The 72089-nt window shown below is 42.0% G+C and overlaps 1 protein-coding gene across 1 annotated transcript; it reads left to right on the top strand.

The window, feature by feature from the left end:
- The first annotated feature begins 37395 nt into the window (after positions 1-37395).
- On the top strand, positions 37396-64381 carry LOC140478790 (claudin-11-like). Its single transcript, XM_072572174.1, has 3 exons — positions 37396-37900; positions 57708-57872; positions 59154-64381. Exons 1-3 carry the CDS (start codon positions 37675-37677, stop codon positions 59405-59407), a joined length of 645 nt encoding a protein of 214 aa, XP_072428275.1. The 5' UTR covers positions 37396-37674; the 3' UTR covers positions 59408-64381.
- The last annotated feature ends 7708 nt before the right edge of the window (positions 64382-72089 follow it).

Raw genomic sequence — 72089 nt, 5'->3', positions numbered from 1 at the left:
TTATGCAATTCATTCTGTAATTTCTGAAGGCTATCTTCCACTTCTGCTTTCTCTTTTAGTTTGGCATAACTGGAAAACATTGAAGTAGGTATTTGAGTCCAGGTGGCTTTGGATAATTAGAAACAAGCTATTAAACAAGTGAACCATTTACAATCCCTTAAGATGCCAGCTTTCTTCGTGTTCCTTACTCATTTATTCAGTCTCTTTACTATTCTTAGCAACTTGGATGAATTTTGACAGTAGTGAGTTTAAATGAATACAAGTTGTGTTAAGCTCTTTTTTAAAAGCAGTCTTGGAGTTCAAAATGCATGGCATCAACAACATTAACAATGATCCAAGGCGATTTGGCCATATTGTTCTGACTCATTGAGAAGTCAGAATAGGCGTACTCACTCTGAGCCTACACTGTGGTAAAATTGACAAGTAAATATGTATCCAGTCTTGAAATTAATTCGTGATACTTCACATTAGCAATTTGTATTTAGAGATGTTTTCTAATGAGCTGTTCAGAACTCCTGTGACACATCTGGAGACTAATTGGGACTTGAACTTGCTGGCTCTGAGGTAGGAACCCTACCCTTCCACTACAAGCGCTCGAACTTGCATTTACATAACACATATGATAAATATGTCTTCTCCCAGAAATATATGCCAACAATTAATACAATAAAGGAAGAGAAAAATCAGGTGCTTTCGTTAAAATCCTGAGTACTAATTAATGCGGTTAAAGCAAAAAAGAAATGTGAAAAGTTAGAGGTGTTTAGGATTTTTCGAGGATTTTTCGTCAGTATACTGAAAATATAAGCGCCATCGCTGGACGCCAGGTGGATTAAAGAAAAGAGATCGAGGACCCCAGTTCTCAGAAGGTTACTAGCCTGGCAATTCTCACAGAGACGGTAAACACTGAGTCAAGTAATGCATTGAAATGGAGAATGAAAATTCCAAATTTGAGTTAATGACGGTTGGTAAACCAGTATGATGATAGAGGAGGGGGACTTGGTACAGTTTGGTAGATTGTGGGAAATGAAGTATGGCACAAGGTATTACAAAGGTGCTGTACAAGGTATCAGTGGGAAATGGACGATACCGCGGGTAGGGAGGGGTTTGGGGGGTGGGAGAGTAGGGAATCTGCAAATATCATGGAACTGTGAGCAAGTGGCCATTAGTAACACAGGCGCAAGAGGCTGAGCTGCGAATGACAAGTGTATCGATGTCAGATATTACCGAATTTCGAGAAATGTTTTCATGAATATTTTTTGCAACAACTTATTCTCACTTAGTTTTTTTTCTAATGAACTGTAATGGATATGAGGTATGTTCCACATGACACCAATCCAACTCCAGCAGTTAAAACTCAAACTGAAGATGGAAGTCGAAGGTAACAGACAACAAAGGGAATCACGGAGAAATGCAGCAGAGTGGAGCTGAGGATGATCAGATCAACCATGACCTGATTGAACGGTGGAAGGGTTCGATACGCTAATTGGCCTAATTCTATGTTTCATTGTCTTAGGGATAGTCTCTTAATCAAACTGTTCGGCGATGTCATCACACATTCCTAGAGCAGGTAGGACTTGAACGCATGACATAACCGCTCCACAAGACCCTAGAGTTTATGACCTTATGAAAAGGTTCGTGATGGATTTCAGCCTCCAATACTGATTACTGAGTGTTGTGAGGTGTAGGAGAGAGATCATTTCCCCGACAGCAGAAAGAAAAAAGTCTACAGCTGAGCTGGGGTGTTGGAGACTGACCTGCAGCAGGTACGTTTGACAGGGCGTCAGAGGCAAAGCGTTTCAGATTCAATGATTGTGATTCAACAACAAGGTGATATAGCGTACGTACGTTGCAGATTCATTTGCATCTTGCCGTATACTTCCTCACACTGTTTTTCTCAAACTCATTCTATCACAATACTCCTCACATCCATGTAGATCGCACCATTCTATTTTTGCTTCACTTCTTCCCCATCCCTATTTATACATACGCGATCCTAGTACGCATTACACTCATTCATAGGACTAGTAGATGTTATCTTGCAAGTGTTCTTGTGGTGTGGGGATGGTGGACCCCATCTGGGCCAGAGGGTCACGGGTCAAATCCATCTTCCCCAGATATATGTCATAACATGGTTGAGCAGATTAATTAAAAGTGGCTGCCTACATCTTCCTACAGAAGAGAGCACACACTGCCAGTGAGGTGGGGGAATACAGAACACAACACAACTCAGAAAACACAGTTGACAATTGTCGAAGATGTTGTTTGAGAAAACAGGGGAGGTTCCGATTGTTTACTGGTGGAAATGTTTTTGAGGTTAGTTGCCAACTTCTTGGTGACGCAATTAGATAAAGGCCAACCGTACCGCCCTCTGCGGCACTCAGTCATGCGTCTTTTCAAGTACGTCACAATATCACATTCTTTGCAATATTAAAATACAACATAGCCCTACTTAGCCGAGGCTAATACATGACGTCTTGGTCCCAGTGGGCTGGATATTTATTGCAATGTTCCATTGAGATTGATTTTGCTTTCCTCAATTACAATCACTTCTCTTTCACTGGCGAATTCTATGTAGTTTTGGAAATTCGTGAAATGACATGAAACTCATATAAATATTTTTGTGTTGTACAACGAATGTATATTTCTTTTGAATTCGCCCTACTGGAGGGGACTACATGGAGTTGCCAAGGTACAGGACTAAAACTTGGATATCGATGGGCTGCAGCCTTCTTTCCAACGGACCATCATCATTCCGAGTTCTGACCTCCCTCAGGACGCTGCAGAACCGATGATGTGAAATTAGTCGTGACTAGACACTTCCCCTAGTTCAGGATATTCTACTCTTAAGTAATATTCATTTCCGAAACTGTGTCCCTTGTCCCTTGTTTGGCCGTGCTTCCTATCCAATGAGGGCATTAATTCTCACTCCACCAAAAGGAGAACAATCCAAAAATGGAAAATCAAGCATCCCATGATTAGAAACACCAATGGAGAAAATGGGGCAGATCGGAGAACGGAAAGGAGACATGTCAAAGTCAAACATAAGATAATAATCAAAGGTTGAAAACCATAGCAAACAATCAAGAGTGTGGTAATAGTCACGGAGAGATTGTGCAAAAGAAGTTGGAAATCTCATTTTTCTATTAACATATATTCACATGCCTGTAGTATAATGGCAAATAGGGGCTACAATGATGATGGACATACATTGTGAACATCAATGACCAAACTTTGAATTCCCGTCACATTGAATTTAAATAAATTTAGATTACCTTAAATGTTTAAACTCACGGCACCCTATCAGAAATCCGGAAAATTGGTGTTTCCGTTCAATACCGTCGCTGGGCCCTACACACAATGAATCAAGTCAACAATCGAGACAGTCAGACAACGATGTATGACTTGTCATTTATCAGTAATATTTCAAAGCAGGATGTTGTGACACATTATCGCGAGGAGACAAAGAACCAATAAAGACCAAGACGCTCAAATATAGCTGAGGGAGAGTTTGTTCTTCGTGCTCATATGTATGTTGTGGGAGAGCGATGCCACGCCATTCGCTACACAATAGGGTTTATAAAGTGTGAACAATTACCGAGCAGTGAAGGTGAGGGGGATGGCCACACAATGTGGCAGCATTAGAGACCACCATAAAAACGTGCTGCAGTGAAAATAACTGAAACAGTTACTGGGAGTTGGGAGAGAATGACAAAAAGCAACAGAAACGTCCGAAGACGTGGCAAGACCGGGAGTCGGGCAGCAGCGACACACATTGCCTAGGAGAGAGCGAAGTTAAAAGAAACACATAATGAAAAGACCCTCACGGAACTTGAGTAACAGAAAAAAAACAGCGACAGGAAAGGATGAAAAACTTGAAAGATATCCTAAATTCCTTCTTTCCAAGATGGAAAGTCACTTAATGTTCGAGAGTACTTCTAAATAAAAACATAACCGGAAGTTGGGGGCTTGGAATTGCGTTCCCTTGGGGTCAGTATTGGAGCCCTTGCTTTGTCTAACATGTACTAACAGTTTAAATCTTTATGAGCGCGGAACAGTTTCAAAGTTTACTGATGATGAAGTGGTTTGAATAAAGCGCTTAGCGAGAAACATTTCATGGTCATAAAAGGATCAAGTATGAAAGGCCACAGATTTAAAGGGGTTTGCAAAAGTGCAAGGGTGATGTGAAGGGGGAAATAAGATTGTCACACAATGAGCAATTTGAGGGTGAAATGCATTGCCTGCAAGTGTGGAAGAGACAGGCTCAATTCAGCATTCAACAGGGCATTAGGTGATTGCCCTGGTACTCATTCACACGACCAATGCAAGCAAGATCAAAATGGCTTTCTTTTACGCAGTAACACTTCTGTAATTCTGTGATCTACACGCCTTCAATTTTATCACCATTAATCTTCAGCGCGAACCTTGCCTATGCAGTGTGCACATACAACTTAGCTATTTATGATTCTGATCATCATTGCGACACTCCTCCCATTATAACATATGTTACTGGAAAAGAATTTTTTTAACTAACTACAACATAGTGTTCGAATGACATAACTTCAAGGCTAACATTAACACCCCAATCTCATTGCATCCCAATAATTCCTAACCTCAACATTTGAAAGTGGTCTGACGTAGTATGAATTAGCTCTGTTTTTCACGTCAATATCATCTGCACCACTTTGGTAACTCACTCAATGAATGTTCCGATGTGGATTTGTCTTCCAATAGTAAGTAGTATATCACTTGACGCTGTGAGTAAATTTCAATGTGTATCTGAGAATTGGCAGATGGAGTTTAGGTAAATGCGAGGTGCTGCATTTTGGGAAAGCAAATCAAAGCAGGACTTTAACATTTAATGGTAAGATCCTAGGGAGTGTTGCTGAACAAAGAGGCCTTGGAGTGCAGTTTCGTAGCTCCTTGAAAGTAGAGTCGCAGGTAGATTGGATCATGAAGACGACGTTTGGTATGCTTTCCTTTATTGGTCAGAGTACTGAGTACAGGAATTGGGAGGTCGTGTTGCAGCTATACAGGACATTGGTTAGGCCATTTTTGGAATATTGCATGCAATTCTGGTCTTCATCCTATCGAAAAGATGTTGTGAAACTTGAAAGAGTTCAGAAAACATTTACAAGTACAATGCCAGGGTTGGAGGATTTGAGCTGTAGGGAAGAGGATGCATCAGCTGGGGCTGTTTTCCCTGGAACTTCGGAGGCTAAGGGGTGACCTTATAGAGGTTTATAAAATCATGAGGGGCATGGTTAGGATAAATAGACAAAGTCTTTTCCCTAAGGTTAGGGAGTCCAGAACTAGAGGGCATAGGTTTTAGGTGAGAGGGGAAAGATATAAAAGAGACCTAAGGGCTATTATTTTCATGCAGAGGATGGTTACGTGTATGGAATGAGCTGCCAGAGGAAGTGGTGAAATCTAGTATGATTGCAACATTTAAAAGGCACCTGGATGGGTATATGAATAGGAAGGGTTTGGAGGGATATGTGCCAGGTGCTGGCAGGTGGAACTAGATTGGGTTGGGATATCTGGTCGGCATGGACAATTTAGACAGAGGGTCTGTTTCCATGCTGTACATCTCTATGACTCTATATTCTGTAAACAATGGATTGTCTGCATTTGATAATCTTGATCGATCTGTCAATTAGGATACTTATTGATTCTCCCTGTTCTTTGTCTCTAATTCATAAACTCCAATAGGGCCTCACTAAGTGAGATGTGGTTTAGTAATACTTCCCTAGGATGATCCAGGTGAGCTTTAAAGCCATAAGTTGACCCTTACCATAACTGTTGTATTAAACTATTTCCTATGAAGGGAGTTTTTTTCCCCTCAGTAAAGAAGTTACTTAAGACAGAACGAAACAGTCCTGTATTCAGGACTGTGTTATAGATTCAGAATGTCATTAAAGCTTAACATAGTCAATATTGATAAATTGTAAAAAGGGATCAATACTCTGTTTCCTACTGGGTATGCAGCCCAGATTATTGATATTCCTTTACCCTGCGTCAGTCTTCTCTCAATCAACTGGAGTACTAATAACATAGTGTTGTTTGACAAATCGTGCGTCATTGATTTAAATCCATTCAGAAATACATGTATCTTTGCAGTTTCGAGGCTGAATAATATGATAAGAAAGTTTCTTAAAGTTCTTTTGTGCCCTTGCTGTGACTCTTATGTTATGAACATTAGTGTTCATGCAAGTAGCTACTGGGGGAAATAGTTACAAAGGCAAGATAATGTCGCTTTGAGACGTCTCAAATAAGAACAGAAAAAAGACAATGAGACATTGGAGCAGAAATTCACCACACAACTCATTGAGTCTGTTCCACCATTCAATCAGATCATGGCTTTTCTAATAATCTTAAACCCCATTTCCTGTCTTTTCGTTAGTAACGCTTGATTTCCTTACTGATCAAAAATCTGTCTGTGCCAACCTTGAAATCCCTAGTCTTGACATCCCCTCTGTGATAAGAATTCCATTGATTCACTGCCCTCTCAGAGAAGAAATTCCTATCTTAAATGTGTGACCTCTTACTCTGGGATATGCCCACTGATCCTAGACTTGCCCACAAGGTGAAACATCCTTTCCACATTTACCCTGTCAAATCCCATAATATCTTAAATGGAAAGATTCAACAAATAGGGTAACAACCACAGATGAACAAAGTTAACATTTCAAGTAGATGACCTTTCATAAGAGAAAATGTTTTTGAAAGTTGCAGCAAGCTTCCTCTTTGCCCTCGATTTATATTTATAGTCATATTAGATGCCCTTTCATGCATTTTCTTCTCATAAAGACCTGGATGTTGAGCTCATATGTAGACAAAACACAGAGAACAAAACCTGAAAAGGACACAGGCTACTGAAGTAAAGATGGATAGAAAAATGCCCGACAGGCAAACTAAAACATAGCAAGGTTTTAGTTACAAATGATATTTGATCAGTAAAACACATGCTCATATGTGTGGCAATAGCATTATTTGTCAGACTAATTGGAGTCATAGAGCCATAGAGATGTACAGCATGGCAACAGACCCTTCGATCCAACCCGTCCATGCCGACCAGATATCCCAACCCAATCTAGTCCCACCTGCCAGCACCCAGCCCATATCCCTCCAAACTCTTCCTATTCATATACCTATCCAAATGCCTCTTAAATGTTGTTGTATAACATTTCAAATAACTAAAAAGGCTTGATGTGCTGACTGTCCTCCATCTATGCTTTTTGCTTCTATGAGGAGTTGAATTAAAGCCTGGAGATAAAGACGTACATATTCGATGTAACAGCATATCAGAAGCAAAAATAATTTCTTCAATACTTGAAGCATGCTAAGTCATTCAGCGGGATTGTGACTGATCTACATTACATCCACCACCACATAGTGTTCCTAAACCTCTCAATTTGTTGGCTGGCATTGTGAGTTCAATTGGATACTGGTTATCTGCAATTCACTGGGATGAAGAATTCCCACTGCTTAGAGTGAAGAATAGAGCCTCACTGAGTGAGATGTGATTAAGTAATACTTAGTCAGGATGATCCAGTGAAGCCTTAAAGCCATAAGTTGACCCTTGCCATAATCGCTGTATTAAACCATTTCCTATGAAGGGAGATTTTCCCTCAGTTAAGAAGTTAGCTAAGATAGTCCTGTATTCAGGACTGTGTGACGGATACAGAAACACAACAATGTTATGAGTACTCCAGTTGATTGAGAGAAGACGGACGCAAGGTCAAGGAATATCAGTAATCTGGGCTGCATACCCAGTAGGAAACAGAGATCCCTTCTTACCATTTATCAGATTACTTACAGTGTGGAAACAGGCCCTTCGGGCCAACAAGTCCACTCCGCCTCACCGAAGCGCAACCCACCCATACCCCTACATTTACCCCTTACCTAATTCACCTGGCCTGCACATCTTTGGACTGTGGGAAGAAACTGGAGCACCCGGAGGAAACCCACGCAGACACGGGGAGAATGTGCAAACTCCACACAGTCAGTCGCACTGAGGCGGGAATTGAACCCGGGTCTCTGGTGCTGTGAAGCAGCTGTGCTAACCACTGTGCCACCGTGCCACCCGGTAACACAGTTATAAATGACTGTTTCATCAATTTGAGAAACAGGAGAACAAATTACCAAACCAAGCGATGCATTTTTTTTCTACATTTACCCAGTTAAGCATTTTAATTGTTTCAATTAGATTCCTGTTCTTACCTCTAAACTCTGGGAAAGACTGACTCAGTCTACTCAACCTCTTCTAACGTAAAAATGTCCCACACCCAGGAACCAGTACAGACACCCATGTTTTACTTCGTCTGGAACAAGTATATCCCTCTTTAGGTAAGGAGGCCAAAACTGTATACAGTACATTAGCTGTGGCTGCACCAGTTTCTTTCCTGTAATATGCCACTCACTTTGTAACAACCTAACATGCCACTAACATTTTCATTGTTTGATGCCCTTGGTTTCAGGTACCCAAAACCTAAATTTGCGATGCTGTTCCTGGTATCTTATTCTATTCTAATGCAATCTCTCGCTCTCGTATTAGTGTTTATTTCTACTAAACTCGCAACCCTTCAAGTACCCATCTTCCAGCTTTGACTTTCGGCATTTGAAATCCCTTCAAATACCGTACAGTGTATTGTTTCCATGACCTAAAATCTGACATCTGGAAATCACTTCCCAGTTGTCTCTACCTCTGCAAATCCTTCTTTCTTTACATTCCATTGAAAATGTCATGTTTTTGCTTGCTCTCCCAGTTTCCTTATTATCAATGGTGAACTTATAAATTACAATGCTACAAATTAATTTAGATTGTATTTATTCTATTTAAGGGACTGTATAAATCGGGGAGATGATGGCCCAGTGGTATTATTGCAGGTAACATTCTGAAGACTTGGATTTGAATCCCGCCACAGCTAGTGGTGGAATTTGAATTCAATCAAAAGCTGGAATAAAGATTCTTATGATAACCATGAATTGATTTGTTGGGGGAAGGCTTTTGCCCGAAACGTCGATTTCGCTGCTCGTTGGATGCTGCCTGAACTGCTGTGCTCTTCCAGCACCACTGATCCAGTTGTTGGGGGAAATGTCCACCTGGTTCAGTGAAGGAAGCTGCTATCATTACCTGATCTGTCCTAAATGTGACTCCAGATCCAAGGTAATGTGATTGACTCTTAACTGCCCGAGCCAGTGAAGCTCTCATCCGGTGAATGAATTAAAGAAAAATAAAAGTGAGTTGTTTATGCAGCTGAATTGAGCATGTAAATTCAGGAAAAAACACAGTATCTTTATTGCTTCAAGATGTCCCAACCCATTTTATAGCAGTGAAGCATTTCTCAAAAGTTATTCTCATCTCGCTGTAAAATAATTACGATTGCATGAAACGTTGCGCATGGATAATCAAGTCATCCGTATTCAATACAGAGTCAGAAGGTGAGGATTTTACCTCACCAACCAATGTAATTTCATTCACAATGCGGCGACAACAAAAAGGGGAGCTATCTTAGCTCCGATGCTAGAATGTAAGGTCCAAGAATTACTAAGAAACGTAGTGAAGTTTAAGAGTGAAGAGGAACCACAGCGAAACAGGGAGAGGACAAATTGAAGGAATTCCATTCTGTTCCACTGGGACAATTACAATCTGAATGCCAGATTGCCTAAATAACTCGAATTCAGAAACTGCACATCACATCCTCGCATGATGGCAAACTGATAGAGCGAGCAGAATTTTAGCAGGTGACATAGAAATGATGGAATATGTTGGACAAAGTAATTTAACCAATAAATGTTAGGATAAACGGACATTTTTGAAATTGGAAAAATATATATGACTGAAATATTCCAGGAATGGTTTTGAAATAAAAAATAATGAAACTGATGGAGACCCGGGGCCCTAACGAATGCCTAGCAGCCATTGACATAAATATAAAGTCAAATTTTGGGGTATAGAATAGACAATGTCGGTGGAATTAATTATGAAACTCTTAACACACTAAACAGGCTTATCTTGGTACAATATGTGAAAATATGGCAGCCAAGGGAGGCAGTCCAACACAAGAGGCTAAGTTTAAATGCCAGTAAAATAAAAATCGAATATTTCAGACTTTGCGACCAGAATTTCGTAATCCAGAATTTTGCTTTACGTTATACTGCGATGTAAACCCAGAGGACAGGGTCACACGACAAAAGAGGGTGGACATCAGGACTTCTTGTGCAGTCAAACAGATCCGTGAGTGAAATAAATTTATATTAGAAAATGTAATTCTTAAGACTTTTGCGAAAGAAGTTGGCGGGTGCACGCTGTGGCGTGAAGATTGCTGGACAGGTGCATCCGTGGACGTTATTTGCTGGTGTCTGAGAAATTCAGCCCAGTGAATCACACCACAAACAAGGATTTGGTGAAATTGACAAGCGGTTAATTAAACAAAGTGATTTGGCGCAGGAGAAATTGACCAGGCTGACACAGAACTGATTCTCTGCACAGATGGCCAGAATGCTCTTCCTCGAGCAGAAGGTGCAGGCACGTTTTACGGGGCTACAGCACAAAGGTGATAATTGTAAAGTAGTTAAAGTACAATGGTGAAAATTGTAAAACGATTAGAACAAGAATAAACTGAATGGACATTAGTCAAGCGTCAGGCAGCTACGCAGGAGATTCCAGTTAAGATGAGAGCGGTGCTGGAAAATCACAGCAGGCCAACCAGCATCTCAGGAGCAGGAAGATCGATGTTTCGGGCAAAAGCCATTCATCAGGAAGACTTCACACAACTGCCTGAGTAGGTGAGAATGTCTTCTCAGGATTCATGATTTGGAGATGCCGGTGTTGGACTGGGTGTACAAAGTTAAAAATCACACAATACCAGGTTATAGTTCAACAGCTTTATTTGGAAGCACTAGCTTTGGGAACACTGCTCCTTCATCAGATGATCAACCACCTGGTGTTTCTAATGAGGTCATGCTGTAGGTGGGCAGGGTAGCAGAAGCACATGTAAGGTATAGACAGGATAGATCGAGAGAATCCATAAAAGAGTATAAAGACAGTAGGAATATACTTAAGAGGAAAATCAGGAGGACAAAAAGGGGACATGAGATAGCTTTGACAAAGAGAATGAAGGAGAATCCAAAGGGATTTTACAAATACATTAAGGACAAAAGGGTAACTAGGGAGAGAATAGAGCACCTCAAAGATCAGCAAGGCGGTCTTTGTGTGGAGCCGCAGAAAATGGGGAAGATACTAAAGGAGTATTTTGCATCAGTATTTACTGTGGAAAAGGATATGGAAAATATGGACTGTAGGGAAATAGATGATGACATCTTGCAAAATGTTCATATTACAGAGGAGGTAGTGCTAGATGTCTGAAATGGGTAAAGGTGGATACATCCCCAGGACTTGATCAGGTGTACCCTAGAACTCTGTGGAAAGCTAGAGAAGTGATTGCTGGGCCTCTTGCTGAGATATTTGTATCATTGATAGTCACAGTGAGGTGCCGGAAGACTGGAGGTTGGTTAACATGGTGCCACTGTTTAAGAAGGGTGGTAAGGACAAGCCAGGGAACTATAGACCAGTGAGTGTGATGTCGGTGGAAGTAACAAAGAAGATTGATGAGGGCAGAGCAGTAGATGTAATCTATATGGACTTCATTAAAGCGTTCGACAAGGTTCCCCATGGGAGACTGGTTGGCAAGGTTAGATCCCATGGAATACAGGGAGAACATGCCATTTGGATACAGAACTGGTTCAAAAGTAGAAGACAGAGGGTGATGGTGGAGGGTTGTTTTTTAGACTGGAGGCCTGTGACCAGTGGAGTGCCACAAGGATGAGTACTGGGTGCTCTACTTTTTGTCATTTACATAAATGATTTGGATGCCAGAATAAGAGGTAAAGTTAGTAAGTTTGCAGATGATACCAAAATTGGAGGTGTAGTGAACAGCGAAGAGTGTTACGTCAGTTACAACAGGACTTTGACCAGATGGGCCAATGGGCTGAGAAGTGGCAAATGGAGTTTAATTCAGATAAATGTGAGATACTGCATTTTGGGAAAGCAAATCTTAGCAGGACTTGTACACTTAATGGTAAGGTCCCAGGAAGTGTTGCTGAACAAAGAGACCTTGGAGTGCAGGTTCATAGCTCCTTGCAAGTGGAGTCACAGGTAGATAGGATAGTGAAGAAGGCATTTGGTATGCTTTCTTTTATTGGTCAGAGTATTGAGTACAGGAGTTGGGAGGTCATACTGCGGCTTTACAGGACATTGGTTAAACCACTGTTGGAATATTGCATGCAATTCTGGTCTCCTTCCTATCAGAAAGATGTTGTGAAACTTGAAAGGATTCAGAAAAGATTTACAAGGATGTTGCCAGGGTTGGAGGATTTGAGCTATAGGGAGAGGCTGAACAGGCTGGGGCTATTTTCCCTAGAGCGTCAGAGGCTGAGGGGTGACCTTATAGAGCTTTACAGAATTATGAGAGACAAGGATAGAATAAATAGACAAAGTCTTTTTCGTGGGGTGGGGGAGTCCACAAGTAGAGGGCATAGGTTTAGGGTGAGAAGGGAATGATATAAAAGAGACCAACGGGGCAACTGTTTCACACAGAGGATGGTACGTGTATGGAATGAGCTGCCAGAGGAAGTAGTGGAGGCTGGTACAATTGCAACATTTAAGAGGCATTTGGATGGGTATATGAATAGGAAGGGTTTGGAGGGATGTGGGCTGGATGCTGGCAGGTGGGACTAGATTGGGTTGGGATATCTGGTCGGCATGGACGGGTTGGACCGAAGGGTCTGTTTCCATGCTGTACATCTCTATGACTATGACTCTATGACTATGACACAGCTAAAAACAGAACAAAGAAATGAGTACGCTGAAGATTTGAAACAAGAATCCACCTCTGGAGAGAAATCAGTTCTGAAGGGTTGCTGGATTCAAACCATTTCTCTCACCACTAATGCTGCCGAACTTGCTGAGCTGTTTTTTGCAATTTCTGCTTTTCTTCGAGTTGTTTTCTTGTTGACGAGTGCTAACAGTTATCTACATTTGCCAGAGTCTGATGGTCGACTTTTGCATCGATTTATCTGCAAAATGTTAAACAGTTTCAGAACAGGAAAGTAAACATTTTAAGTTGCTCTTTATTAAATGGTAAATATATTTCTCTTTATTCTGTGATACACTTTCACCGATAAAACAAAACGTTCTGTTTGGACAAAATGTCCAAGAATTGATGGAATGGTTATAGTTCCTACGACTATCAATGTTACTGGTGCGTTTCTCTATAGATCATCGGACATGGCGCCATTGGCTGGACCCCATTTCAAGTCTCGAATTGCAGAAGGTGGTGCCGAACCATTACCTTGAATCGCTGAAGTCCCTGGGCTGTTGGTAGTGGTCTTAAGGGTAGGATTTGAATCGAGCGCAATATTAGCCCACTGATGTGCTGTTCCCTTATGCAATGCCTTTTTTTAAAAAAAAATTCTTGACAGAAGTATTGTCACACACAACTGAACGTTTGCCAAGATGTGTGAGGGAGGAGTGAGGGAGGAGTGAAGGACTGCTGGGAAACTTTTAAGTGAGTGAGATCTAAACCAGTGACCCTATACTGTAGGGCCTCCCTCCCACCCACCTCCTCTAACCTTACTAAGAGTCTGTAAACTAGGTAAATTTTCAGGTTTCTCTTTTTTTTTCATCCCTTTCTTTGTTTAGCTCTGTGCGGGCTTTCAGAGTAGCGGGATATGGATGTCAGGGCAGTTGCATGTTCCTCCTGCAGAATGTGGCAGGTGAGAGACACTTCACATATCTCTGCCAACTACATCTGTGGGAACTGCACCCAACTCCATCTCCTTGACAACTGAGTTAGGGAACTGGAGCTGGAGCTGGATGAACTACAAATCATCCGGGATGCTGAGGGGGAAATTGAGAGGATGTACAGGGAGGTGGTCACCCATCAGACACAGGATAAGGACAGCTGGGTTACTGTCAGGGGGAGGAAAGGGAACCAACGGTCAGAGCAGGGATCCCCTGTGGTTGTTCCCCACAGCAACAAGTATACCATTTTGGATACTGCTGGTGGGGACGGCCTACCAGGGGAAGCCATAGTTGTCAGGTCTCTGGCACTGAGTCTGGCACTGTGGCTCAGAAGGGAGGGAGGGAAAATAGAAAAGCGCTAGTGGTAGGGGACTCAATAGTTAAACTGATTGACAGGAGATTTTGTGGTCAGGAATGGGACTCCCGGAAGGTATGTTGCCTCCCCAGTGACAGGGTCTGGGATGTCGCCGATCGGGTTTACAAGATTCTGAAGGGGGAGGGTGAGCAGCCAGAAATCGTGGTACATATTGGCACCAATGATATAGCCAGGAAAGGGATTGAGGATCTGAAAAGTGACGACAGAGAGTTAGGTTGGAAGCTGAAAAGCAGGACGAATAGAGTAGTGATCTCAGGTTTGCTACCGGTACCACGAGATAGTGAGATGAGGAACAGTCAGCGAATGCAGCTTAACACGTGGCTGCGAGGCTGGTGCAGGAGGGAGGGATTCAGAAACCTAGACAATTGGGATACCTTCTGGAGAAAGTGGGAGCTATACATGAACTGGAGAGGCACAGATGTCCTGGGTGGGAGATCGTGTGGTTCGGGAGGGTTTAAGCTAGTTTGGCAGAGGGGGTGGGAATCAGAGCCACATGTCTGAGAGGGGGTCAGTTGCAGACGGGGCAGTGACAGGATGTATTCAATCTATCAGGAAGGTTTCTCACGCAATGAAACAAAGGGATTGGTTAAAGTATGTCTGCTTTAATGCAAGGAGTGTCCGAAATAAGAGTGATGAACTTAGAACATGGATCAGTACTTGGGGCTACGATGTTTTGGCCATAACAGAGACATGGGTTCCACAGGGGCAGGAATGGTTGCTTGATGTTCCAGTGTTTAGAACATTTAAAAAGAACAGGGAGGGTGGAAAAAGAGGAGGGGGTGTAGCATTGCTAATCACAGCTACAGAAACGAAGGTTGTTGAGGAAGGTTTGTCTACAGAGTCAGTATGGGTGGAAGTTAGGAAGAGCAAGGGAACGGCCACCACATTGAGGGTTTTCAACAGGCCACCTCGTAGCAGTAGAGAGATTGAAGATCTCATAGGCGGGTGGATTCTGGAAAAATGCAAAAGTAGCAGGGTTGTTGTTATGGTTGATTTCAAATTTCCCGATATCGACTGGAACCTCCTAAGTGAAGATGGTTTGGATGGAGTCGTTTTTGTCAGGTGTGTTCAGGAGGAGTTCCTTACTCAGTATGTAGACAGACCAATGAGGGGAGAGGCCATTGTGGATTTGTACTCGACAATGAGCCAGGACAGGTGTCACATCTCGCGGTGGGAGAGCACTTTGGTGAAAGTGATCACAACTGCCTCACATGAAGCTACTTGGATGCTGCCTGAACTGCTGTGCTCTTCCAGCACCACTAATCCAGAATCTGGTTTCCAGCATCTGCAGTCATTGTTTTTGCCTCACATTTAGCATAGTCTTGGAGTGGGAAAGGAGCAGTTACCCAGGGAAGATATTTAATTGGGGAAAAGGAAATTACGACGCTATCAGACAGGAGTTGGGAAGTACAGACTGGGAGCAATTGTTCCACAGAAAGGGCACAGCAGACATGTAGAGACTAGTTAAGGAGTAGTTGTTGCAAGTGATGCACGAATTTGTTCCTCTGAGACAGTTAAGAAGAGGTAAGATTAAGGAACCTTGGATGACGAGAACAGAGGAACTTCTCAACAAAAGGAAGAAGGCAACTTATGTAAGGTGGAGGAAGCAAGGATCTAGCACAGCTTTAAAGGATTACAGGCTTGCTAGAAAGGAGCTCAGAAATGGACTGAGGAGAGCCTGGAGGGAGCACGAAAAAGGCTTGGCAAGAGGATTAGGGAGAACCCAAAGACATTTTACTCATTCGTGAGGAATAAGAGAATGATCAGGGAGATGGTAGGGCCGATCAGGGATAGCGAAGGGAACTTGTGCATGGAGTCTGAGCAGATAGGGGAAGCCCTAAATGAGTTTTTTGCTTCAGTTTTCACCAAGGAAAGGGAATTTGTTGTCAGTGAAAATTTAGAGGAGCTGGGATATAATCTTGACCAGATCAAGATTGATGAAGTTGATGTGCTAGAAATTTTGGAAAACATAAGATTGATAAGTCCCGAGGGCCAGACCAGATTTATCCTAGACTGCTCCGGGAAGCGAGAAAGGAGGTTGCTAAGCCACTGGCGAGGATATTTGCCTCCTCCCTCTCCACAGGAGTCATACCAGAGGATTGGTAGGCGGCAAATGTTGTTCCTCTTTTCAAGAAAGGTAATAGGGAAATCGCTGGCAATTACAGACCAGTCAGTCATACGTCTGTGGTCAGCAAAGTTTTGGAAAGAATTCTGAGGGATAGGATTTATGACTATTTGGCAGAGCATAGTGTGATTAAAGGCAGTCAGCATGGCTTTGTGAGGGGCAGGTCATGCCTCTTGGCAGTGATTCTCGGCAGTGTGGAGGAACAGAGGGACCTGGGTGTGCAAGTACATAGATCCATCAAAGTTGCCACCCAAGTGGATAGGGTTGTTAAGAAAGCATATGGTGTTTTGGCTTTCATTAACAGGGGGATCAAGTTTAAGAACCGCGAGGTTTTGCTGCAGCTCTACAAGTCCCTGGTGAGAACACACTTGGAATATTTTGTCCAAGTTCTGGTCGCCCTACTATAGGAAAGATACAGAGGATTTTGAGAGGGTGCAAAGGAGGTTTACCAGGATGCTACCTGGACTGGAGGACATGCTCTATGAAGAAAAATTGAATAAGCTCGGACTTTTCTCTCTGGAGAGAAGGAGGAAGGAGGAGACCTGATTGAGGTGTTCAAAATAATGAAAGGAATAGATAGAGTCAATAGCCAGAGAATTTTCCCCAGGGCTGGATTGATTGGTACAAGGAGTCATAGTTTGAAGATATTAGGAGGAAGGTATAAAGGAGACGTCAGAGGTAAGTTCTATACGCAGAGAATTGTGAATGCATGGAATGCGTTGCCAGCTGTGGTGGTGGAAGCAGAGTCATTGGGGACATTTAAGCGACTGCTGGACATGCATATGGATAGCAGTGAGTCGAGGGGTGCGTAGGTTAAGTTACTATATTTTACATTAGGATTAGACCTCAACACAACATTGTGGGCCACAGGGCCTGTTCTGTGCTGTACTTTTCTATGTTGTATGTTCTATGACCACCTCTTATGCAAATGTGAGCTTTGGTTTCAGTAATGCCAATGGTGCATAATACCCAGTGGATGTTCGGTTTGATTGGGTGTAACTCTGACGAGGGGTGAGGAGGAAGGTGAATTGGAGACTGTGATGTTAAATTCAACAAGACAAATGTCTACCGTATAAACAAATGTCTACTGTCTTCAGCTAAGGTTCATGATGTTTGGAAAAGAACAAATGATGATTTTAATTCAAATGGTTTCTTTTCAGCATAGACAGAAGTGAGTGAAGACACATGCTTTATTTAAAAATGTTGTCACACTGTGTAACTACTTTGAGAAAGGGATTGGAATTTTTAGATATCAAAATGTTTAAATGTGTTTTTTTTTGTTTTTCTGTATTTTTAGTAGTGAAATAAGAAAATAAATGATACAAAAACAACAAAAATTGCTGAAGAGGTCCTATATGCTTTTGAAAGTAAATAATCTGACGTTCATTGCAAGCACCTTTACATTGTTATCTGTCCAAGGAAGGTGCAGAAGAACTGGATTCAAGGCCATATGTCCGTGGAGATTCAGCTGGGATTAAATAGCTGGGTGGTCTGTGAACTAGTGACCAGATTTCGATAACAAAAGGCTTATGCCTGCCAACAACAACATGAATAGTTCTCTGGTAGCTGAACAGCTTGAGTCTGCAAAAGGACAGACGGCAATCATCAGTCGAGGCAGGGGAAATTTTGTGTCAGTGTCAGAGGCTGAGGACTGACCTTACAGAGGTTCATAAAATTATGAGGGGCATGGATAGGGTAAATAGACAAAGTCATTTCCCTGGCGTAGGGGAATCCAGAACTAGAGGACATAGGTTTAGGGTGAGAGGGGAAAAGTTTAAAAAGCACCTAAGGAGCAACTTTTTCATGCAGATGGTGGTGCTTGCATGGAATCAGCTGCCAAAAGAAGTGATAGAGGCTGGTACAATTACAACATTTAAAAGGCATCTGTATAGATATATGAATAGGAAGTGTGTAGAGGGATGTGAACCAAATGCTAGCAAATGGGACTTGATTACTTTAGGATATCTAGACTGAAGGGTCTGATTCTGTGCTGTACACCTTGATGACTCCAGTTCTCCACCAGCTCAGGAACACTCTCTATGTTCACAGCACCAGAACCTAACTTAAGACTGAAAAACGTTTATATTTTTCTGTAAGCAGTTGCTGGAAGCTATGGTTTTTAATAATGAGTTAGAGAATAGCCACTTGTCTCTCTTTCAAAAGTATCCAGTGACAGAAAACTGGGTAACAGCATTTCGAACAGCACAAGATCCATCTCAGCAGATCCTGTCCAACACCACTGAACTGTTTTCCAAGTTACTCCCTCTGCCATAGCACCCGTGATTTTGTTTCCACTGCTTCCCCTGTGTAAGGGGCTGTTTATGAGGGAATTAATATTTTAAGTAGTAAAGTTAGAACTCTTTACTTCTACTTAGAGACTAGTTACTTATAATAAATAATAATTCTTGTTAAGTAAGGAAATGTAGTCTGTGAGTTTTGTCATTCTGGGGCCGAAACTCAGGTAATTTGTGGAATTTTGTACACTTCAATAAAATGTTTAACTTTTATGCTAGCTCCATGAATAGGAGGGCTTGATTTCCAGTGGGCTAGGCCAGGGAACTGTAACAAAATTTGGGCACTCTTTTGGGGTAAACTTAAAGCACAGGCATTGAGAATTCGGATGATGGATGTGTAAATAACACAAATGAATGAAAACAACAGGCTCTCTGCTGCATTTAAGACATAGCATTGGAAGCAGTAAAGGATTTCCTGAAGATGGCAGAGTTATCCCCTGGTAAATTTTAAAGACCAAATCAATTGATCTGGTGGGTAAACCTCTGTGACCTTTTTTGAGAGAACAGTCAATGATAATTGAGGTACCAGGTTGAGAGAAAGTGGCAAGAGAGGATAAGACTCGGGGTCATCAAACATTGGAATCAGATGATATTCAGTTGGAGGTAAAGCACTATGCCACTGTAAAGAAAAATATATTGGTTTCATATCAGAGTGAATGTCTGAAGCATATAAGCAGATGTTCTGGAATTTAGGGGAAACAGCTGAGCAGCTGAGGCTAACCTGAATTGAGCACAAGGGGAAAGGAAAGTTAGATGAAATTTAAAAGGAATGCAAAAGACAAAGAAAGGGAAATTGAACGAAGACAGAAATGCAGGGGAAAGCACAATAAATTTAGAAGTGCCAAACGAGGAGAAAATGAGGGAACATGAATATCCAGTTAAAAGGATGCAGTTGAAACAGACAATGACAGATGCTGATGCAAACCCTGGTGGGGACAATCTGATGCATAATTTGAAATTGGGTAACAAACTTTTTTTGTTTGCAGGGGCCTTACCAAAAATTGAGGAAAAGGAAAAACTGAAGGTTTGTCACATCATTTGAGGAAAAGGCTGAACAAAAAAGTTGAGTCATAGAATCACTGCAGTACAGAAAGACTGAGTCAACATGAACCCTCTGTAGAGTATCCCACCCAAGCCCACTGCATTCCCTTAACCTCACATGGAGCTTTTACCATGGCTGCGCCACACACTACAGATGTTTAGGTACCCACACACTAACCCAATGCACCTAACCTACACATCTTTTAGATCATGGGAGGAAATTGGAGCAACTGGAAGAAACCCACACAGATAACATGCAAACTCCACCCAAGGCTGGAGTCAAACCCAGGATTGTGGCACTGGGAGACAGCAGTGCTAACCACTGTGCCACCATATCACCTTGGTAAATTAATAAATTGGGTAAAGTATGACTGGACTTGCTCATGCAATGTAAGCTGACAGGTAAATCACAGGGGATTTTTGCATCATTGTCAATGGAATCTTCTCAGGATTATGTCACTGCAAAAAAAAATATTGGTTTCATATTGGAGTGAATGTCTGAAGCATATAAGCAGATGTTCTGGAAGTTAGGGGAAACAGCTGAGGCTAACCTGAATTGAATATGAAATGGTTAAACAAAGTAATTTGTGGATGAAGGTGGATTAGGCTCCTAAAAAGATTATTCTCCCAAATAAATTTAAATTTCAGTTTTGTAATGAAGATCCCATTTGTGGACCAAAGGGTTGCAATTGTTAAGTCGGTAGCAATAGTAGCTGATGATTGTAGATTAATCCATAAAACCAAATCTTTTGTCCATTACCCTCTTAAATTTGAAAGGTACTGAAATTGAGTGAAATGAATGTCAGTGACCAAGCTGAGTAATGCATAGTTGGGAATATCCTTAGTTCCCTACCCAGAGCAGAGGGAAAGTGCTGATGATGGAGATAAAAATTGAAGCTGAGCTGTTTTGATTGTAACAAAGTGGGACACATACATTTGTGATGCTGGGAGTTTAGAGGGAACCATATGGGACTTATCTGAATTCATAAGAATGAGTCTAGAAGGAAATTCAGAAGGAAAAGAACACATAAGACTGTAGTTTTAATTACAGCTAAGAGATAAGAAGTTAACACTGCTGTGATTGCATAAGGTAGATGTTTTATCCTTCAAAAGGCTGCATAACTGAGGAGAAGAATAGAATGTTATGTCTACCAAATAAAAATAACATTGAATCAATTTTAGGTTCTCACCCAATTAATGTCAGAAATTAACAGTATTGCAGAAATTAATAGCAAAAAAGTCTGCAATATTCCAGGACATGTCATCTCTGAGAGAGATAAGTTAGGACTAGGCATCAGGATTGTCATCTGAATTTAAAGGAAGTTCATGAGAACATTGCAGATACATTAAGAATGATCTTGCAAAATTCTCTCAATTTGGGAAATCTAACTTTGAATTGCAAATGTCTCTGCTCAGCTTTCTATTTAGGTTTTAGTCCAACAGGTTTACTTAGAAGCACTAGCTTTTGAAGCACTGCTTCTTCATCAGGTGGTTGTGGAGCAGGACCACAAGACACAAAATTAACAGCAAAAGGTTACAGTGATGCAATGATGCATTGAACAAACCTAAATTGTTAAGTCTTTCAGCTTTTAGAATGGATTTGCTCGTTTTGGTTCTTTAATATGCAAACCTCAGGACTTCTTTTAGGCACATTCTCAAGATAATTTAAGGTTTTACACAAAAGATAACATCTCAGCTCAGACAATGCCTTAAAGATGTGAGTCCATAAGACCATAAGACCATTAGATATAGGAGTAGAAGTATGGCCATTTGGCCCATTGAGTCCATTCTGCCATTTAATCAGGGCTGATGTGCATTTCAACTCCACTCACCCACAGTCTCCTCATTGCCCTTAATTCCTTACAAGATCAAGAATTTATCAATCTCTGCCTTGAAGACATTTAACATCCGGCTTCCACTGCGTTCTGTGGCAATGAATTCCACAGGCCCACCAATCTCTGGTTGAAGAAATGGCTCCTCATTTCCATTCTAAATTGACCTCCTCTAATTCTAAGGCTGTGCCCACAGGGCCTAGTCTTCCCGCCTAACAGAAAAAAATTCCCAGCATCTGCCCTTTCTAAACCATGCATTATCTTGTAAGTTTCTATTAGATCTCCCCTCAACCTTCTAAACTCAAATAATGGGTGGCACAGTGGCACAGTGGTTAGCACTGCTGCCTCACAGCACCAGAGACACGGGTTCAGTTCCCGCCTCTGGCGACTCTCTGTCTGGAGTTTGCACATTCTCCCCATGTCTGCGTGGGTTTCCTCCCACAATCCAAAAATGTGCAGGTTAGGTGAATTGGCCATGCTAAATTGCTCGTAGTGTTAGGTGAAGAGGTAAATGTAGGGGAATGGGTCTGGGTGGGTTGTGCTTCGGCAGGTTGGTGTGGACTTGTTGGGCCGAAGGGCCTGTTTCCACACTGTAAGTAATCTAATCTAAATGAATGCAATCCCAAGATCCTCAGCCATTCATCATATGTTCAGCCTACCATTCCAGGGATCATCCATGTGAATTTCTGCTGGACACACTCCAGTGCCAAGGTAAAAACAATGACTGCAGATGCTGAAAATCAAATACTGGATTAGTGGTGCTGGAAGAGCACAGCAGTTCAGGCAGCATCCAACGAGCAGCGAAATCAACGTTTCGGGCAAAAGCCCTTCATCAGGAATAAAGTGCCAGTATGTCCTTTCTGAGGTGTGGAGACCAAAATTGGACACAGTATTCTAATTGGGGCCTAACTAGAACTTTATAAAGTCTCAGAAGCACATCACTGCTTTTATATTCCAATCCTCTTGAGATAAATGACAACATTACATTTGCTTTCTTAACCACGGACTCAACCTGCAAGTTAACCTTTAATGAATCCTGGAGTAGCACTCCCAGATCGCTTTGTACTTCAGCTTTATGAATTCTCTCACCGTTTAGAAAATAGTACTTACCTGTATTCTTTTTTCCAAAGTGTAAGGCCTCGCATTTGCTCACATTGAATTTCATCAGACATTTCCCAGACCACTCTTCTAAACTGCCTAAATCTTTCTGCAGCCTCCCCTCCTTCTCAGTACTACCTGCCTCTCCATCTAACTTTGTATCTTTGGCAAACTTCACCAGAATGCCCCCATTCCCTTCGTCTAGGTCATTAATATATAAAGTGAACAGCTGCGGCCACAACACTGAACCCTTTGGGACACCACTTTTTCATGACTGCCATTCCAGAAAAGAACATTTTATCCCAACTCTCTGCCTTCTGTCAGACAGCCAATCCTCAATCCATGCCAGTAGATCACCTCAAACACCATTGGCCCTCACCTTGCTCAGCACCCTCCCTTATCAAGAGCCTTTTGGAAGTCTAGGTAGATAACATCCACTAGGTCTCCCTGATCTAACCTACTTGTTAACGCTTCAAAGAATTCTAACAGGTTTGTCAGGCACAATCTCCTCTTACTAAATCTATGCTGGCCCTGCACTACCAAGAATTTAGAAATCTCATCCTTAATGATGGATTACAGAATTTTACCAACAACCGAGATTAGGCTAATTGGCCTATCATTTTCCATCTTTTGTCTTGATCCTTTATTGAAGACGAGGTTTACAACAGTGATTTTCCAATCATCTGGGACTTTCCCTGACTCCAATGACTTTTGAAAGATCACAACCAATGCCTCCGCTCTTTCCTCAGCCACCTCCCTCAGGAACTCTAGGATACAGCCCATCAGGGACAGCAAAATTATCAATTTTTTGACCTTTTAGCTTTTCTAGCACTTTCTCTTTTGTAACGGCTACCATGCTCAACTCTGCCCCCGGCTCTCCTTAATTGTTGGGATAATACGCCTGTCTTCTACTGTGAAGACTGACACAAAGTATTTATTAAGTTCTTCAGCTATTACTGATCTCTCAGCACTAATCTTCCTCATCAATTTGGAGCAGCCAAATGTCTACTTTTGCCTCTTGTTTGTTTCTTATATATTGAAATAAACCTTTGCTGTTATTTATAATATTACTGGCTAGCCTACCTTCACATTTGATTGTCTCCTTCCTTATTTCTCTCTTTGTTATCCTCTGTTTGTTTTTGTAGCCTTCCCAATCTTCTGATTTCCCAGTGCTCTTGGCGACTTTGTAGGCTCTCTCTTTTTCTTTGTTACATTTCCTGACTTCCTTTGTCTAATGGCTGTCTAATCACGACCCCCTCATACACTGGATAATCTTTCTTTTCCTTGGGAAGAATCTCTGTACTGTGTCCTCAATTACACCCAGAAACTCCTGCCAGTGTTGCTCAACTGTCTTCCCCACTAAGTCTGCTTGCAGTCGATTTTCGTCAGTTCCTCTCTCATGCTCCTGTAAATGCCATTACTTAACTGTAACAGCATTACATCTGATTTTGCCTTCTCTCTTTCAAACTGCAGACTGAACTATACCACATTATGATCACTGCCTCCTAAGTATTCCCTTACTTTATGATCTTTTATAAAGTCTGGCTCATTACATAGCACTAAGTCCAGAATAGCCTGATCCCTTGTGGGCTCCATCACAAGCTGTTCCAACACGCCATTCTGTAAGCATTCCATGAATGCCCTTTCTTTGGTTTCACTGGCAACATTATTTACTGAGTCCACCTCCTTATTGCAGTCCCCCATGAACACCATGATCTTGCCTTTCTGACATGCCCTATCTATTTCCCGGTACATCTTGTGCCCTGGTCCTGACTACTATTAGGACATCTGAATATAAGTTCTATTATGATTTTTTTGCCTTTGTGGTTCCTCAGCTCCACCCACACAGACTCTACATCACCTGACATTATGTCATTCAGTGCCATAGATTTAAATATATTTTTAACTAACAAGGCAACTCCGCCCCCTCTGCTCACCTCCCTATCTTTTCGATAAGTTGTAAATCCTTGGATATTTAACTGCCAGTCCTGAACCTCCTGCTCTGTGCTGCCTACCACATCATAATCATTCACTATGATTTGTGCCGTTAATTCATCTACATTGTTCTGAATACTATGAGCATTCAGGTAAAGTGCCTTAATGATAATTTTCTTATCCTCATGATTTCCAACATCTCTAGTAATATGTCCCAAGTTATCCTCCCTTTTGGTTCATTCCTAGTCTGACTTGAACTTAAACCCTGCACACATGCTAACCTGCTGCTTGAGTTTCTACCTGACTCCATACTCGCAGTCACTTTCCCTTTCCCTTCTCTCTGACTCACAAGCTTAAAGTCCTAGTGACCACCCTATTTGTCCTTTTCACTAGAACACTGGTTCCACATTGGTTCAGTTGGAGACCGTCCCATTGGTACAGATCACCCCGGTTCCAAAACCAATGCCAATATCCATGAAATGGAATTCCTCTGTCCAACACCAATCTCTTAGCCATGTGTTTACTTTCCTTATTTTCTTATCCCTATGCTAATTAGCACATGGCTCGGGCAGTAATCCAGAGATTATGACCCTTGAGGACCTGTTCTTCAATTTCCTTCCTAGCGCTTGATAATCCCCAAACAGATCCTCCTTCCTAGCCTTGCCTATGTTGTTAGTTCCAATGTGGACCACAACTGGATCATCTCCCTCCCACTCCAATATCCTTTCAAGTCGGTCCTGCACCCTAGAACCAGGTAGGCAACACACCATGAGGAACTCCCGATCTGGCTTGCAAAGATATTATCTGTTTCCCCAATTATAGAATCTCCTGTATCAACTGCTTGTCTTTTTGCTTCCCCCACACTTGAATGGCCTTCTGCACCATGGTGCTATGGTCAGCTGGCTCATTCTGTCCACAGCCCTTTTTCTCATCCATACAGGGAGCAAAAATCACATACCTATTGGACAAGGTCAAGGGCTGAGGCTCCTCCACTCCTGAACTCAGAATCCCCTTACCTGCCTCACTTACAGTCATACCCATAGTGACCTTACAGTCACTAATTGAATTTGAATTGATCAGACCAATCTTGAGTCAGAGTGGTTCTATTTCCAAAGTGGAATTTACAAATATTATATGGATTCACTGCCTACATTGACTGCTTGCAGGTTCTGCAATTTTTGAGCAAAATAAAATGTATCTGCAAATATAATTCTGCAAATGCAAATTCACGCCATAAACTCATACGTGTGTGTGCATGCAGGACAGAAAGACAGAGTGAGTGTATGCATGTGAGTGTGTGTGTGAGTACACGTGAGAGACTGTGCTTGCATGTGTGCAAGCTTGATAAAATGTGTGTATGTGAGTGTGAGAGAGTGCGTGGGTGGGTGTGAGTGTGGGAGGTGTATATGTGCACACAAAAGAAAGAGCTTGTGATTGAGAGAGGGTCTGTGTTCGTGTGTGAGTATGTAGGAGTGTGTGTTTGTGCTTGTGTGCTTGTATGTGTATGAGAGAGTATATAGTGCAGTGCAGTCACCTGTAGTGTGACATGAACCTAAGGTCCCGGTTGATGCCATCTGCATGGGTATCGAACTTAGCTATCAGCCTCCGCTTGGCCACTTTGCACTGTTGCCTGTCCTGAAGTCCACCTTGAAGAATGGTCAACCAAAGGTCCAAGGCTGAATGTCTCTGACCGCTGAAGTGTTCCCCAAGTGGGAGGGAACACTCCTGCCTGGTGATTGTTGTGCGGTGTCCATTCATCCATTGTCAGAGCGTCTGCTTGGTCTCGCCAATGTCCCATGCCTCGGGGCATTCTTGTCTGCAATGTATGAGATAGGCAATGTTGGCCGAGTCACATGAGTACCTGCCGCACACAAGGTGGGTGGTACCCCATGCGTATTGGTAGTATTCATGTCGAAACTCTGACACGTCTTGCAGTGGTTGACATAACAACATTGTATGGTGTTGTGGTTGATGTTGTCCTGAAGGCTGGGCAGTTTGCTCTGAACAATGATTTGTTTAAGGTTTGGCGGTTGTTTAAAGGTGAGAAATGAAGGTGTAGGAAAGGTCTCGGCAAGGTGCACATCCACATTGATAATGTGTTGCAGTCTGCAAAGAACATGGCATAGTTTTCTTGGCTCCCATGAAGTACTGGACAATGAAGAAATGACATTGTCTTCCTCTGGACCCATGGCGAAGAGTCACTGAACAGTGATATCAACGGATATCATCCCACCATCAGACTTACCATGGACTACTCTTTAGTATCTGTGTCATTCTTGAATACATGCATCTCCATCAAGGATGGGAATCTCAGCACCTCACTCTACAGCAAACGTATAGGTGACCTCATGATGGTACACTTCTCTAGCTTCCACCCGAAACATATTAAAACAGCCAGGCAAACATGAGGACTGCAGATGCTGGAGCTCAGAGTCAAGATTAGAGTGGTGCTGGAAAAGCACAGCAGGTCAGGCAGCATCCAAGGAGCAGGAAAATCCCTTGCCTGAAACATTGATTTTCCTGTTCCTCGGATGCTGCCTGAGCTGCTATGTTTTTCCAGCACCACTCTAATTTTGACTCTGATATTAAAACAGCCAACCCACACGGTCAAGCCCTATGCATACACAAGATCTGTTCAGATGAGGAGGAACGTGATGGACACCTGAAGGTGCTCAAGAATGCCCTCATAAGAACAAGGTACAATACTCAACTCATCAATCGCCAGTTCTGATATTCCACAACAAGAAACCGTGATGGCATCCTCAGGAGACAGACACGGGTTGCAACCGATAATGTATCCTTCATTCTCCCATACTTCCCAGAGCTGAAAAACTACACCATGTTCTTCATAATCTGCAACATACCATCAATGAGGATGTGCACCTCATCAAGACCTTCCCTATGAGTCGTAGAGGTGTACAGCATTGAAACAGACTTCTCAGCCCAACTTGTCCATGCCAACCAGGTTTCCTAAATGGACTAGTCCCACTTGCGTGCATTTGGCCCAAATCCCTTTAAACATTTCCTAGCCACGTACCTGTCCAAATGTCTTTTAAATGATGTAATTGTGCCCACCTCTACCACTTCCTTTGGCAGGATATATATATGTATATATATACCACCTCATGTATATATATATATACCACCTCCCCGCTCCCTTTTAAATCTTCCCCTCTCACCTTAAACCTATGCTCTCCAGTTTTGGATTCCCCTACTCTGGGAAAAGACCTTGGCTATTCATCTTATCTATAAATCCCCTGATTTTATAAAACTCTATAAGGTCACCCCTCATCCTCCTATACTCCAGGGAAAAAAGGTCCCAGCCTATCCAGCATCTCCTTATAACTCCAACTTTCCAGTCTTAGGAATGCCAAAGCACGGGTTTAATTCCTGCACTGTGAGGTTGCCTTAAAGGACTCTCCTTCTCAATCTGTCCCCTTGCCTGAGGCATAATTATCCTCAGGATCTGGATTAGTGGTGCTGGAAGAGCACAGCAGTTCAGGCAGCATCCAAGTAGCTTCGAAATTGACGTTTCGGGCAAAAGTCCTTCATCAGGAATAAAGGCAGTGAGCCTGAAGCGTAGAGAGATAAGCTAGAGGAGGGTGGGGGTGGGGAGAAAGTAGCATAGAGTACAATGGGTGAGTGGGGGAGGGGATGAAGGTGATAGGTCAAGGAGGAGATGGTGGAGTGGATAGGTGGATAAGAAGATAGGCAGGTAGGACAAGTCCAGCCAAGTCAAGGGGACAGTTACTGAGCTGGAAGTTTAGACCTAGGGTGAGGTGGGGGAAGGGGAAATGAGGAAACTGTTGAAGTCCACATTGATGCCCTGGGGTTGAAGTGTTCCGAGGCGGAAGATGAGGCGTTCTTCCTCCAGGCGTCTGGTGTTGAGGGAGCGGCGGTGAAGGAGGCCCAGGACCTTCATGTCCTCGGCAGAGTGGGAGGGCGAGTTGAAATGTTGGGCCACGGGGCGGTGTGGTTGATTGGTCCCGGAGATGTTCCCTAAAGTGCTCTGCTAGGAGGCGCCCAGTCTCCCCAATGTAGAGGAGACTGCATCGGGAGCAACGGATACAATAAATGATATTAGTGGATGTGCAAGTAAAACTTTGATGGATGTGGAAGGCTCCTTTAGGGCCTTGGATAGAGGTGAGGGAGGAAGTGTGGACGCAGGTTTTACAGTTCCTGCGGTGGCAGGGGAAAGTGCCAGGATTGGAGGGTGCGTTGTTTGGGGGCGTGGACCTGACCAGGTAGTCACGGAGGGAACGGTCTTTGCGGAAGGCGGAAAGGGGTGGGAAGGGAAATATATCTCTGGTAGTGGGGTCTGTTTGGAGGTGGCGGATATGTCGGCGGATGATTTGGTTTATGCGAAGGTTGGTAGGATGGAAGGTGAGCACCAGGGGCGTTCTGTCCTTGTTACGGTTGGAGGGGTGGGGTCTGAGGGCGGAGGTGCGGGATGTAGACGAGATGTGTTGGAGGGCATCTTTAACCACGTGGGAAGGGAAATTGCGGTCTCTAAAGAAGGAGGCCATCTGGTGTGTTCTGTGGTGGAACTGGTCCTCCTGGGAGCAGATCCAGCGGAGACAGAGGAATTGGGAATACGGGATGGCATTTTTGCAAGAGGTAGGGTGGGAAGAGGTGTAATCCAGGTAGCTGTGGGAGTCGGTGGGTTTGTAAAAAATGTCAGTGTCAAGTCGGTCGTCATTAATGGAGATGGAGAGGTCCAGGAAGGGGAGGGAGGTGTCAGAGATGGTCCAGGTAAATTTAAGGTTAGGGTGGATGTGTTGGTGAAGTTGATGAATTGCTCAACCTCCTCACGGGAGCACAAGGTGGCGCCAATGCAGTCATCAATGTCGCGGAGGAAGAGGTGGGGAGTGGTGCCGGTGTAATTACGGAAGATCAACTGCTCTACATAGCCAACAAAGAGACAGGCATAGCTGGGGCCCATACGTGTGCCCATGGCTACCCCTTTGGTCTGGAGGAAGTGGGAGGATTCAAAGGAGAAATTGTTAAGGGTGAGGACCAGTTCAGCCAAACGAATGAGAGTGTCGGTGGAAGGGTACTGTTGGGGACGTCTGGAGAGGAAAAAACGGAGGGCTTGGAGGCCCTGGTCGTGGCGGATGGAGGTGTAGAGGGATTGGATATCCATGGTGAAAATGAGGCGTTGGGAGCCAGGGAAAGGGAAGTCTTGGAGGAGGTGGAGGGCATGGGTGGTGTCTCAAACGTATGTGGGGAGTTCCTGGACTAGGGGGGATAGGACAGTGTCGAAGTAGGTAGAGATGAGTTCAGTGGGGCAGGAGCAGTAACTGTCCCCTTGACTTGTCCGGACTTGTCCTACCTGCCTATCTTCTTTTCCACCTATCCACTCCACCCTCTCCTCCTTGACCTATCACCTTCATCCCCTCCCCCACTCACCCATTGTACTCTGTGCTACTTTCTCCCCACCCCCACCCTTCTCGAGTTTATCTCTCCACGCTTCAGGCTCACTGCCTTTATTCCTGATGAAGGGCTTTTGCCCGAAACGTCGATTTCGAAGCTACTTGGATGATTATCCTCACGTTAAACGAGCACTAATCATCCCTCTCTCATGAGAGTGGAACTGTCGGACGTCTGCCTCTCTGCCCCTGGAGAGTTGGAAGTGCCACCCACACGACCATAAGTGACACCTTTGGAGACAATTTCTGTCCGAAATGGGGAATAATACCCTCAGACAGCTACAAATGGAGAAGTGACTGTGTTCAAACGATTTAACATTTGGCGAGAACATAGCCAAATGCCTTCAGTGCAAGTGACTGCGGCAGAAAGGCAATGCATCGATCCATCCCTCAACTTTACCTGCAAATTGGTTTTGCGAATCGTGGCCTACTCTAATCCTTCATGTGAACTGGCCTTTCTTTTTGTGTGATGCACAGGTAATTACATACTGCTGTCACTAGAGGACGACAGAGTGCTTACTCAGAATTCATGAGATTTTCCACACATACCAGATGGTGAAATCTTATTTACTGTTGATTATGATAAAGTTTTCTGAACCTGCCCACCCCCTAATTTGATCTTGAGAAAATGAGTGCAATTATTATTGAACGAAAGCAGAAATTGCTGTGAAGCCCAGCAGATTTGGCAGCATCTGTGGAGAGAAAGCAGTATAAACGTTTCAGGTTCAGAGACCCTTCTTCAGAACCGATTGTAGATAAGGTTGGTATATACGTGGAAGATGGGTTGGGTATTGGGGAAGAAGTAAAAAATAGGTGGCCTCCGAAATGTCCATCTTCTTCCTCAATGGAGGATCCCTATCACCCTTGATAGGGTCCTCAGTTGTGTTACAACCATCTTCCCCTCTTTGGGCCTCACCTCTTGTCTTTACTCCTGTAACAGCACTAGGGTCTCCCTAGTTTTCACTTGCCATCCCACCAGTATCCACATCCAGAGGATCATTAGCCACCATTTCCACCACCTCCAGCAGGATGCTACCAGTAAACGCTTTTTCCACTCCCCTCCCTTTTCAGCCTTCAGTGGTGACTGTTCCCTCTGGACCATTTTGGCATGTTCCTCCTTCACTTTCAACACCTCCCCAGATCCCCACACAATTGCAAAAGGTGAAATACCTGTCTATTTACTTGCTCTATTCTCACTATGCAAGGCCTCAGACACACCTTCCAGTTGGAGCAGTGATTTACCTGCACTTCATTCAATCTAGTCTACATTATTCACTGTTCACAATGTGGTCTCCAGTACACTGGGGAGGCAAAACACAGACTGGGCAACCGCTTTTCAGAACATTTATGTTCTGATGAGGGGCATGTATAGGGTAAATAGGCAAAGCATTTTCCCTTGGCTGGGGAAGTCCAGAACAAAAGGCATAGGTTTAGGGTGAGAGGGGAAAGATATAAAAGAAACCTAAGGGGCAACTTTTTCACACAGAGGGTGGTGCGGGTATGGAATGAGCTGCCAGAAGAAGTGGTGGAGGCTGGTACAATTGCAACATTTAAGAAGTGTTTGGATAGGTATATGAATAGGAAGGGTTTAGAGCGATATTGGCCAGGTGTTGGCAGGTGGGACTAGATTGGGTTGGGATATCTGGTGGACATGTATGGGTTGGACCGATGAGTCTGTTTCCATGCTGAATGTACATCTCTATGACTCTATGACTATGCCTGCAAAACAACCCTGGGCTTCCAGTTGCCTATTGCCTCAATTCACATCACTATGTTCCCCAGCCAACATCTCTATCTCATGCTCACTGCATTGCTCTAATGAAGCCAGCAGAAGCTGAAAGAACAGCATTGCATTTTCCGCTTGGCAACCCTGTAACCTTTAGGACTCAATATCGAGTTCAATAATTTCAGGGTCTGAGCACTTTATCTCATGTCCTTACCCCAACCCTCACACACCAGGCCTTATTATCAGACTATTACCACAAATGTCAGTTACTAATGGTCCCCTATAACAGTTATTCATTCTCCCAAGCTGACCTTTACACATTCCTTTGTCTGTCCAACTGTTTTTCTCTATCTCTGGGCTTCATCTCCACCTATCCTTTACCCTTCCCCCTCCCTCATCTTTAGTGTATGTACTAACCTTTTCCCAGCCACATTCAATTCCAAAGAAGGATGACTCTACCCAAAATGTTAACTTCGTTTATTCTCCACAGATGCTGTCAGACTTGCTGGATTTTCCCAGTAATTTTGTTTTTGTTTCTGATTCTGATTTCTACCATCTGCAGTTCTTTGGTGATTTTGTTTAGTCATTATTCTTTGAATCTGCACATACACTGCTTAGCCATGTAATGGGGATATGGTTCATTGTGCAGGTAAATTAATGACCAAAGAATGCATTTTGAATTTGGATGTTTAAATGTATACATCAAATGGTTTTCCAATAAAAGGATTGGGAATCGGAACTGTAGATGAAGTTAAGAGTCAACAACATTCCTGTAGGTGTGAAATAATACATAGATCAGACCAGAGAGGGATGGCAGATTTGCTTCCTGAAAGGGCATTAGTAATATGCTGAGCATTTTTGATAATTTAACCATCATATTACTGATATTTTCATTTTGTTTTCTCATTTTAAAAGCTGAACTTAATCCATAAAGCAATCATTGAAACTCAGTTCTGAATTACTAACCCACCACAAAACCAAATTCCTCACATGTCCACATTAACTCACTTCAAAGCCCAATTCAAATGGTTTCTTTGGCAGGGAACTTCAAAAGTCTATTGAATTTTTCATAAAAATGCAGATCTGGAAAGTCATATTAGACTCAAACTGTTAACTCTATTTCCTTTTCCATAGATGCTGCCTGGCCTACTGTGTTTCTCCTGCACTTTCTGATTATTTTCAGATCTCCAGCATCCACATATTTTCCATATAAATACGGAGGAAGAAATAATAGGTTGTTGATTCATCGCTCCTCATTTTCTAACTCCATCATAAGTTAGGATTGCCTTTATTGTGTTGGCACAGGACTGACAATGACAACAGATTCCCTTCTCCAAAAGACATTGAGTGAACCACTTCGACTTGTGTAACCCTGAGGCAGAGTCTAGATTAGAGTGGTGCTGGAAAAGCACAACAGTTCAGGCAGCATCTGAGGAGCAGTAAAATTGACGTTTCGGGCAAAAGCCCTTCATCAGGAATACAGGCAGAGAGCCTGAAGGGTGCAGAGATAAATGAGAGGAGGGTGGAGGTGGGGACAAAGTAGCATGGAGTACAATAGGTGAGTGGGGGAGGGGATGAAGGTGATAGGTCAGGGAAGAGGGTGGAGTGGATAGGTGGAAAAGAAGATAGGCAGGTAGGACAAGTCCGGACAAGTCATGGGGACAGTTACTGAGCTGGAAGTTTGGAACTGGGGTGAGGTGGGGGATGGGGAAATGAAGTGTTCCAAGGCAGAAGATGAAGCGTTCTTCCTCCAGGCCTGTGGTGGTGAGGGAGCGGCGGTGAAGGAGGTCCAGGACCTCCATGTCCTCAGCAGAGTGGGATGGGGGAGTTGAAATGTTGGGCCACAGGGTGGTGTGGTTGATTGGTGTGGGTGTCCCAGAGATGTTCCCTAAAGCGCTCTGCTAGGAGGCGTCCAGTCTCCCCAATGTAGCGGAGACCGCATCAGGAACAACGGATTCAATAAATGATATTGGTGGATGTGCAGGTAAAACTTTGATGGATGTGGAAGGCTCCCTTAGGGCCTTGGATGGAGGTGAGGGAGGAGGTGTGGGCGCAGGTTATGCAATTCCTGCGTGGCAGGGGAAGGTTGCAATTCCTGCGGTGGAAGGGGAAGGCAGTTTCATCCTTACTATTCTCTATGAAGCCAGCCAGAAAGTAGCAGAAAATTTCCTCCCACTTTCAAAATGTTGGTTGCCAACTCTCCAACAAATGTGTTGATGCGTCCACAATTAATCACCATAGCATTGTTTCAAGCATCCCGGAAAGCAATTCATTGGTCCACTAAGGGCAAAATACATTTCTCACTCATTTTCTTTGAATGCCCTTGGTGCCACAAGCAAAGCTTGAGGAAGCTCTGGATGTGCTGTACTCTACCACTAACACCCTGGAGACAGAACTTCCCGAGACCCTGTTAATGGTAACTGGCAACTTCAGTCAAGCCAATCTAAGGAAGGGTGTTGCCCAAGTACCACCAGAATATTACCTGCCCCAACAGGGGCCCAAACATTTTAGACCACTGCTACACCACTGTGAAAGATGCCTACTGCTCCATCCCCCACCCTCATTTCAGGAACTCCAACCACAATGCCGTGTTTCTTTTCCCCACTTCCAGGCAAAAGCTCTAGCAGGAGACCCCCTCAGGACATACAGAACCTGCTAAAAACCAGGCATGAGGCCTTCGGGTCAGGAGACCCACTCAAATATAAGGAATCCAAGAATGACCTTCATAGAGATATTAAGACAGTCAAGGACCAATACCGATCCAAATTACAGACTCATACAGAAACCCGGTGACTATGGCAAAGACTGATTGACATCACAGGTTCTAAAAAGAGACAGTGCAAGATAGCAGATGATGACATATCCCTCCCAGATCGTCTCAATGCCTTTTACGCTCGCTTTGAGCAGAATCTTGATGGAGAGGCAACATCTATTTCGACATGGGCTGATGAACCTAACCCATCAGTCACCGCATCAGAGGTCAGATCAGTTTTCCTTCATGTGAACCCAAGAAAAGTGATGGGACCAGATGGAGTCCCAGGCCGTGCACTCAGAGCATACACAGATCAACTGGCAGAGGTCTTATCAGACATCTTCAACCTCTCCCTGCAGCAGGCCACTGTCCTTGCTTGTTTCAAGAGGGCCAACATCATCCCTGTGCCTAAGAAGGCTCATCCAGCATGTCTCAATGACTACTGCCTAGTGGCCATAACTTCAGTGGTCAGGAAGTGCTTTCAAAGGCTGGTCATGGCATTAATAAACTCCAGCCTCCCCACTACTCTTGACCCATTCCAATTTGCCTTTCGGACCAACCGATCCATGTCAGATGCCATATCACTTGCCCTTAACTCCTCCCTAGAACATCTTGGCACCAAGAACAGCTATGTAAGAATCCTACCCGTTGACTACAGTTCAGCCTTCAACACCATTATCCCTTCGAGACTGATAACTAAACTTAGTGATCTCGGACTAAGCCCCACTCTCTGTAAATGGATCCTCAGTTTCCTGACCCTCAGGCCACAATCAGTGAAGACTGGGGGCAATATTTCATGCTCACAAACACTCAACACTGGAGCCCCCCAGGGGTGCATACTCAGCTCCCCACTGTACTCACTATACCCATGACTGCGTCACCAAATACCAGATGAAGGCCATTTACAAGTTCCCTGATGACACCACCATAGTCGGCCGAATCTCAGATGGCAACGAAACAGACTACAGACTGGAGGTGGAAGACCTGGGAAAATGGTGCACTGAGAACAACCTAGCTCTCAATGCTGGCAAAACCAAGGAACTCGTAACTGATTTTCAGCGGGATGTTCCTCATGCCCCTCACTCATTAACAGCACAGAGGTGGAATGAGTGGAGAGTGTCAAGCTCCTGGGAGTGGTCATTCACAACAAGCTTTCTTGGACTCTACCAGTGGACACACTGGTTACAAAGGCCCAACAACGACTCTTCTACCCCAGGCAGCCGAGGAAATTTGGCATGATGGCGAAGACCCTTGCTAACTTTTATAGGTGTGCCATTGAGAGCATTCTGTCTGGAGGTATCACTACCTGGTTGGCAACTGTTCAAGATTGGAGATGGTTACAGAGAGTGGTGAACTCAGCTCGGACAATCACGAAGGCCAACTTCCCATCTATAGAATCCATCTACCAGTCCCGCTGTTAAGGCAAGGCCTCCAGCATTCTCAAAGATCCATCCTACCATGGCAATGCTTTCCTAGAGCCTCTACCATCAGGGAGAGGGTAGAGAAGCCTGAACACAAGCACCAGACAGTTTTGAAACAGTTTCTACCCAACTGTTGTTAGAATACTGAATGGACTCACAAACTCTTAACATTCGCCTCCACCTGTGTTTTGGTTTTTGCTGCTGTTTACCTATTATTTATTATCTATACAACTTAACTCTGTGATCTGCCTGTATTGCTCGCAAGACAAAGCTTTTCACTGTGCCTCGGTACATGTGACAATAAATTCAATTCAATTCAATTCAATTCTTATTATTGAAGATAATGAATAAAGACCTTTTGACTAGTTGCTAGCCCAATTAATGTGGGGTGTTTGCATGTTATCAGAATGGTTGTGTCAACTGTCCAGTAATCGGACACAGGAGATCATGCCTGATTGACATTAACTCCACTTTCTTGCCAACTTACCTAGAAGTCTTGAGCACATGGAGGTCAAATACATGGTGAATCTGCCTGGATTATTTCCAACTAGAGTAAGCAATCCTGAAAAAATTGCAAGAGGGTTTTCGTGATGCAATGTTGTGGGAACATTGAATCTTCTCATCACCTGCAGAGGACTGGTGACATTAAATACATCTTCCTCAAGCAGAAGTCCCTTAGCAGGCAAATGATATCCCTGTTGTGTGCTCCAATTTGGTTGCAATATAAAGATTCAGCACTAGAGGACGACAAAAAGCTTCGTGAGACATGTTGAGCAAATACAGAGTCGTTGTTTTAAGTTTTGTTTGTTGATTTTGCCTTTCCAAACTACCATGGTATGTTTCAGAGTTTTCAGGATTTATATCAGAAAGGCACGATCAGAAGTCATTTTACTGATAGATTGTACATGAGTGTAGACTGAAATTAAAGCAATGACAAATAAACATTTTATAGATATGTTGCCACATTTCAAAACTGACACTTCAATCAGATGGTTGTGAATTCAAGTCTCAAACCAAAGGCCTGAGGCCAATATCTAGGCTGATGCTCCTAGTGCAGTGTACAGGAGTACCACACTGTCAGATTTGTCTTCTTTTACATCAGAAAAGTAATAGAGGCCCTGTATGCCCTTTGGAAGGTGCCAATGGGTATCACTTTAATAAAAAGTTAGGGAAATTCTCCCAGTGCTCTGTTCATCTCTTGACTAAAGCCATTGGAACAAAACTCTGTTCATTATCATGTTGCTGTTTCTGAAAGCTTGCTAAGCACAACTTCACTGCCACCTTTCCAACATTTCAAAAGTGACCACATATCAAAAGTACTGCTTTGGCTCGAAATGTTTTTGGACGTCATGAGATTGTGATGAGATATTATAATCAAATATTATAATTTGCACTAATCATTATTTCTGTGATTCCAGTCAGGGCATTTGTTTTCTATTACTGGAAACAGACATGAACAGAGAAAAAAAACCTCAATGTTCTTTGCCTTTTACTGATTGGCCAGGGAAGTTCCTGCCTGATTCTCCCCTCCCAGTTTTCCTGATTGGTTTGGAGAATTTAAGCTCAGACTTTCTTATAGTTTGGTTTAGAATTCAACTTCACTTTCTGCGATCGTGCTGCTTGAAGGTTTTTGTTCGAAGAAGAACACGGACAACTGAAGAGAGTTTCACCTTGAAAACAAGCACAGATCCTATTCTGGGCACCTTGTGTTTCCTGAGAGGCCTTGGAGACAGTGTCAAGCTTTTTATTTTTGGAAGGAACATTTCACAGGAGGAACTGAACCTGTCTGAAATATTTCCACATTTTTGTGCTCGTGAATTATTCAGTTAGTTGAAGACAGAATGTCATCTGTGTGTCTGCATTTACTGGGTTTCATGCTGAGCTCCCTGGGCTGGATTGCGATTCTGATTGCCACCATCACCAAAGAATGGGTTCAGAGTTGCTCAACAGGAGTGAGTGATTGCCTTCATTTCAATGGATTGAAATTAAAGGGACTGTGGACTGAATGTTACCGATCAACTGACAGTTATCACTGCAAGACCCTGACGGACATCCTGACAATGCCAGGTAACTTCTCCATCACTATTAGTCTCATGAAACTGTTAACCCCATTTCAGTTTTTAATATTTCCCAAAGTACTTTTAATTCTTAGACATATATATATTTTTATGCACATTTTAAAACAAATATTATTTGCCAACTCTCTTTCTCTATTTCCTTCACATTATTTTATCTGATCATCTTTGCTGTGGAATTGCTTTTTTGTTCCACATCTCTTCCCCTTCTTGCTTCTCCTTTACTCTGTTCCAATCTTGATTTTATACATTATTTCAATATCTGGTTCTTTACTCTGCCTGAGTGCTTCCAAACCATCATCATGTTCTTCAAATCCATTTGCAGAAGCCAATTTATGACTCCACCTGATGTTCCATTAGTTTACCTGATGCATTAACCCGTTTAACATTGTTGTAAAATATTGAGTGCAAATTTAATTTGCATGTGTCCTTATTTTTTCTTGCTAATTGGCATATGGAATATTCATTGAAATAATTATTCTCCAGTTGAATCTCACTTTGAATGCAATGAGGACATTGACTAATATTTGCTAACATGAGGCCATTAAACATTTTTGTAGTTACTCACTCAAAACTGGGCAACATTTTATCAATTTTTCTTTCTGCATATTTGTCATTACTTCCCTCCAGGAAGGTATGTGATTATTCTCACTGAATATTAATTATAATACATCAAGGGCTGAAGGGCCTGTACTGCGTTGTAATGTTGTATAACTTAACGGGTTGAACTTGAGAAAGAAATTGTGGATCATGTTGTACTCCAGAGACCTGTACCCATAATCTAGGCTGATACTCCAGCGCAAGACAGTGAAAGGGTAAGTACTGCATTATTGGAAATTCAGATCTTCATCTGGGCTGTTAAAATGAGTCCCCATCTAACCTATGAAGTGGATTAAAAGATTTAATGGCACAATTAGGTCAGAAAACAGCTATTCACAATGGCATACATCCTCAATTTGTTGCGAATATCATATTGTTTGTGGGATCTCACTCTGCACATTTTCTGCATTTGTTACAACAGAGTGACTACACTGGAAATGTATTTCATTGGCTGTAAGTCGCCTTCAGGGATCTTGATGTTGTGAAAGTTGGTATAAAAGTGTACATTTATTATTCTTTTACAATCTATTTTCTGCTGACTTGGACTTGTTACTCTTCTGAGTGCAGATGGGAATTCTTGAATATTCCAAAACTGTACATTTGAAACGAAATGGTTTCTGAACAAAGAGACCCAGTGTTACAGCTTCTGCCTCAGATAGGAATATGTGGACATTCTGGCAGATATAATAATTATCTGTGGATTTTCAGCAGGAGTATTAAAACCCCGACCCTATCCCTATTCCCCTTAATGAAGAAGTAAGTGAATGTATGGTTGTGTAATTCTCACAGTTCCTGAGATTTCTCCATCCTGATTGACTCTAACATCACTTTACAGATTATGCACCTTGCTTTAGTTTGTGCAACATATATAGGATATTGTAATCGATCCAGTGAAATTGGCAATTCAATATTAGTAAAAGGGAGGACATTACCAATCAATACTGTGTTTTGTGCTCCTACATTTATGGCACATTGTTCTCTTTCATGATTTGGAAATGCCGGTGTTGGACTGGGGTGTACAAAGTTAAAAATCACACAACACCAGGTTATAGTCCAACAGGTTTAATTGGAAGCACTAGCTTTCTGAGCACTGCTCCTTCACAACCACCTGATGAAGGAGCGGCGCTCCGAAAGCTAGTGCTTCAAATTAAACCTGTTGGACTATAACCTGGTGCTGTGATTTTTAACCTTGCTCTCTTTCAAAATGTTCTCACATCTTCTCAAAATCACTGTGTTTGCTGTCCCCTAATTCTCAATTAGATTTCCAATGTCCCTTTCTTCCTTCATCCTCACCACCCTATGATTTCACACCCACAACGATTTTGATTTCTGTCTCAGTTAGCCTCTCTCTCTCTCTCTCTCTCTCTCCTCTGATCTAACTGCCCAGCTGTTCTGCCTAAACCTCTTCCTCTCGTCTCCCCTATTCACTTATGGAGACACCATGGAACATTGGATCATTGTATGCCTTTACCCTCTTCCAACCATCCATTTCTTTCTGTGGTCAATCCTGTTAACAAGTGTCCACATCACCATGTAACTTACAGCTGTTCTTTCAAAATGACAAATTCCCAAACCTTTAGCTTTCTACCCTCCAGCAAATATTAATACACTCTGTACAATCATCCTCTGAACTTGAATGCTGTTGTTGAAAAACAAGCTCTTAACTTGGCCCATCCTGGAGGTACTCTGTTTTCACGCCCAGTAGCACCTATTTGAGCAGACCCTATGTGCCACTAGTTTAGCCATCCATAGTTGACTACTGTCACCACAAACAGCATTAAAATAGTTTGAAAACTTTTCTATTACCCTCATTCAACAAGCCAAATCTCCCACCTCGGGATTGCTCGTGTCCTATGCAAAGGTAACCGAAGCATTCAAGAGGCTATTGGATGATGGAATAAAAACAACGTGCAACAGTAAGACAAAAATGTGGGAGAATGGTACTGACGCATAATGCTCATTGGAAAGTTGCTATGGACAAAACTACTGAATGATGGACTGAATCACTGCATCTGTGTTGTAACGATTCTGTGATACTGAGTGATCCTGAACTCAAATGATTTTTCCAGGTATGGGCCATTCCTCTCCACTTTGTGCCTGAGAGAATCTCAGCTACCAGATCCACATCCTCCTTCATTGCTCACGTTTCCATTGAACTCCCCAGTGTTCAACTTCCCTTCCCGATATTAGGAATAGTTCCAACTCAGCTATGGTTCGGCTTATTTTCATAAAATAGGGAATCTCTCTTCCAGTCTGAAAAGAGTGCCTCTTTTTTTTTGCAAACTTGCACCTCATCTCTAACATGCATTTCCTCTTCAAAGTCATTGTCTCTTCTCAGATCTGTCCAAGCATTTTCTGGAACTCTACTTGAATCCCTCCTTTCAGGATTTCATCATACTATCAGGATTGAGATGGCACTTTAACACATGGGTGTAGGGGAGGGATAGCACCCTCACTGGTGTTTTCATTGCACTCTTTTGAAAGGCTTATCCTGTTTTGATTGTCATTTGCAGCTTGCATATGATGGTGGTCAATAATATAACTCTACAGCCAATTAAATCCATTGATTTGTACCTAATACCCTCAGTGGCTAATGGATTGTCTACCTGGGCAGAGAAAGACTGATTGAGAGTGAACTGAGTGGATGATACCAATTTATGATCTAACAGCTTTGAAATAAGCCAGAATGATGTTGTGAACACTACAAGACACTAAAGTTGTCATCTTCACCCACTGCTCCTGATTTGTCTCAAGCTGTCTAGTTCCACCTTATCACCTTGTGGTGACATGGTGGCTCAGTAGTTAGCATTGTTGACTCACAGCACCAGGGACCCAGGTTTGATTCCGGTCTCGGACAACTGTCTGTGTGGAGTTTGCACATTCTCCCCGTGTCTGCGTGGGTTTCCTCGGGGTGCTCCGGTTTCCTCCCATAATCCAAAGATGTGCGGGACAGGTGAATTGGCTGTGCTAATTGCTCATAGTGTTAGGTGCATTAGTCAGGGGTACATATAGGGTAGGGGAATAGGTCTGGGTGGTTTACTCTTTGGAGGGTCAATGTAGACTTGTTGGGCCAAAGGGTCAGTTCCATACTGTGGGGAATCTAATCTAATCGCTAGATGAAGATTGATCAGGATAACAGAGTAAGGCTGAAGATGGGCACCTCTCCCTTACTATCATCTAAACCACACACAATTCATTTTCATCATCTTTATATCATCTGTCACTTTTGTATCTGGCAAACATCCCAAATAATGAATGCAGGCATCTTCATCTCAAGGGATGAACAAAACAAAAGACCATAGCCATGATTATCATTAGAATTATATTGGTGTGTGCTGCTCACCCTGACCTTTGCAATCTAAGATATGGTTGCCTTCACCATCTTCTTCCAATGCTCCTCATATATTTTCCAGCTCACTTGGCATGCCTAGTATTGGCTCCTTACTTGCTGAAATTATTGCAGCCAGAGGATCTTCAACAATGGTTGCTTTTGCTGCGTGTACACAATTATTCCAGCTGCCACCAAATAACACCAATCATTCAATTCTTCCTCCCCTGCTTTGGAAGGATACACCATGTTAATTAATCTACAACATGACAACATAATCACGTCATTTCTCTCAACATTTCCCCTGCCTCACTGCTGTCAAATGTGTCTGGCATCCAGTCCAAATGAGCCACAAGTTTCTTCCTCACTGTCTCAGACTTCTGCCATTTGATGGAACCCCAAGTTGTATTTCCCATTTCACACACATACCATCAAAAATACCATCTACTTCCACTCCATAAGTAGCTGCCTCTGCCTATCTGCATCAAGCGCTGTTATCCCAGATCAAAATTTCCAATGACTTCCCCGGTCTTCAACCTTCTGTAAATATAATCCACATCAAAACTGTGCTGCCATTAGAAATATCCATTCACTCCTCATATGGAGGGTAAATCATGACATGTGTCACACACACACACTGACACACACACACTTTACACTCCAACTGTTTTCCATCTGATTTAGCTCTGCCTGACCTGCACACCTTATTAGATACTGCCTGGGAGGAAGCCTCTCTTGACCGTTGATTCTCCAGCACATTATGGCTGAGTTTGTTTTATCATAGTCATGTTGCTAGGATTGATAGGATTGTTGATATTCTGTTTTATCTCCTGGAAGCTTTCTTCCTTGATACATGGTCATAAATAGATGCACCAAAGCTGCTGTCTTCTTTCTTCTTTTAAAGAAACATGTATTTTCTCCTTATTCTTCAGGTAAACTTTTACTTTTGTTGAGTACATGAAATTGCAATTCACATCAAATATTTTTCAATTTTGAAAAAAATAAGATTGTGCGTGACAGAGGATGAGGCACATGTGACAATTTACCCTCCATGTAATGAGTGAATGGATGATGCTAAGGGCAGCACAGTTTTGATATGGACTGCATTTACAGAAGGTTAAAGATCAGAGAGTCAATGGAAATATTGAACTGGGCTAACAGCCATTAACGAGTGTTTCTGCAGCAGATGGACAGAGGCAGCTGCTTATGGGGTGGAAGTAGGCGTTTTTTTCAATTAGAGAAAGAGATACTTGGAGTTAACCTCTACAACTCACCTCTTGAGCTTTCTGTCCCAGTAAATAAGGAAACATTTTTGAAATGCAAAGTTTTAATCCAATTGTCACCATGCTGTGACATTTGATGTCTGCAGAAAAATTATTAAATTCTTAAGACTAAGGAGAATTGCTTGCCTGACCATATGCATTCTTGTGGGGGTCAATTGGAATGTTTTTGGAAAAAGTGGAAGTCATGTTGAGTTTGGTGTACTGCTTATTGCTGCAATGCTGAATGAATTTTCTCACTATATCGAATTGACTCACTGCATTAATTCCTGATGAAGAGCTTTTGCCCGAAACGTCAATTTTCCTGCTCCTTGGATGCTGCCTGACCTGCTGTGCTTTTCCAGCACCACTCTAATCTAGACTCTGGTTTCCAGCATATGCAGTCCTTGTTTTTACCTCACTGCAGTAATTAGCATTTGACCCTTCATAGTGAGTATCACGTTCAATTCCTATCCCACCTTACCACATCCTGTCTCTGGAGAAACTTGCTGCTTATAGGAGATTCTGGAATTGACATGCAGTCGTGGCTCCAGCACCATATTTGCCCTATACACTATCAGTCCAGAGCTTTATAGTGAGTTTGATGAGCTAGCAACCCATGATGACTTGAGCTGTTGACAATGCAGTTAATAAGCAATAATGAGCACCATTTGGGAACTTGCCAGTGTCTGGCAAGAATCTTTACATGCTGCTTGAGAAAAGCAAACAAGAGATGGATTTGTCAGCTAACATTAACATTGAGATGGGCCCCATCAAACATCTCACCCACGCTGCCACTCATCTCACCATAACCCACATTGCTCAAAACTTTACCATCGACTGTGAAAGCATCATTCCCTCTTTTGAAGAAAGAAATAACAGGTGCTCTGGTTGGAATGTCAAGGAGTTATTTTCTCAGTTCACAATTTCACCTTGGGAAAAGATCCACTTAAGTTAAAAACATTAATACTGAACAATACATAAAGTTATATCCAGCAATCTGAAAACAGCTGCCTGTTGAAATTAGAAGTATACTGCTGAAACATTTAGAGTCATAGAGTCATTGGGGTTTATAGCATAGAAACAGGCCTCCCAGTTTACACAATTAATCTAGTCCCATTTGCCTGTATTTGGTCTATTTACATCCATCGAAGTTTCAGCCCAAAGCCCTTCGCCCGAAATGCGATTTTCCTGCTCCTTGGATGTTGCCTGACCTGCTGTGCTTTTCCAGCACCACTCTAATCTTCACCCATTTACCTGCATACCTGTCCCACCCATGTATCTGTCCAAATGTTTCTTAAATGACAAAATTGTACTTACCTCCACCACTACTTCTTGCACTCAGCACAATCTACATGAAAAACATTGCCCCTCTGAACCCTTTTTCATCTCACATTAATCCTCTAGTTTTTGACCAGCACCAGCACCACCATGAAGAAAAGTTGCTGGCTATCTACTTACCTATGCCTCTCATGACTTTACAGACCTCTGTAAGGTCACACCTTCAGTCTCCTTGGCTTCAGGAAAAACATCCCAGGTTATCCAGTCTCTCCTTATAACTCAAATAGTGGGTGGCATGGTGGCTCAGTGGTTAGCACTGCTGCCTCACAGCACCAGAGACCTGGGTTCAATTCCCGCCTCAGGCAACTGTCTATGTGGAGTTTGCATGCTCTCCCCGTGTCTGCGTGGGTTCCCTCCGGGTGCTCCGGTTTCCTCCCAAAATCCAAAAATGTGCAGGTTAGGTCAATTGGCCATGCTAAATTGCCTGTAGTGTTAGGTGAAGCGGTAAAGGTAGGGGAATGGGTCTGGGTGAGTTAATCTTTGGAGGGTTGGTGTGGACGTGTTGATCCGAAGGGGCGGTTTCCACACTGTAAGTAATCTAATCAAGCCTTCCAGTCCGGGTAGCATCCTACTAAATCTTTTCTAGTTTCATAAGATCCTTTCTATAGTAGGATGACCATAACTGCATGCTGTTCTCCAAATGTGGCCTCACCAAACTCCTGTATTCAGTGCTCTGACCGATGAAGGCAAACATGTTAGAAGCCTTCTTCACCACCCTGTCTACTTATGACTCGACTGTCAAGGAGTTATGAATCTGTATCCCTAGATCTCTTTTTTCTCTCACACTCCCCAGGGCCTACATTGGCCATGCAAGTCCTACCCTGGTTTGACCAACCAAAACGCTAAACATTGTATTTATCAAAACTAAACTCCATCTGCCATTCCTCAAGATTGAGATCTTCCTATATTCATAGACAACCTTCTTCATTTTCCACTACACCACCAATCTTGGTTGCATCTGCAAACTTACTAATTATACCTCTCAAATTCTCATTCAAAGCATTTATATAAATGACAAATAACCATGGATGCAGTACTGGTTGCTATGACACACCACTGGTCACAGGCCTCAATTTGAAAAACAACCTTGCATCACCACCCACTGTATTCTACCATCAATCCAATTCTTTTATCTAATTAGTGTTCCTGGATCCCATGAGATTAAACCCTACTCAACAACCCACCATGTGGTATCTTGTCCAAAGCCTTGCAACAGTCCATGTAGACAATGTCTACCACACTGTCCTTATCACTTTCACAGTCACCCCTTCAAAAAGCTCAATTAAATCATGAAACATGAGTTCACAAGCACAAAGCCATTCTGCCTTTCCCAAATGAGTCCTTGTCTCTCTAAATGCCTTTAGATCCTGCCTCTCCAAAGCCAATCAAATAAGTTACCCATAAGAGATGTTAGGCTCGCAGGTCTGTCGTTCCTAGGCATTTCCCTACAGCCTTTTTTTTGGAAATATATTTATTAGCAAATTTTTTTTTAACTTTGCAAAACAAATAAAATTATTGAAAAATACAATCAATAACAAATATCAGTATAATAAAAAGAAAAAAAAAACACAAATTACAATACAACTACGGTCTTCTAACTATTAACCTACTCTCTAATACAAAACAAACCCTAACACTGTACAAAGCAACACCAAAAAAAAGCAAAAAAACCCAAAAAAAACACAGAATACAGAACAGCTATGCTTGGCACAAAGCTCCCAGAGGATAGAAGCATTGTATATATACCCGTATTAACTCAGGATACCCCCTCCAAGGCCCAGGGCTTGACAAATCTAACCATCCTGGTTAAACAAATGCCCTAGTTAAAACAACTGACAAATCTGTTTCCAAATAACTCAAGCAGGGCTGCCATGTCTTATAAAAATGGTCTGTTGTGTAGTGCACCATGTTTGTAAAAAAGTCCAAGGGACTGTGCTCCATAATTAATTTCTGCCATCCCAGCATGCCCAGCGGGTTCTCAGACACCCAATTCATCAGAATATTCTTCCGTGCACAGTATGCAAGAATATTAAATAGTTTCATCCCATGCCCGTCTAAAGACCTAAGAGGAGAGATATTGGGTCTACTTTGATTTAAGTCCTCAATACCCGCCCTATCTCTCCCGCCACAACGCTTCAGTAAACACAGAGCCTGCGGCATGTCCAGAAGCAATGGGCAAGAGTATCTACACTTATTCTACATTTGGGGCACACTGAAGATGCCCCTTTTTTAAACTTCGCCAGATGGTCCTGTGCCAGATGAGACCCTGCAGCCTTTCTTAAATAATGGCACAACAACCTTCAGGCACCTGTGGCTATCGATGATACAAATATCCCTGCTAGGGCCTTACAATGTTAACTCCCACCCCAGCCTCCGACAGAGTCTGGAATACACTTCATCAGGTCCCAAAGAGTTATCTACCTTAGCTTGTTTTAAAACTTCCAGCGCCTCTTGTTCTGTAATGTGGATTTTCTTGAAGACATCACTATTTATTTCCCCAATTTACCTAGTATCCATATCTTTCTCAATGGTAAATACTAATGAGAAAATATTCATTTAGGATCTCACCCTCTGTTGTGGCTCCACACATAGATTACCTTGTTGATCTTTAAGAGGCCCTATTCTCTCACTAGTTACTCTTTTTCTCTTCATGTAGTCGTAGAATCCCTTTGGATTCTCCCTTACCTTATCTGCCAATGTCATATTATATCCCCTTAAGCTACCCTGATGTGTCCCTTAAGAGTACTCCTATACCCTTTATATTCCACAAGGATCATTTTATCCCTATACATATCATATGCTTCCTTCCTTTTCTTGACCAGAGCCTCAACAAATCCAGTTCCCTAGGGTTCCCTACTTCCGCTGGCCTTACACTTCACTCTAACAGGAACATGCTGGCCCTGAACCCTCATTAATGCACTTTTGAAAGCTTCCCACTTGCCAGATATCCCTTACCTGCAAACAGACTCCCCCAATCAACTTTTGAAAGTTCCTGTCTAAAACCATCAAAATTGGCCTTGTTCCAATTCAGAACTTTTACTTGAGGACCAGTCCTATCTCATATTATGATAAGCAATATGGCCTTTATGACTTAACTTGGTGTCAATAACTTCTGTACTGTCCTCAACCTTCTCTTTTGTCTCCATCCTGCTTTGGATCCCAACCTACATGCCAGTCTAGACTAAACCTTCCCTAGTGGATCTAGCAAATCTCCCTGCCAGGATATAGGTCCTTCTCCAGTTCAGGTTCAACCAGTCCCACTTTTCAGGTCACCTCTACCCCAGAAGACATCCAATGATCCAAGAATCTAAATCCCTGCCCCCTGCACCAGCTCCTAATCCTTGCATTCATCTGCCAAACCTTCCTATTCCTATTCACGCTAACAATTGGCACCGGAATTAATCTAGAAATTACTACCCTTGAGGTCCTGCATTTTAACCTTCTGCTGAACTCCCTGTAATGACTCTTCAGGACGTCATCCTTTTTCCTACATATGTCATTGGTACCAATGTGTACAACAACCTCTGGATGCTCACTGTCCCCCTTAAGAATTGAATGCAACCACCATGTGACTCTAAGGTATGAGTAAGCCTTGATCCTCAGCCGATTTATGTTTATATTTCTAAACACCATTAATTCAATTCATGTGAACTTATCAAATCTTTCTCAACTAATAAAACCAAACACTCCTTTGCCTTTTGTCAATTTTTAAAATCTTTTTAAAGTTGCATGATATTTAACAGAAATGTCAGCTTCTCTTTGCCTTCCAGTTCTCAAAACATGAATGATGAAGGCACAAAAATATTATCAAGTTGTTATCCATCTCTATGAACTGCCATACAGTAAGTTAAAAGACCATTTAGACCACCACTATTAACACTTTTTGGATTGCTATCATGCTGCTGAATAGCAATAGCAATTCCTATTTTCTCATACATTCCAGTAACACCAGGATGATTCCATGCCAATTATTACTGTGTCTGTCTAATGTCTGAAACTAGAGACTCTTACATAATTTACAACAACCATAATATTACCTTGACTATAATATGAGTCTAGTGTTCACACTTAACATGTTCATTAACCTCAATAATTCAGCCTCAAGAGCACTAGGAATGGACAATAAATGCCAGCCTAACATGCAAAGGTCACATTCTGTTATTGAATAAAGAAAAAAAAAGATGTTTTATGAATTAAACACAATATAAAGCACATAAAGTAAAGCAGTAAAAAGTAAATAGTATAATTTTCCCTTTTATTCATCAAACACCTATCCAATTGATATAAGAAAAAGAACTGATGAATCATTCAGCTTTCACAGTTAAACCAAAGTATTCTGATAAAAAAAGAGAAAATGTGACAGGGTTACAGCTCCTGGAACCAAAGCAGTACACTGCAATTTGGCAGTTTTTACTGAAGAAAAGGGATACAATCTCCCCTATTCTGAGTTATCCCATTCGAGATCATTTTTTATTATTTATTAATGTATATACAAAATCCAATTATTAACTGTAATCAAACTGGAAATTTCTCACAATCTGTTGGATCCCTTTAATATCTTGAAAGTTGTGATAAAATTACTGCTTATTTAAACCATATATTCCAAGCAATACAACCCTAGTCTATTTAATCTCTTAAATAAAAGCAAACTTCTGCAGGTGCTGGAGATCTGAAGTGAAAACTTCAGGGGTGAGACAGTGCTCAATGGTTAGCACTACTGCCTCACAGTGCCAGGGACCTGGGTTTGATTCCGGTCTTGGGTGACTGTCTGTGTGGAGTTTGCACATTCTCCCTGTGTCTGTGTGGGTTTCCTCCGGGTGCTCTGATTTCCTCCCACAATCCAAAGATGTGTAAGTCAGGTGAATTGGTCATGCTAAATTGCCCATAGTGTTAGATGCATTAGTCAGGGTTAAATATGGGTGGGTTACTCTTTGGAGGGTTGATGTAGACTTGTTGGGCCAAAGGGTCTGTTCCATATTGTAGGGAATCTAATCTAATCACTAGACGAAGATTGATCAGGATGACAGAGTAAGGCTGAAGATGGGCACCTCTCCCATACTGTAGGGAACCTAATCTAACCTTAAAAAAACAGAAAATACTGGAGAAGCACAAAAAGTGAGTTAATGTTTTCAGTCCAATGTGACTCTTCTTCAGAACTTATCAGACTGAAACATTAACTCTGTTTCTCATTCCAAGGATGTGGCCAGACCTGCTGAGTTTCTCCATCATTTTCTGTTTTTATTTGATCTCTTCTTGAAGTTTAAGCTTTGGAGTCCAGATACAATTTTAATCACTAAGTGTTGAATTCTCTCCATGACAAATACATCCTTCCAAAGAAAAAATTTGCAGAACAGTTCATATTATTCCAGATATGGCATGACTGGAGTTTTGTATAACCGAAGCATAACTTTAACTCCTCTGTACTTTTGTCATCAACATCTAACTTGATCTTTTTTTCTATTTTCTGTACTGCTTTTTGTCATTTTTATAAATGATTTGGATGTGAATATAGGACGTACTTTTAGTAAGGTTGCAGATGACACCAAAATAGATGGTGTAGTGGACGGTAAAGAAGATTTTCTCAGAGTATAAAGGGACCTTGCTTAGATGGGCCAATGGCCGAGGAGTGGCAGATGAGTTTAATGTAGAGATTTACCAGGATGCTGCCGGGACTGGAGGGTTTGAGCTATAGAGAAATGTTAAATAGGCTAAGGCATCTTTCTCTGAAGTCTCACAGACGTTTTGGTGTCCTGATCAAGGTTTATAAAATCATGAGGGCCATAAGGTGAATAGCCAAGGCCTTTTCCTGAGGGTGGGGGAGTCCAAAGCAAAAAGACGTAGGTTTAAGGTGAAAGGGAAAAGATATAAAAAGGACCTGACGAATAACATTTCCACACAGAGGGTGATGCGTTTACAGAACAAGCTGCCAGAGGAAGTGGTTGATACTGAAACAATTACAATATTTAAAAGACATCTGGATGGGCATATCAATAAGAAGCGTTTAGATGGATATGAGCCAAATTCTGGTAAATGGGACTAGGTTAGATGGGATGTCTGGTTGACACAGACAAGTTGGACTGAAGGATATGGTTCTGAGCTGTATTACTCTATTACTTTATGACCTAACACTGGCATTTTAATGATTTATATATACAAACTTTTTCAATCGCCATTGTTTCTTATCTTTTCGCCATTTAGACAGTACTCTGTTCTTTCCTTCATAGGTTCAAAACAGATGTAATTCACTTTCCCTACTTTGAACCATTCTTCAGATTTTTACTATTTACTTAATCTATCAACAACACTTTTCTACATTTCCATCTATATTGCGTATTATACTGCATATCTTCATGTCATCAGTAAACTGCTCAAAATAATGTAAAAAAAACACATAACTTTAATTATAACAGTATGAAACAACAGAAGATTTATTTTTATTTTAATTCTGTTAAAACAAAGTGTTTTGAATTGAATTTTCACCAGTGACCTTGGCAACTGTAACTTCAAGGTAGAAGGTTATCTTTTATAAAACAAGCTCTGTTGTGCTTTTCCACAATTGCACAAGTAAATTTTAATTAAAAGTAAATCACAACATTATCTTTAATTTACAATGCAATTCAAAGATTTCCTCAATTCTGGGTGTGAAATATTAAATTAAAACAAGCATACAAATCAAGTGAATTCAAATGTTAATTCAGTTTAGAAACATTGATTCCTTGAAGGGTGTCTCTGATAGCAGAAAATATAAACTCAATATTGGGCTCTTTTGAAAAAAACAGACTTTTAAAGAACAGTTATGCTGCAATTTCCTAAATGTTTAAGGACAGGAGAATCTTCACAGAAAACAAAATTTTCGTAGCCTTTCAAGTTTCCATTCATTCTGTAACTGTCATGTTTCATCTACCGTGTCTCCACACTGGAAACATTTACCATCAGTGCAGGGTTACTTTGATATAAATCCCCTTCTGGACCATTCAAAAACTAAAATAAATCTGTCATGCATGACCTCTAAAATTTCCTATCTCTGGCCCTCTCAAATTTCCAAATTCAGGACCTCGTAAAACTAAGTCTTCCAACCTTAGCTCCACTGCTTCTTTAGAGAGAGAAAGAGAGAGAGACAGAGTTCAAGTCATTATACTAAATCTGTTCCACATAATTTTTCAGATAACTTCTTATTTCTAGTTATTTTGACATCATTTCAGTCTGTCTTAACAAACCTTAACAAACTGCTGCAAAACTGCTAGTCAGAACGTGCCTTACACACCTGAAAATTTGCCTTTGTAACTACTTGGGCAGTTACCACATCAATCCTCAGATTCCATTAACCAGAAAATTTAGTAGTAACCATTAGTTGTCTCCAGACTGACTTGTTATGGTCAGAAATTATTTATAGCTCCTCCGAGCTGCCTATCCAATCATTAAAGCTGACTCTTATTGGAAGGAGTTATGATTTTATTTAATATGCATGATTTTAATAAATTCAATATTTGAGTGTAGTTCATAAAGTGCAAATGAGAATAACATTACCTATTGTTGTCCTTTGAATACTAGGATTACCCAATTCCTTTTGTTTCCCCATGCACATGCACAATTAGACCCATATGGACCATCATCTGCATTGACAATGTGTGAAACATTAGTGTGGCCCCATCCATACATGAATCTGTCATACATGCACACACACGCGCACACACACACACACACTGGTAACTTTAGTCTTTGGGCAATGGCTTGGGCCTCTCTCATCATTTTTAGCAAAAAGTTTTATTCTGTTCTTGGCTTCTCTTTCCATGGTGATGGTGCAATCCGGGCATTTGACGATATCAAGTATTTTAACAGCATCATCGTTTAGTGCACAAAAATTACTGAAGATGGTTTATGATTGATTATATTTTAAAACTTTACAGAATCTCTAAGGATCTCCCTGTTCAGAAGACAGTTCCCCTTGGTCTTTATGAATGATCAGAAGTGTATTTTGCTGCATCTCCAATGCATTCAGAACGCTGAGTCAGAAGAAAATCTGCAGCATTTTGTTTTTCAGAAAAAAAGCTGTCCAGCAAAAATTGTAGAACAATTTAACTCTTGAAATGTCTACTCCACCAAAATATTCTTTGATCTCATATTCTTACAGTAATTAAAGATGGAGGAGCCTCATCTGAAGTTTAGATGACAAAGAAGCCTAGGTGGCTGAATGATCTGGTTCTATCATGAAGCAGATTATATGAATGTAGAGCAATGAATTTAGTTCTGAATGTACTGAACCTGTCTCACCTGATAAAGTTTAACACCCTGCAAGAAAGAAGCCACACTCTGCACTCAAAGCCATGATAAAGAGAGAAGGAAGTTTCAATTTACAGAGCATCTTACAACCTCAGGGTGTCCAACATGTTTGACAGTTAATGAAGTATATATTCAAATGCAGTTACAGTGCTAACAGGGCAGTGTGGCCACCAATTTGCTAACAGCAACACCACACAAACAGAAATAATGTAGCCTGAGTTTCTTAATGATACCGGTTGAACAATAAGTATCAGAAAATTCTACTATTCTGTGAAATGATAGCAGGATTTTTTTTATTCACTGAGATGACAGAAAAGGCATTGTTTTAATATCTCATCTGAAACACAACATCTCCAATGATGCAGCATTCCCTCAGTTCTGTTTTGGGAAGATCAGTTTCGTTTAGGAGCCAAAACCACTGGAGTAGAAATCAAACACATAGCCTTCAAACTCACTGAACCTTGATTTATCGAGTGTCTCTTGCTCCCCGATCTCTCTTAGTTTTGTGACTAAAATGTGCTATGTTTCCGACAGACATGGGGAAAGTCCCAGAGCTGTTTTCAACAAGCCTTTCCAACCATAGTTGCACCACTATGGATAAAATAAAGCTCTTAATTTGCCGCAGTTCCCAGTTATTACTCCAAGAATAGGTCAAGGTAAAGATGGCACCATGTGAGTGAAGATTGTGGCTGAAGTCAATGTTTTTGCAGCTGTTGTTGTGTAATCCCTGAAAGCCTGATAGCAGCTGGGTTCTGACTATTATATCAGCTGTCAGTTCAATCCAAGCATCAACAATGCGATGATCAGGTTTCCTTTTGTATTGTCTCTTGTTTTTATATTACAACATGTGTGGCCTTAAGATATTCCCCATCTGTTTGCCTGACTTATTTGGTCTCTCTTCATTTCACTGTCACCCTTTCTTAATTTAATTGATCCCCTGTCTCTTTCTCTTTTTTCCCCTCCTGGCCTTGATATATCTATCTTTTTCTTCAGCTGTGCATCTAATTGCTAACATTCTGTTCTATTCTTCAAAACTCTTTCACTTTTCTCTCCGGCTTGATCCTTGTATATTTCTGTATGATTCACTTTCTCCCTTCCTTTCACTCTTTGTCTCACCCTGGTATTGCATTATTTTCTTTTCACTGCCCCTTTTCCTGATTTACGGAAAATGGTGAGCCTCTGTCCCAGAATGTCAAATGACATTGTGTGACCCCATCCCCTCTGTCCTGGAGTGTGAGAGGACAGTCTGTGACTCACTTTTCCAGATGGTGAAAGGGTATTGTTCTGACCCACTGTCCAAGAATGTGAAATGACAGCGAGTGATCCATTGTCCTTGAGGGTGATAGGACTGTCTGTGAATCACTGTTCCAAAGTGTAAAGGGACAGTGTTGTGACCCATTGTCCCAAAAGGTGAAAGGATAGTGAGTGACCTACTGTTGTAGAGTGTCAGAGGACAATGCATGATTCACACAGACAGTGTATGATCCACCGTGAGGCAGCAGTGCTAACCATTGAGTCACTGTGTTGCCCCAAGCCATCATGCCACCCCCAAATATCTTTGAGGTAATCATTTACCCTTCTGTTTTCTAGAGAAAAGATACATTTTTGATTGATGTTTCAGTATCATCATTGTAAATCTTGTTTGCACTTTCTTCGGTGCCTCTATATCCTTCAACAATTAGCACACTAAGTGTGGTCCAATACAAGGGTCAATACAAGTTTGACTTGATTCCTTTAGTTTTCAATGCCATCTTTTCAAGAGATAATGGCTTTATTAATCTGTGCCAGATTGTGGAATGTCATGTCTGACCCACCACAAAATGCAACCCCATGGATCCAAATTCTTCCAATATCTCAGCATCTTCTCAGCATGTTCTGAAACACCTCACTCAAAGCACCCTGCTCCCTTTCTCATCCCAATGTCAAGGACAGTTCAGTGACCTACATAACAGAACACAACCACAAGCAGTATTTTAAATTCTGGACCTACTACAGTTGGATTATATTTCTGCCTGATGATCTAACAGGAAATGTGCTGGAACTAGATGAATCAGTCGATGCTGGGATTTCCTTTCCTGACTTTGAATGTCTTCCTTCCATGCACGTTGCAGGAGATGGATAATCCTCAAGCAATTAAGTCAAAATGAGTTAACAGCACTCAGCCCTGGGTGAAAGACAGGGGTTTTAGTTGTTCAGTAGTCATACGGACTGCAAAAGCGCAATGATAAAAATGCTTAGAAGTTTCAGAAGTTTATTTTGTCTGTTTTCCAATATTACACTCCTATTTTGCGAAGCTTTAACACTTTGGGTCGACCCCTTCTAAACTCATCCACTTCTGCAACCAAGTAATTATAATCCTTGTCTGAACCAGTACTCTCAGGCTATGTAAGATTTGTGCAACATTTAGTATAACTAATCTGATTGAAACAATTCGATAGAAACCACTATCCTCTCACCAAGTCAATGTGGAGGGTCCTTGACACTGTGGAGAGTCCTTGACACTGATCCAGCTCCCTCAGAGCCAGCTCTCAGAGTGAACATTACCTTTGACACTCCAGTTCTTAACTGGCAGCCTGGGCTTTCTGATTGCACCAGATTAACAGCCAGAACCAGGACCACTTGGCTGACCTCAATACAATCATGACACTAATTATATTATATTGTTTTATTTAGCAGATATAAATAATTATTTAGTATAAATAATGAAATGTAATTGGTATATCATTACATGGCAAGGTAATGCACTCAGTTCCTACCCTTTATACATGCAACTGTCTTGTGTTCCAGTGCAAAAACAGTGACTAAAAAGTGGAAAGCAAGGAGAATGCATCGGAAGAAGAAAGAATTAAATAGAAAGGAAGGAAGAACATGGGAAGGAAAGGAAAGATGGAATGTCACTGAGGGCATTGGTAGCCTTGGAATAGGTGAACAGGATAGCATGAGCAGAAGGGGTCTGATGATAGTTGAGGATTGGAAGGGATGGGATGTGCAGAGCATGGTAAGGATTTCACAGGAAGAATTGAGTGGCAAGGGTTGGACATTTAAGAGCCATTGAAACCAGAGAAATAATACAGCACTGAAGGGGGGCATTTGACCCATCTTGTCCGTGCCAACTTAAAGACACCCAGATGCCCTTTCAAAAACCATCTTCCCACACAAGGCCCATATCTCTGTACCTTATGCGCTCAAGGTGCAGATCCAGGTTTGAAAAGCTGTAAGCTTTCTGCCTTCACGACCAACTCAGACAGTGAACTCCAGACACCCACCTCTCTCTGCATAAAAAAGTTTTTACTCATGTGCCCTCTAATCCTTCTGCCACTTAGCTTGAATCTATGAGTCTTAATTTTTGAACTTTCTCCCAAGAGAAACAGGTTCCCCTTGTCTACTGTATCTCTACCCCTCACAATTTTGTATACATTAATCATGTTGCCCCTCAGCCTTTTCTGTTTCAAGGAAACAATCCCAACCTCTCCAATCTCTCCTTGTAGCTGCAATTATCCAGCCCAATTAACATTCTAGTAAATCTACTCTGCACTCTCTCCAGAGGAATTATATCCTTCCTGTAATGTGGTGCCCAGAATTGCAGACAATAGTCCAGTTGTGGCATCACCGGTGTCTTACACATGTTCACCATTATATCCCAACATTTGTACTTTCTACCTCTGCCAGTGAAAGAGAGCATTCTGTTTGCCTTCTTTACAATCTTATCTACCTGTACTACCATATTTAGGGACCGTACACCTGCATGCCAAGATCTCTCACTTCATCTACCCCTCTCAGTAAGTTCCCATTCATAGTGTATTCCTTTTTACTGTTTGACCTCCAAAAATGCACTACCACACATTTGTCAGAGTTGAACTTCATTTGCCACATTCCTGACCATTCCACCAAACCTAATGTATTATTTTGGAGCATATAGCTATCCTCAACACCGTCCACTATGCAGCCAATTTTTGTGTCGTCTACAAATATCCCAATTGTGACTTCCATGTTCAAGTCTAAATTGTTAATGTATAAAACAAGCAGCAGAGGTCCCAACACCAAACCCTGCAGAGCAATATTTGAAATAGCTTTCCATTCACAAGGGCAGCCATCAACCATTGCTCTTTGTTTCCTATAACTGTAAGCCAATTTTGGATCCAATTTCACACATTAGTCCACATCCCATGGGCTTTTACATTTTGACCAGTCTGGCATGTGAGATCAAATGCCTTACTAAAATTGATGTCAACAACACCAACTACACTATCCTCTTCGATACTTCTAATACAGCCAAATTCCTTGTGAAGTTATCATTAAATCTACTTCTACTACCTTTCCAAGCGATGCATTCCAGATCATAACAACTCTCAACATAGAAAATTTCTCCTCATGGTCCTCATGAATATTTTGGCAATTAAAGAATTTTGATGACAGTCACTCTTCCCATTATTTCTCCCTATTTTCTCTCTTAAAGACAATTTTTAACTTTCATGTATCTTCTTTGCTCTAGCCAAACAATGTTAGCTTCTTGTATCTCTCTAGCCCCTCATCTTTTCAAATATCATAGTAAATCTCTCCTGCACCATCTCCAAGGTATTGACGTAATTCTTAGATTGCGATGCCCAGAATTGGACACAATGTTCCAGCTGAACCGTAACCTGTGATTTATAAAGTTTGAATCCAACTTTCATTTTTATATGTTATTCCACTGTTTATAAATCTATGGATCCCAAATTTTGCTGAGCATCACATTGTTTTATCATCTTCAAACTTTTCTAAAAGCTAGAACAAAGTAATGGACCAAACCACCATCTTTGATACCATAAAGTTCCATGATCCTCTGATTCTATCCCTTCTGTACTTATCCACCATTAAGAACAAACTAAAAATAAATACCAACCCAGCTTTCAAATCAATAACTCCTTCACTAATCAGCTTACTTGGTTTTGAATGATCTCCACCACCTCTGAATTGGGTATTTGAATGATAGCTGTTTTTCCCTCATGCAGCCTACCTTCAGACCAGCCGAGCCCTGATGATTACTGCCTCCATCTTGGGACTGCCGGCAACTCTCCTCATACTCACATCATTACCGTGTATGCGGTTCGGAGCTGAATCCCATTCTTCCAAGCACAAGCAATCCTTACTGGGTTCCATTTTGTACATACTAATGGGTAAGTTACAGATCACCAGACTGTCATTGTAACTGATCATTAGGCAAGGGGATAAGCATCATCATTCAGTAGATAGTGCTGGGTACAGCCTTGTCACTGCCCAATTATTTCTGCTTAATGGACAAGCTCTCTCCTATCTGGAGAAAATATGCAAAAGGGAGAAGTTGCTCTTTATCACTGTGCATTCACATTAATGATCTATTAGGATTTTCATTAGAAAATAAGATCATTAAAAAATGGATGGCTGGTTTAATAGGTTCCAGATCAACTGCTGGCAAAGATGCACCCCCACATCACCATTTCCCGTCATCCCAAGACCTCAGTGAGAAAGAAGTTGAGTCTCGTTGAGAGTTAGTATATCTAATTTCAATCCCTGTGATTCGAATTTGAACCCAGAATAGAATGAACAAGTGAAGATCCACTTCTCTTAGCCTTTACATGGGATCAAAGAGGAGCATGCTTAGTCCAGTTCCATGCATCTGTCTGCCCAGGACATAAAACTGTGCTATTTAGACAATCTCATTTAGAGAGAACTGTGACAAAAATCAGGATTGTTCTGAATTCAGGAAAGAGTCTGTTTATCGAAAGGGCAGTCCCTTACCTTCTTATCCTGGCCTCTCTCTGGTGAGTGATCATAGTTCCTAATCCATAAACAGTTAGTGGGTCTTTAAAACTTGGCATGAAATGAGTCTCTCCTTTAACTGATCTTACTTTGAAGAATACTTGGCATTAGCTGCACCTCACTGCGAGAGCTATAGTTTTCAAGTCCTTCCCAGATTTGAGCACAAAATTTAGATTGGGTAAGCCAGTTCCACTTGTTCTCTTAGGCAAATGGGACTAGTTTAGTTTGGGCAACCTGGTCAGCATGGGTGAGTTGGACCGAAGGGTCTGTTTCTGTGCTGTATGGCTCTGTAACTCTGTAACAAGTGAGTTCTTGCTGGTGCCCTTGAAAGCATTTACCTCTCAACCAATATCACTAAAATAGATTATCTGAACATTACCTCATTGCTGTCAGTGGAATCTTGCTAACTAAATATTAACTGTCATTTTTTCTTCTTTGCAACAGTGACTAATTTTGATAATCGACTTAATTGATCGCAAAATGCTTTGGAACATCTTGTGGTCATGGAAAGCACTATTGAAATGCAAATTGCTTTAGTTTGTTTGACAAGGCCCTAGTTGGATAGGGAAAGCAAGAGAGGATTTAGAAATGATTGTTTGTAAGACATTGTCAAGGATGTTACATAAGTGCATGGTCTCACATGTGTTTGTATTTTACAGCAATTTGTGCGGCTGTTGCCACAATCTGGTTCCCAGTGGGAGTCCACCAAAATGCACGCCTCTTCAATTTCGGCTATTCTCTCTTTGTGGGTTGGATAGGCACCATGCTGTGTCTGCTCGGGGGAACAGTGATCGCCTGCTGCACCAGTCCTTCACCACAACGCCAGGAAAACCAGTATTACTACACTTCACAAGGCTCCTCCTCCTCCTCCTCGTCAACAAACCCAACACATGCCAAAAGTGCACACGTCTAAGGAACAAAGAGAAGCTCTAACAGATTGTGCATCAAGGGACACATAAAACCCATGGCAAATGCCCACCTTAAAACACACTCTTCCCTAACTTGAAGGACAATGCAGATTGAAGTTCTACTTCACATTGAGCAGAAGAAGAAACCCTAGTTTTGTGATTTTAATTGTGATTTTGTCATGGATAATGTTAAATTATGATAACCACCAACTCTTGCTTCAGCAAGAAAAGATATAAAAACTAATGTCCAATCTCATGCATCAAATCTGCAGTTTAATAACAGCCAGTCTGGATTCATTTAGATGTGTCAGGTTGTGGATTTGAGACAGTATAAAGCAAAATAGTTATTGATTGGTTGCTGTCCTAAAATGCATTTGTCAGTAAAATATAAAAGATTTGTAACTCAAACAGTATTATGCAGCCTCTCAATTGCCAAATTGGGAATAACCTTCAAAACTAAACTGAAAATCTGAAAATATACTGATGTTCTTTATCTAGATCTTTACCTAGCCTCTGATCCCTGTTGGCTTGCACAGGCCCTGTTCTGCGTTGGTGAATTTGCACATAACTTGTTAACTACAATGGAGCCTCAAAAAGAGCAAGGGAGCAATAAGGGGAGGAAGCAGTGGCTGTAAAAGTAAACCTTAAATTGCCAGAAGACCAAATTTAAAAGATTAGTAGATATATTCCAGGATATTGGGAGAAAGAAAGGAAGCTAAATGGCACATACTCATCAAAAGGCAAATTGACCTTTTGAAAAAGTTAGGAGAGGACATTGAAGTGAACAATGTAAATTGTGTCAAGGCAATTGGATGATTTGAGCGAGTTGGTAAAAGGAGTTTGATAGCGTTGGTCTGATGTATTGAATTATGATATGAGTTCCTTGAAATTTTTTCACATCACACAACCCTTTTCCTTTAGACCGTGCAGATTTCTTTTCTTATTCACTCGATGTTCTGCTACATATATTAACATGAAAATTGATCAAACTCATGAATAGTTCCTCAGTTTTGCTAAACTATGAAGAAATCAATTGAAATCGAGAGGAGCTGACCTTGAGAAAGAACTGGACATCGCAAATGATCCATTCTATATATTAAAAAATACAGGGTTGGGCAAACTGGATGCAGGGATGATGTTTCCCTGGCCGGGATTTGGGGGAGGGGATGGTGGTGCTGGGGTGGGGGTGGGGGGGGCATGGTGTGGAGAGGAGAAGAAGGGGCTACAGTTTCTGCATATACAGTAGGCTATTTCAGACTGAGATTCAGACTGAGATGAGGGGAGATCTCTTCAGTGCAGGATGGCGAACTACAGAAGGCCGTAAAGGCTAAGTCACTAAGGTGAAAGGTGTCAAGAGATTTGGAGGACAGAGCAAGAGTTGGCCATTGGCAGAGAAAATCACCTTTTTTAAATTCATATGTAGGTTTTGTACTTCGCTGCCTAAGCCAGCATTAATTGCCATCCTTAATTATTGTTGTGAAGATAGTAGTGAGTTATCTTCTTGAACCACTGCAGTCCATGTGGTGTAGGTAGACCCAAAATACTGATGGGAGGGAGTTCCAGGATTTTGATCCAGTGACTGTGAGGAATGGGGATATATTTCCAAGTCAGGATGGTGAGTGGTTTGGAGGGGAAACTTGTAGGAGTCTATATTCTTGTGTATCTGCTTCCTTTGTCCTCCTAGGTGGTATTCGTCAAGTGTATAGAAGGTGTTATCTATTTCTTCATGGAATAGCTCCTACTGAGCATTGGTGTGGAGGTAGTGAACATTTGTAGGTGTAAGGCCAATCAAGCAGACTGCTTTGTTCTGGATGGTGTCAAGCCTGTTGAGCATTCATACAAGTATGAATTGTTCCATCACCCTCTTGACTTGTGCCTTGTATGTGATGAACAAGATTTGCAGAGTCTGATGGTGATTTACTGACTGCAAGGTACCTAGGCTCTGACTTGCCCTTTGAGCCTCGGCATACTAAATGGCTGGTCCAGTTCAGTTTCTGGTTAATGGTGATCCCCAGGATGTTGAGAATGGGTGATTCAGTGACAATAATGCCTTTGAAAGTTGAGGCGTGATTGTCAGATCCCCTCCTGTTGGAGATGGTGATCGCCTGTCACTTGTGTGGTGTGAATGTTGCCATTGCCTGTCGGCTCAAACCCAGATATTGTCCAAGTCTTGTTGCTTTGGATATGGAATGTTTCAATCTCTGAGGAATTGAATGATCGTGTGATTCTTTGGGCTGAATGGCCTACTCCTGATTATATTTTCTGTGTTCTGTATGACGTATTTAACATTTGATCAATTGGAAAAAGTGTCTTATGTGATGCTTCATTTTTCTGATAACACACAGATTGACATGAAAAACAAAAATACTGAAACCAATAACTTGTGATGGCTTTTGGATTCTGACTAATCTCTTCCAGATTTAAAATGTTGTACCTACTCATTTCATGAATTGACAGTGTCGGGAGGGTCACATATTCTGGCTGAAAAACTTCTTCATTCATTCATAAAATGTGAGCACTGCAGGCAAAGCCACCCCATACTTTGAGAATGTCTTTGAGAATTTAGCACTGACACCCTTTTTCCAGAAATTTAATGCAGAAATGGTGGCATGTTGGCTCAGTAGTTATCCCTGCTGCCTCACAGCAGCTGGGACCTAGGTTTGATTCCAACCTTGGTGAATGTTTATGTGGAGTTAGTACATTCTCCCTGAGTCTGCATGGGTTTTCTCCAGGTGCTCTGGTTTCCTTTCACAGTCTAAAGATGTGCAGATTAGGTGGATTGGCCATACTAAATTGCCTATAGTGTCCAGGGATGTGCAGACTAAGTGGGTTCGCCATAGAAATGCAGGCTTACAGGGTAGTTGGGTGGATGTTCTTCAGAGGGTCAGTGTGGTCTTGATGGGCTGAATGCCCTGCTCTGACACTGTAGAGATTCTATGATTGTATTCTCTGAAACTTGCCCATGGAGACAGCATCTATAATTGACTGGATTTGGGACTTTTTCATAGATCTTTTGACTGTTTAACAGAAAGGTGAGTTTTCTTTTGAAGGTGGTACATTTGCACTTAAAAATGGTTTACCCACTGTTTGGTATTATACAACTTGAGTATTGCCAAAAAGAGATACAGTCAAAGCTTTTTGTCTTGCACTCATCAGGACAATTTGCAAGAATCCCAAAAATGAAGAAAACCAATATTTATATTGTATGAGGGAAGAGTGCTGGCATGGAGAATTCACCAATTAATGACGATTGACAGTTAACTGTCAGGCTTTATTTAAAATTTAAAACATGCATGTTGAATTGGATTGGTCAACACATAGCCCTGAGAAATGCACCAGTGAATGGCTGCCACCTATTTTGTCTTTTCTCAGCATTACTCAAATATATACTCATAAAATTGGATCAGCAATCATTGCCTTGGCTTTGTCTGGAATATTGTGTTCCCAGACATGGATGGATTTTCTTACATGATGTTGAGAAGTTTGGAGTTTGGAGTTTAACAGAATGAGTGGTGACCTTATCGAAACATAGAGGATGATTTGGGGTTTGTCAAGGTAAATGCAGAGAGATTGTTTCCTGTTAGGGGACAGTCCAGAAACAGCGATATATCTCGGAGTGAGGGGTCACCCATTTCCTGTAAAACAGTGTTGTGTAGGAATTTCTTCTGTCAGAAATAATGTGTCTGAAGAATTTGTTTCCATAGGGGCCTGTCAAGGCTAAGTCATTGGATATATCCAAAGACTGAGATAGACAATCTTTTAATCAGTAAAGGGATCAAGAGTTATGGTGACAAGAAAGGAAAGTAGGGGTGAGGATTATCAGATCAGCAATGATCTCACTGAATGGTGGAGCAGACTCAATGGCCAGATGATCTACCTCTGTTTCTGAGTGAGAATGTTAAAATGGAGACATAGTTAAGGAATTCAAAATCATAAAAAGTCTTTGCTTTCACTTGAAGGAAGCTTAGTAACCAGGGAACACGGATATACACGAAGTAAAATAAATGCCACAAAAGGAAAATTGTTTCTAAACAATGAGTTCTTTTGATTTCGAATGCACCACTTGAATAGATGTTGGAAGCAGATTCATGACTAACTTCAAAACAAAATTGGATGCAGACTTGAAAGAGATAAATGTGCAGGACTCCGGGTAAACAGCAGAAAATTGGGTCTAACTGAATAAGTCCTTAAAAGATCTCATACAAGCATAATGGACTAAATGGTTTCCTTCCTACAGTGATCAATAAATGTAGTCTACATAGCCTCCAGCATGTATATTGAGTTCCAATTATGATTGTTGGTACAGGAATTTACAATGGGAATATATAAGTAAGACTAAATGTATGATGTTAATGCAATTCACATACCCAGGTACAATATCCATTCTCCTCTAAGCCTACATCTGCCTCGACTCAGTTCTTCCATGTAACCCTTAGTCAGTGTGTTCTTTAATTGTGTTCCTAATCAGATATTTCTATAACACAGTTTTGAAAAATTCTGTTTCTCCGAGGAGATTTTTCCATATGTCTACCACATTGGGTTGGAGGAGGATGGGAAGATGTGCCAACTGATCTGTATATTGCTAGTAACTTATTGTAAATAAATGTCAACACAACATTGACCATGTTGATTACAGATGAAGGAACACAATATGATAAGGCCATGCAGTGATACTTAGGCTGGTTTGTTAAACAACAGTTACAATTAGTTATGACTGGCTATGCCAATGCTGAAAGATGATCAATCATTTTTTATAGCTGAAATATAAATATCTAGGAAAGTGGTCTATGAAGTTTGCAAAATGCAAACTGAATTCATGGATAAGGATCAAGGTAACAATTGATGTGAGCAAGGAGCATCTGCAGGAATTACATTCTACATGTGATGTGTTGAAAATGTAAACAATTCACACTTTCCATATGTAATCTGTTCACTGGTTGTATGATTATACAATAAAAAACAAATGCAAGTTTGTTTCATCAGTTGTCTCTATGTAAGTATATGGCAGGGCATTGTTCACAAATTTCAATACAATATTGATCTTTTCATTCAGAAAGGAACAATATCATGAAATGCCCAGAGGTCTCAAGACACCAATTAATGACTTATCATTTTGTGATATGAATTGAGGCCCTCACTGAGCAATGTCATAATTATTAATTAACACTTTGGTGATGGAAGGCCCAAACATGTGAGCTGTTCAGTGATGAGAATATCATCCACAAAATCTATGAAGTATGATTAAATTTTGGGAGATTGCAGAGTTCATGAACCACACTTACAGTTTCCTGAGATACTTGAGATTTTGCACAGAAACAATGAGTCAGGAGCCCTGAATAATGCGCTTCATTCCTGATAAAGGATTTTTGCCTGAAATATCGATTTTCCTGCTCCTCGGATGCTGCCTGACCTGCTGTGCTTTTCCAGCACCACTCTAATCTAGACTCAGATTTCCAGCATCTGCAGTACCCACTTCTGCCCAGTTCTGAATAATGTCCATTCTATGTTGCTCCACCAAGGGGATGGGTACAAAAATTACAAACAGCCTCACTTTACAACATAAAGTGAGAAAAACATGAAATAAAAGTGTGGAAGGATTTACTGAGAAAATTCTGGAGTTCAGGCAAGGCAACTCTAAGCAATTAAAATCATGAATGCTAACATGCCACAATTAGAGGATTGCAGATACATTAGAGGTTGGAAGAGCTGGAGGAAGTAACAGAGATAGATTGGGAGCAAAACAATGGAGGGATTTGAAAAACAAGGAAGAGATATTGCCTAATTGGAAACAAAGGGAGCTGGGTGAACAAGAATCAAGGTAAGTGATTTTTAAAATTTATTATTTCATAGGATGTGAGCTTTGCTGGCAGGGTCAGTATTTGTTGCCCCTCTCTAACTGCCTTTCAACTGAGCTCGCTCAGGCCATTGTCTGGAGTCACATATAGGCCAGGCCAGTTAGAGACAATAGATTTCCTACCCTAAAGGGCTCAGTCAATCAGTTTTAATGACAATCAATGATACTTTTATGGTCATTGTCAGTTCTGTGGTTTCAATTCCACACTTTACTAATTGAATTTAAATTCCACCCATTGCCATGTGATGTTTACCAGTAACAATGTGTCCAAGATTGGGCTAGATCCTGGTTGAGGGGAGAGGCACAGAGTAACCTCTCTGTGTTTCACACTGGGATACTAATCTAACACCTGAAGCATTCGCCAGTTGCTTGTATAGCAAACAAATTCTATATTTATTCAACTAAATGGCCACATCAAAAAGTGCATGGGAACTAGTCCTCAGTCCAGTCAGGCAGGGACTGCTGTCCGTCACATGGTCTGAACACCGTGAGTCACGGCCACAGAGTCCTCACATTCCATGGGCTTAATGATGGTCTGTTATCCACGCAGGACAATCACAGTCAGGCAATTTGCCAGCATACAGTCCATGAGTTGATAATGGTCAAGTTTATAGGGCCATCGCAAGCAATTGGGGAATTGCATATCATCTGTCTGAGAGCTGCAAACGCAGAGATCTGATCAGTCATGTCTCGAGGCTATTTGTTGAAATTGGCTAAGGTCTGCAGTGAATAAAGTTCTGATGGTCAATCTGTTTTTCATCAAGGGGCAAGAGATCAATGGGGATGTGTGGTGCAAGGGAGTCTGCAAATGATTAGATTAGATTAGATTCCCTACAGTGTGGAAACAGGCCCTTCAGCCCAACAAGTCCACACTGACCCGCCAAAGCGCAACCCACCCAGACCCATTCCCCTGCCCCTAACACTACAGGCAATTTAGCATGGCCAATTCACCTAACCTGCATGTTTTTTGGACTGTGGGAGGAAACCGGAGCACCCGGAGGAAACCCACGCAAGCGCGGGGAGAATGTACAAACTCCACACAGACGGTCACCTGAGGTGGGAATTGAACCCAGGTCTCTGGCGCTGTGAGGCAGCAGTGCTAACCACTGTACCACTGTGCCACTGTGCCGCGATACGAGTGGAGACCCTACTTTCACTAATCTGATTGCCATAATAGGATGATATTGCCATTGCATGTTCTTGTAGTTCTCATGAGATCTTTTAACACTTTCAAACAATACTGAATGGTCATGCGCTTGCCCATTCCTCTTTGCTTTCATCTCTTTAAACAGCACCAGTAATTAGTTCATTTTCACAACTACAGGTGCTTCTGTGATATCTTATAAGCAAGAAAATGTAATATCAGCTGCATTCTGTGGCTGCTGCCTCTTTGATTCCGAGGGGTGTTCTCAAGCTGTGAAATGAATGGCATTATTCAATCCACTCAAACTAATATGCTGCTGCGGTGTTGCACAGTGAATGAACTCATTACTCTGAAATTACCAGTGAAGAACCACAAAATTAATATCATCCGTTCATTCTAAATTGACAAACACAATTTTAAATTAAATTGCAATGTAAAACATGGCTGTCTCCCAGCCTAGCATGGTCTCAGCGTTGACTTCTGGCCTTGAGGTGAACCCGGGCACAACCTGCAGACAGGTGCCAGGGTGGACTGGGTTGGAATGACTGTTATACCGAAATTTTATTTCTTTAGTTTTCTAATTTATTCCTATGTTCTGTATTGCTGGACTTTTTTTTTGGTATTTTTCTAATTTGGTCTTCCCTAAGAATTTGTACTTAAGAATCTGTACTTAGGTACCTTTATACCTACGATGGCACCGTAAGTGGTGATTTGTAAACTTTTCATTGTACTCGTTTGGTCACATGACAACAAAGCTAATTCTAATTCTTAATCTAACTGAAAAATGCAATGCAGATTATTGGAGTATAAATTGTACTAAAAATAAATTTTTCCTTCTGGTTATATTTACATGGAATGTGGGATTACTGGCAAGGCCAGCATTTATTAGCCACCCTTATTTTCCCCTTGAGAACTTGATGGTAAGCTGCTAGGTACGCCCATAGTACACCATGGGGTTGGTGTTCCAGAGATTTGTCTGAGCAATGGTGAAGTGATGACTATCATATATCCAGATCAGGATAACATATTAGTTGGCAGTGAACTTGTAGCCATGATGTTTTCATGGTTCTATTGCATTTTTTCCTAGTCGAGAGCTTGGAGGCTGCTGCACCAGGAACTTTGGCATGTTGCTGCAAAGCATCCTGTAGACCATACGCACTATGGCCATGGACTGTCAGTGGTGGAGTAAGCAAACATCATCTGAAAGACATTATCTCTTCCAGTCTTACACTATAGCACCACCTCAAGACTAGTTCCAGGAGACCAACCTGGATAATGTGCTGCAGTCCCTGAGTGGGACTTAACCTGCTGATTTCTGAGACCAAGGTTCAAATATTACCCAATGAGCAAATTTAGGACTTTTATTGTTTGTGAAATATTTTATGTTACGAAGGGGCTTCAGGGCCATGAAGCAACCTTGCAGTGACATCACAGGGATACTCCCCACTGGACATAAATAGCACAATGTGGTGGAGCTACATTAGAGGGAACAAAGAAGCACACTAGCTAATAGCTTTTAAACAGTGCAACAATAAACTTAGAGCCTGATATAGCTCAGATTACCATAAGTGGCAATAATTATTATTAAAACACAATACTTCTATAAGACCCTAAGCCTGAAAACAGTTCATGACAATGACTTCTCCTTGAACTCAAACTCTTAGAGGTGGACATGAAACCACATATCAAATCAATTGCTAAGACACAATTATATAAATCATATATGATGACATCACATAATTGTAATATTTAAAAAAAAACACCAAATGCTGATTCTTTCCCCTTTGCAAAATAGGAAGTAAAGGTATATTTCCCAAAGGCATTTTAGAATTAGATAGGATTGCCTTTATTGTGGTTTGATCATTGCAATTCTGTACAAGATTCTCACTCCATGCTTCATGCAATAATGATGCCATGCAATCAAGTCAATAGGTCCTCATGTCAAAACAGCTCCTTGAACTTTGCTGTAAGCATTTATGGAGGTATGATGGAAAGCAGAGGACAGAACTCAAAAAATAAATATTTTAAAAATGGAAATAATGGGAATTTCAGCAGAGCAGGTGGTCATTCAGGCAGTGTGTCTGTCACTTCCCACATTGCTGAATAATCTAATACTTATTGCACATGAATACATGAGTGAAGAATGCTATCAAAGGGTAGATTGGATGTATGAAACTATATCTCAACCTGAGACCATCTGGGAGGTTAATTACAGATATAAAAAGGAAATTTTACACAAGAGAAATATTATCATTATCATTATCAACCACAAACTGAGAAAATCATGTCAGTGGAATTCCATAAGAGGCCTACGATGCAATTTACGCAAACTATCCCACAAAAAAATCACTACTCTGCATTAAAATTTCTCTTCTATTTGAAAGCATCTTAAAACTTGCTTTTTCCCAACATTTTAGTTACTCGTTCCAGTAGCTATTGATATGGAACCATATCAAGTTTTGTCTGACTTCACATCTCAGCAGCAGTTGTGACATTTTCCGCCATTAATGACACTTTATAAATTGTAATTGTAGGGTTGTAAAATCAGTTAATCTTGGTTTTACGAAGGGTGCCCTTCAGGCCCATAGGTGTTAATATAAAAAGGACCTGCTAGTCTGTCCCAAATTCATTAAAATCACGACTGTAAACTTAGCAATAGTTTGCGTGAGCAGAATATTATACCGAACCAAATGTCCTTGGAATGTAATTTATTTTACACAAGTGAAGAGACCAAGTCTCACATATGTACAGAGACCGAGAGTGAGGCATTAGGTTAAAAACAAGGACTGCAGATGCTGGAAACCAGAGCCTAGATTAGAGTGGTGCTGGAAAAACACAGCAGGTCAAGCAGCATCCAAAGAGCAGGAAAATCGAAGTTTCGGGCAAAAGCCTTTCATCAAGACTAGAAGCAGGGTGCCTGCAGAGTGGAGAGATAAATGAAAGGGGGTGGGTGGGGGTGGGGAGAAAGTAGCATAGAGTACTATAGGTGAATGGGGTTGGGGATGGAGGTGATAGGTCAGAGAGGAGTGTGGAGTGAATAGGTGGAAAGGCAGGTAGGACAGGCCAAGAGGATGGTACTGAGCTGGAAGGTTGGAGCTGGGGTGAGGTTGGGGAAAGGGAAATGAGAAAACTGGTGAAATCCTCATTGATACCATGGGGTTGAAGCGTTCGGAAGCGGAAGATGAGGCGTTCTTCCTCCAACCGTCGGGTGGTGAGGAAGCGACGGTGGAGGAGACCCAGGACCTGCATGTCCTCAGCAGAGTGGGAGGAGGAGTTGAAATGTTGGGCCGCAGGGCGGGGGGGTTGATTGGTGTGGGTGTCCCGGAGACATGCCTTAAAGCACTCCGCTAGGAGGTGTCCAGTCTCCCCAATGTAGAGGAGACCACATTGGGAGCAACGGATACAATAAATGATATTGGTGGGTATGCAGGTAAAACTTTGATGGATGTGGAAGGCTCCTTTGGGGCCTTGGATGGAGGTGAGGGCGCAGGTTTTGCAATTCCTGTGGTGACAGGGGAGGGTGCCAGGACGGGAGGGTGGGTTGCTGGGGGGGGCGTGGACCTGACCAGGTAGTCACGGAGGGAATGGTCTTTGCGGAAAGTGGAAACAGGTGGTGAAGGAAATATATCCCTCGTGTTGGGGTCCGTTTGGACGTGGCGGAAATGTCGTCAGATGAGGCTATATAGGACATCGGTTAGGCCACTGTTGGAATATTGTGTGCAATTCTGGTCTCCTTCCTATCGGAAAGATGTTGTGAAACTTGAAAGGGTTCAGAAAAGATTTACAAGGATGTTGCCAGGGTTGGAGGATTTGAGCTATAGGGAGAGGCTGAACAGGCTGGGGCTGTTTTCCCTGGAGTGTCGGATGCTGAGGGGTGACCTTATAGACGTTTACAAAATTATGAGAGGCATGGATAGTGTAAATCTGCAAAACATCTTTTCCCTGGGGTCAGGGAGTCCGGAACTAGAAGGCATAGGTTTCGGGTGAGAGGGGAATGATATAAAAAAGACCTAAGGGGCAACTGTTACATGCAGTGGGTGGTATGTGTATGGAATGGGCTGCCAAAGGAAGTGGTTGAGGCTGGTACAATTGCAACATTTAAAAGGCATTTGGATGGGTATATGAATAGGAAGGGTTTGGAGGGATATGGGCCAGGTGCTGGCAGGTGGGACTAGATTGGGTTGGGATATCTGGTCGGCATGGACGGGTTAGACCGAAGGGTCTGTTTCTATGCTGTGCATCTCTATGACTCTATGGTGTGGTTTATGCGAGGGTTGGTATGGTGGAAAGTAGGCACCAGGCAGGTTCTGTCTTTGTTACGGTTGGAGGGGTGGGGTTTGTGGGCAGAGGTGCGGGATGTGGACGAGATGCTTTGGAGGGCATCTTTAACCACATGAGAAGGGAAATTGCGATCTCGAAAGAAAGAGGCCATCTGATGTGTTCTGTGGCGGAACTGGTCCTCCTGGGAGCAAATACGGCAGAGGCAGAGGAATTGGGAATATGGGATGGCATTTTTGCAGGAAGTAGGGTGGGAAGAGGTGTAATCCAGGTAGCTGTGGGAGTCGGTGGGTTTGTAAAAAATGTCAGTGTCAAGTCGGTCATCATTAATGGAGATGGAGAGGTCCAGAAAGGGGAGGGAGATGTCAGAGATGGTCCAGGTGAATTTAAGGTTGGGGTGGAATGTGTTGGTGAAGTTGATGAATTGCTCAACCCCCTCGCGTGAGCACACAATGCAGTCATCAATGTAGCGGAGGAAGAAGTGGGGAGTGGTGCCGGTGTAACTACGGAAGATGGACTGCTCTACGTAGCCAACAAAGAGACAAGCATAGCTGGGGCCCATGGCTACCCCTTTGGTCTGGAGGAAGTGGGAGAATTTGAAGGAGAAATTGTTAAGGGTGAGGACCAGTTCAGCCAAACGAATGAAAGCGTAGGTGGAAGGGTACTGTTCGGAATGCTGGAAGGGTCATGGTTGAGGGGGTAGTAGGAGGAGGTGTCTCTGAGTTGGCGTCTGACTTCAGTGGTGTACCACTACCACTGCACCCCCTTTATTCGCTGGTTTGATGGTGAGGTTGACATTGGAGCAGAGGGAGTGGAGGGCTACGCATTGTGAGGGTGAGAGTTGGAGGGGGGAGGGGATTAGACAGGTTGAGGTGGTTAATGTCTCGGCAGCGGTTGGAAATAAAGAAAATCAGGGCAGACAATAGGCCAGCAGGGGGTGTCCAGGTGGATGGAGTGTGCTGGAGGTGGGCAAAGGCATCCTCAGAAGGTGGACGGGAGTCCTGATTGTAAAAGTAAGGTCGGAGATGGAGGCGGTGGCGGTGGAAGAAGTGTTCGACGTCACTGCATGTATTAAAATTCATTGATGCGTTGTTGAGATTGAGAAAATGCACCAGTCTGCTCAAAGGATATTCCAAGGTAACATTAATCCATTACTGTGCATTAAAGAATTAATCTTTCAAGTTATTCACAAGTGTTAACTCCAAGCAGAGTAACAGAATGATGACTTTTATCTCAGGTATGCTCGAATTCAAAAGTGAATAACTGTTGCATCACTTCTACAGATCCACAAGTGAGTTCATATCTGAAGTACCTTTGTTCAGTCTTGGGAATTGCACCTCAGGGAGGTTACACTGTTTTTTTTAAGATTAGATTAGATTTTTGGAAGGAGTGCAGGAGAATCGACGTTACG

This window comes from Chiloscyllium punctatum, chromosome 6 (assembly GCF_047496795.1).
Source record: "Chiloscyllium punctatum isolate Juve2018m chromosome 6, sChiPun1.3, whole genome shotgun sequence".
NCBI lineage: Eukaryota > Metazoa > Chordata > Chondrichthyes > Orectolobiformes > Hemiscylliidae > Chiloscyllium > Chiloscyllium punctatum.
Note: the sequence above shows the minus strand (reverse complement) of the source record. Positions and strands in the feature narration are given on the sequence as shown.

Bases quoted from the DNA above. Each gene is read 5' to 3' on its own strand.
- LOC140478790 (XM_072572174.1), top strand. From the start codon at position 37,675: ATGTCATCTGTGTGTCTGCATTTACTGGGTTTCATGCTGAGCTCCCTG. The intron at 37,901-57,707 runs GTAACTTCTCCA...TCCCTCATGCAG, and splicing joins GGACATCCTGACAATGCCAG to CCTACCTTCAGACCAGCCGA. The intron at 57,873-59,153 runs GTAAGTTACAGA...TGTATTTTACAG, and splicing joins CATTTTGTACATACTAATGG to CAATTTGTGCGGCTGTTGCC.